Below are 72,089 nucleotides of genomic sequence, written 5' to 3'. Positions count from 1 at the left end.
AGAGGCATAATGTGGTAGGTTAGTGAAGAAGTATAGTAGTCGTGGGAGTACCACCCTTTTTAGGAGCGCTATTCTACCCGCCACTGATAGTGGTAGCATTCTCCAGAAAGCCATTTGGGATCTAACTGAGGATATTGCTTTTACTAAATTACCCTCGAATATATCTTCTTCGCTATGATAGACTTTGATGCCCAGATATCTAAATGTGTTTGGTTGCCATGGGACTGGACTTTCGGCTAGGGTGAGTCTCGGGTCTGGTAGGGTTGGGTCGAATGGGAAGAGGCCTGACTTGGACCAGTTAACCTTAAGTCCTGACACCTGCGCGAAGTGTTGCAAGAGTGAGCCAGCCCTTTGTGGAATCTGTGTGATGTCTCTAAAATATAGCAAGAGGTTGTCAGCATAGAGTGACACTACAGTATGTGTAGGCCGTCTCCCAGGGGTATTCCCCAGTTGGATCCCTCCTCGCGCAGGGCGGCCGCTAGGGGCTCCATTGCGAGTGAGAATAGTAACGGTGATAGAGGGCAACCTTGTCTTGTGCCTCTACCTACCCGGACTGGTTCTGATATCGCGGAGCCCAGATCCACTCTTATCGTTGGTCTGGTGTATAGTAGTTTAATTAGGCAAGTGAAAGATGGTCCCATGCCATATTTTTGCAGCACTTTGAACAAGTAGGGCCATTCCAGGGAGTCGAAGGCTTTCTCCAGGTCGAGGACCAGGCGACCCGCTCGAGGCCAGGCCCGCTTAGCATATTCCATAACCCGGAAGAGTCTCCTGATATTCTGGGAGGTGTCTCTGGCTGGTACAAATCCGTTTTGGTCAGGGTGTATCAGTTCCGGCACACTTGGCGCCAGTCTTGTCGCTAATATCTTAGCTAATATTTTATAATCAGTATTTAGCATTGCTAGCGGCCTGTAGGAGACCATGGCCCTCATTCTGACCTTGGCGGGCGGCGGAGGCCGCCCGCCAAAGTCCCGCCGTCAGGTTACCGTTCCGCGGTCGAAAGACCGCGGCGGTAATTCTGACTTTCCCGCTGGGCTGGCGGGCGGTCGCCTTCAGACCGCCCGCCAGCCCAGCGGGAAAGAGGCTTCCACGATGAAGCCGGCTCGGAATCGAGCCGGCGGAGTGGAAGCTGTGCGACGGGTGCAGTTGCACCCGTCGTGTATTTCACTGTCTGCGCAGCAGACAGTGAAATACATGTAGGGGCCCTCTTACGGGGGCCCCTGCAATGCCCATGCCAGTGGCATGGGCACTGCAGGGGCCCCCAGGGGCCCCGCGACCCCCCCTACCGCCATCCGGATCCCGGCGGTCGGACCGCCGGGATCTGGATGGTGGTAGGGGGGGTCGGAATCCCCTCGGCGGCGCAGCAAGCTGCGCCGCCTTGGAGGATTCAATGGGGCGGCGGTACACTGGCGGGAGCCCGCCAGTGGTGCCGGTCCGACCGCGGCTTTACCGCCGCGGTCGGAATCCCCATTGGAGCACCGCCGGCCTGTCGGCGGTGCTCCCGCGGTCCTCCGCCCTGGCGGTCTTTGACCGCCAGGGTCAGAATGACCGCCCATGTCTATTGGGTCTCTTCCAGGCTTGGGAAGAGAGACCAGTAATGCCTCCCTTTGTGTGTCCGATAAGTGGCCCTCTTGTTCGGCTGTTTCGTATACCTGAAGTAGCTTGGGCGCTAAGTGCACCGCAAATGCTTTGTAAAAGTCGACTGGTAGCCCATCTGGGCCTGGTGTTTTACTTGAGTTGAGATCTTTGATACTGGCTTTGATCTCCTCAAGGTCCAGAGGTGCCTCGAGGGTTTCGATCTGGCCGCTTTCTAGGTTTGGGAGTTTCACTTTGGTAAGAAATTCCGCACTGGGGTCTTCTCCAGGGGTTGCCTTTGAGGTGTAGCGCACCGTATAGTGTTTTATAAATTCAGTTTGTATCTCTGTGGGTGTGTATACTATCTCCCCTGTTTGTGAGCGAATTTCCATTATCGGTTTTCTCTCACAGTCCCATCGTATCAGCCAGGCCAGTAATTTACCTGCTTTATCAGCTGACGCATGAGTTCTCGCACATGTGCGGTGTAGTTTAGGCATCTCAGATGCTCTAGTAGAGTCTGGTGGTCAGTGTGTAGTGCTGCTAGTCTCGCCTTTTCAGCTTGGTCATTAGTGACTTCGTCTTCTGACTGCGGTAGGATCCGCTCTATTCGGGCCAAGTCACGTTCAACGGAATGCGCATGTTGCATTGAGCTCCTAGGCAGTGTCCTCGGATAAAAACTTTGAATGCGTCCCATTCAATTAATCCCGAGGTAGCCGTGCCTTCATTATGTTCAAAATACTCAAAAATTGCAGTACTTAATGATGCTCTGAAATCAGCATCTTCTAAGAGTTCTGGCCTCAGCTTCCATGTGGGGATGGGTGAATGGGGAGATTTCCAGCACAACCGCGCTATTAAGGGGTTATGATCTGAGTGCGTGCGCCCCATGTATACTGAGTTCCCTACCACTGTGGCAAGGTGCGCGGTACAGAATATGTAATCTAGGCGTACATGTAGGGAGTGCGGGTGGAGTAGAAGGAGTAAGTTCTGTCTTCTCTGTACTTCTGTCGCCATATATCTATTAATTGCCATTGTTGAGTCCAGTTTGCCAGGCCTTGCGAAGCAGCCACCACTGGGGATATTGGCAGCGGAGGGAAGGAGCGATCTAGTTCTATGTCCTGCACGCAATTGAAGTCTCCTCCTAGTATCAATGGGAGTGTGCTCCAATGTGCTAGGTGGCGCGATCGGGTGTGTAGAAAGGTAATTTGGTCTGTGTTTGAGGCGTATATGGATCCCAATATAACTGTGCGCCCTGCTAGTTTCCCTCTGACGAGTACATATCTACCCTGCGGGTCTATGATTTGTTCTTCCGCCGCGAAGGAGGTGCCTGCCCTAATCCAGATGAGCCCGCCCCTGGCATACGCAGAACATCCTGCAGCGTATAATTGTCCTCGCCAGCGCTGGTATAGTCGGGGGATTTCCTGGTCTATTAGGTGTGTCTCTTGTAGGAACGCCAGTTGAATTGAGTGTCTTTTAAGGTAGGAGTAGATGGCATATCTGCGCTTGGAGGTATGTATACCTCTTACATTCCAGGTAATTGTTGTGTATGTGGCCATGTGTTAAGTGATAGGTCTTTTTTCCGCTTCGCCCATTTATGTCCCCTGTGCTGTGTTATTTCATTAGTTTTCCGTTCCCGGCTGAAATTAATGAAGATTGTGTATGGCCATTGGCAAAAACAGAACATAGTTAATACTATTAGAGCAGTTAAACAACAGGTCACCGCCCAAACATTGCAACAAAGACAAGAACATACAAGTGCGTGTCTATACATTTTTGAGGCTCCACTGATAGGATTGTAGGGGTGAGCTGGTTGTGCCAGGAGATGGTGTAGTCTTAGGCCTTGTGGTCCGGCTGTGGCAGATAATTAAGATAATGGGTGGGAGTGCAGGAGGACCCCCCGGTGTGTTCGTTCGTCAAGAAGGAAAACCAGCAGTAATATAGATGGGGGGAGAGGCAGAAGTAGGAAGGCTTATCAACGGGCATCACCTGCCCTCTTCCTCATCTGCGTGTTCGTAGCCCCCTCATGGGTTGGCTTAGGCATTGGTTGGTTATGTAGGCTATTTGCTCGCATATTAGTGCGATTAGTGTGAGTGTCTCGGATTGATTGTTTCTTATAGAGTGATATGACTCTGCTTTGTACAGGAATTTTTAGAAGATTTCATCCGCAGTGGCTGGTGTCACAGGGGGTCTTCGATAGGGCCCGATTCTGATAGGCGGTCCGGTTTGGGGGGACGGTCGCTAGTCATTTGTGAGAGTTTCATGTCTGATCCAGAGCTCGGGGGGATGTGCCCATCGCTGTCACGGTGTGTATCGCCTCCCTTCTCTCTCGAATTAGTTGTTCCAGGTCTGGAGCACATTTAGTTGGCCCTGTACGAGTTACGGTTTCTTTTCCGGTCTTGTTTGTTTCGGTTACGCCTGGCCTGGGGAGTTTGTTCAGTTCGTTCCGGCGTATCGCCAGTTGAGAGTCCTGTCGATTCAAGCCAGTCCCATGCTGCCTCGGGGTGGGGAAAAAGTGTGTTTTGTCTTTAGCCACTACTCGAAGTTTAGCTGGGAACAGTAGCGAATAGATTAGGCCCAGTGATCGTAGCTTACGTTTCACAGGTAGATAAGAGGCCCTGTCCCTCTGTACTGCTAAGGTGTAGTCTGGAAACAGCAGTATTTGCATGTTGTCTATTGTGGGTGGCGGCGCAGCTCTTATAATTCGTAGTATGATGTCTCTATCCGCATAGTGGAGGAGGCGTATTATGAATGGGCACGGAGCGCTCCCTGGGGGCCTCATTCGGGACGGGATCCGGGGAGCGTGTTCCACAGAGAAAAAAGGAGTGAGCGCTCCATCTGGCATCAATCCTCGCAGCTAAGTCTCCGCGTAAGCCGGCGGCTCTCGACCCTCCACGCCCTCCGGCAGATTCACCACTCATATATTATTCCTTCTGGATCGGCCTTCTGCGTCTTCTGCCCGTCGCTCCAGTTCTGTTACTCTGGCTTGTATGTCTTCCAGTCCGGTTTTCAATTGGGTGGTCGCAGGTGTTAGCTCCTGTATTGTGGTTTCAATCTCTTTGGTTCTGTCTGATAGTTTGCGGTAGTCCGTGTGTAGGAGGGTGAGGTCGCTCGCTACTCTATCTATCTTGGCTTCTAATGATGTGCGCGCGCGCTCCAGTGAGTCCCCAATCCGTTCCACTGCAGCGAGTACCGCATCTAACTTCTGTTTATCTTGAGTTGGGAGATCTTGTGCTTTCCCAAATCCAGCTCCCGAGCAGAGTCGTCCGGCACCTGCCATGGTTTAGTTTGTTGAGAGGCTAGTTTAGATTCTGGTCGTCACTCTATGTTTAGTTTGTTTGCGCACACACTACGCACTATGAGTTAATGTCCATTGGCGAGTTGTTGAGGGGGTGCGCCGCGTGCCGCCAGTTCTCAACTATTAAGTGAGGGGCTTCTCTATTGCCAGTCTATCTTGGATCTTCAGCGTGGGTTCCGGTTCATGTATAGACTTGCAAGGAATCACTTTTTGGGGAGACGTCTCTGTAGTGTTTCATTCCTCTTTTGCCTCCGGCGGGTCGCGTGGCTTCAATGTTGTGTCCCTCCTGTTGAGCTCCTGTTTTTAATTAGGAGAGGATTGGGCCCGCTTGTTGGGGGGTGAAGGGACCGTGACCCCGTGACAGCACGTGCAGCCCGGTCGGTTAATGCCTCCCTCCGGGTCACCACTCTCCGCTCTTGTGGCGCTCCATGCGTCTCCAGGGGCTCCGGCTGGCCCAGGGGCCCAAGCGTCACTGTGGGTCTGACTTAGTGCCTTAGTCTGCCTTGGTGGTTCTAGCAGTGCCACTGAGTTCAGTTTTCTGGGCCTGGTCGCCTTCTCCCCGCTGGGTGCGAAGTGAGTGGGGTAGAAGAGGGAATCAGGGGGTATCCCCTTGGTGTTTCATGCAGCAGTTCCCATGAAGGGCCTATGTGCAGTTCCTTTTCGATTTTCCTTCCCTCCTCCCTCCTTTCTCTATTTCCTCCCTCCTTAAGAAAAGAGGGGAAGAAAAGAGGTTGGCGACCCGAAGAGGGCTCTCAGTTGCTGCGTGTCACTGCAATTTGGCCCCCTCTCCCCTTCCCGCTGGTCCGTCCAGTCTTTCAGGGCCCGTGGGCATTTCAAGGATACAGCTGCAGTGAAGGGATGGGAAAGGCCCAGATGCCGCCCCGGCGGGGCGTCTCGTTGTTTTACTGTTTTGTGGAAGGGGGGTAGGGGGCACCTTCTCTCACCGGTTGCGAGGGGGGGTCTCCGGCGAGGGGACCAGCAGAAGTCCAATCTTTGCACGCGGTTCCGGCCGCGCTCTCCGCCTCTCCCCACTCGCGTATCCTGCCTCTCAGCTCCGCCTCGTGGCGCGGCCCGCACGATCGAGGAACTGCTCGGGAGTCGAAGCCTCTAAGGAGGCGGCTCCAGCCCAGGAAGCCCCAGCGCGCCCTCCGGGTCCAGGCAGCCAGCACAGGACGTCGTGCGCCCCCACCTAAGCGCTGTTTAAGCCGGTTACGGCGCAGAGCTCTACCAGCTCGCGCCCGCCATGTTGGGTGGCTTAGCCACGCCCCCGGCAGCACTGCCATTGTTGATTAGGACTACCAGAACCACCATCCATCATGTGCAGTAGAGTGGCGGTGCTGGCAGTCCTAATGCGGTTCTACCACCGCTGTCGTAATGTGGCTCTCGGACCGCCATATTCGCGGCAGTCCGACTGCTACTGTGACCTTGGCGGTCTTAAGACCGCTGATGTCATAATAAGGTCCTTTGTTTACTGTATTCATCAAGCATCTTGTCATTTCAATTCACATGGTAGAAAAAATATCACCTTCTATAAGTAATGTTAAAGCTTCAAGTAGATGATATAGATTTTTTTTTAAAGCCAGAGCTACTGTTTGTTTCTGAGTTATTTCAAATAATACAGCCATGCATTAAGTATGGAGTGCATGAAGACCATCACAGCAAAACAGAGATCATGCTTTGTAATATGACTACCTTAGTGATTTCTAAGCATTTGGGATAATAGTAAGACATGAATTCAAATGATATTTGGGGTACTCTTTTCTCAAAATGTAATGGATTTATATATGTTTACTTATACCCATTGGTGAAAAAATTAAGTAGCCCACAAAGTAGCTGGGATCAAGTTCTTTATTTATTTCATGCAACAAAAAAAAAAAAAAAAAAACTGATGGATTAAACCCAGATCTGGGACTGAGGGTGAATGTTTTATTGATTCTGCATTCCGTCCATCAACTGTTCTTTTTGCATTTGTCACCCCAAGTGGAAAGGGTATGCCCAGACGTGGGACCCGTGCTCACCATGCCACCAGATTCAAGCTAGCCTGGCTGAAGAGGGGTGATACCCCGAAACCGGTCCCAGGATGCTTGTTTCTGGTCCAGGGAGTACCTCGTCTGGCAGTTCGGGCTGGACTGTTCCCATGGGGAACAGGGTCAAGACTGATTTGCATATGGCTGGGTCCTAACTGGAATGGCATGGTGAGCAAAAAACCTGATGGATTAAACCCAGATCTGTGACTGGGGGTGAATGTTTGATTGGTTCTGCATTCCGTCCATCAACTGTTCTTTTAGCATTTGTCACCCCAAGTGGGAAGGGAATGCCCAGATGTGGGTCCCGTGCTCACTATGCCACCAGATTTAAGCTAGCCTGGTTGAAGAGGGGTGATACCCTGAAACCAGTCCCAGGATGCTTGTTTCTGGTTCAGGGAGGACCTGGTCTGGCAGTTCGGGCTGGACTGTTCCCATGGGGAACAGGGTCAAGACTGATTTGCATATGGCTGGGTCCTAACTGGAATGGCATGGTGAGCAAAAAACTTATGGATTGAACCCAGATCTGTGACTGGGGGTGAATGTTTGATTGGTTCTGCGTTCCGTCTATCAACTGTTCTTTTAGCATTTGTCACCCCAAGTAGAAAGGGTATGCCCAGATGTGGGTCCCGTGCTCACTATGCCACCAGATTCAAGCTAGCCTGGCTTGAGAGGGGTGATACCCCAAAACTTGTCCCAGGATGCTTGTTTCTGGTCCAGGGAGGACCTGGTCTGGCAGTTCGGGCTGGACTGTTCACATGGGGAACATGGTCAAGACTGATTTGCATATGGCTGGGTCCTAACTGGAATGGCATGGTGAGCAAAAAAACTGATGGATTAAACCCAGATCTGTGACTGGGGGTGAATGTTTGATTGGTTCTGCATTCCGTCTATCAACTGTTCTTTTAGCATTTGTCACCCCAAGTGGGAAGGGAATGCCCAGACGTGGGTCCTGTGTTCACTATGTCACCAGATTCAAGCTAGCCTGGCTGAAGAGGGGTGATACCCCAAAACCGGTCCCAGGAGGCTTGTTTCTGGTTCAGGGAGTACCTCGTCTGGCAGTTCGGGCTGGACTGTTCCCATGGGGAACAGGGTCAAGACTGATTTGCATATGGCTGGGTCCTAACTGGAATGGCATGGTGAGCAAAAAACTTATGGATTGAACCCAGATCTGTGACTGGGGGTGAATGTTTGATTGGTTCTGCTTTCCGTCTATCAACTGTTCTTTTAGCATTTGTCACCCCAAGTAGAAAGGGTATGCCCAGATGTGGGTCCCGTGCTCACTATGCCACCAGATTCAAGCTAGCCTGGCTGGAGAGGGGTGATACCCCAAAACTTGTCCCAGGATGCTTGTTTCTGGTCCAGGGAGGACCTGGTCTGGCAGTTCGGGCTGGAGTGTTCACATGGGGAACATGGTCAAGACTGATTTGCATATGGCTGGGTCCTAACTGGAATGGCATGGTGAGCAAAAAAACTGATGGATTAAACCCAGATCTGTGACTGGGGGTGAATGTTTGATTGGTTCTGCATTCCGTCTATCAACTGTTCTTTTAGCATTTGTCACCCCAAGTGGGAAGGGAATGCCCAGACGTGGGTCCTGTGTTCACTATGTCACCAGATTCAAGCTAGCCTGGTTGAAGAGGGTTGATACCCCGAAACCAGTCCTAGGATGCTTGTTTCTGGTCCAGGGAGGACCTGGTCTGGCAGTTCGGGCTGGACTGTTCCCATGGGGAACAGGGTCACAACTGATTTGCATATGGCTGGGTCCTAACTGGAATGGCATGGTGAGCAAAAAAACTGATGGATTAAACCCAGATCTGTGACTGGGGGTGAATGTTTGATTGGTTCTGCATTCCGTCCATCAACTGTTCTTTTAGCATTTGTCACCCCAAGTGGGAAGGGTATGCCCAGACGTGGGTCCTGTGCTCACTATGCCACCAGATTCAAGCTAGCCTGGCTGAAGAAGGGTGATACCCCGAAACTGGTCCTAGGATGCTTGTTTCTGGTCCAGGGAAGACCTGGTCTGGCAGTTCGGGCTGGACTGTTCCCATGGGGAAGATGGTCAAGACTGATTTGCATATGGCTGGGTACTAACTGGAATGGCATGGTGAGCAAAAAAACTGATGGATAAACCCAGATCTGTGACTGGGGGTGAATGTTTGATTGGTTCTGCATTCCATCCATTAACTGTTCTTTTTGCCTTTATTTATTTTAGGCAGAAATTACTGCTTAAAATGACTATTTTTTTCTTTTTTTAATTGTCATTTGTTCTTTTCCTTTCTTTGTGATAAGTGTTACCTTTCTCAAAACTGAAAGCAGATTACCAGCTGTACATGGCAAGACATATTTGCCTTAGCTTACAAAGATTGATGATGCCCATGTCAGAAAGTGGTTTAATAATAGGTTGTGGACACCATTACAGGACGTAGGACTTGGCCTCTGACAAGTTGGAAAACATTCTAAGAAGGGTGAGATAGATCAATGTTTATTAATATATTAGTGGCATAGACGTAACTATATGGTGACTAATTCACCTATATTTAAAGCCTACCAGAGAAAATAACATGAGTTGTCAAATGTGCACATTTGTAATATGGTGGACCATGTGACCGTCATTTGTATAATGCACTATGTTTTAACATGAAAGTTTTGCATTTATATTAAATGAAGTATTAAAATGAGTTAGCGTTAAGAGTGTTTTTATTCAAATGAATATTAGAATTAAATGAATATGAAATAAACGTACTTTGAATACATGGATTTTACCAATGTGAGTTACATGTGTGCAGAAAAATAAATGCACCTTTAAAATTGCTCTAACATGTTATAAATAATGTTTGCAATTAAATAATTTGCTTTGCATATTTTATTTGAATTGTAGGGTGCGCAATAGGTTTATAATGTATTAAATGTATTACTGTACATTAAGGCTTTCTTAGCTTAACTAGTCCTGAAAGATTCATTTTGCAGCAGTCGTGGAAAATCACTTGTTTATTCTGTTCCCTCTGTCCTGAATACTTTTCCTGGGTTGCTGGTGTGATGTTTAATATCCTATTGTATTAAAGGCAAGAAACATGTTTTAGAATTAATCATGTAGCATTATTTGTTCTGGGTCAGAAAGAGACAGGACATTTATCATTCCCATGAAAATGTATTTGTTTATTTAGTGTATCGTGAGACAAGATCCTGATTTTGCAAACTATTAGATGATGTCTAATTTTGTCTGAACTGTGTGGAATCATTGAAATGTCAATGCACTTTTATAGAGAAAATCTGGAATAGTTGCAAACTTGATGGTTTGCGCCGCTTTTGCATCAAAAAATGACACAAAGGTGGCGCTAACTTTTTATAAATCAGGCCCTGAATCTGACGCCTGAAGTGAGCCCACCTGAAGGACCAATGAGTGGATTGTGCATACTTCTAATTACTGAGGAACTTTGAAAAACTGAGAGTTAGTTTGTGTTGGTGTGAGTTCGAGTCAGTCCTGCTGTGGTGAAGATGTCCAGCTGCTCTCTACTTCTTGTGAATCCCTTTAACCCCTAGCTGTATTCTGAAGAATAGAGTCTTAGTTTTAGCTTCCATATTTTGTTATAAGATTCAGCACTAATGAGACCAACTAATTCTGAACTGCTGATCTGTCATATGTGCAGCCCGAGTTCAGCACTGTCCTGATGCCGTTGGCAAATTAAACCTGTTCGACCTGGCCCTTTATGCTGGGTCATCCACAAACTTTTTGCTTTCTTCCTCCTACTTTTTCTGACCTCTTTTTGTTGGCCCTAGAACATTTTATCACTGCTGATCACTGCTAAAATGTATAGCTTTAGTAGGGTTCCCTAGGTGCCGGCTCAGCTAGAGGATGAAAAGGTAAAGCTAGGCACTTTGCAAAAAACAGGTTTGTTTTCTTTGGGAAAATGTGATGTGTCCATGTTGTGTTTTGGGGCATTTCCTGTTGCGGGCACTAGGTCTACCCACACAAGTGAGGAACCATTTTTATTGGAAGTCTTGGGGGAATGTTGGGTGGAAGAAAAGTTATGGCTCCTCTCAGATTACAGAACTTTGTATCACAAAAATATGAGAAAAAGTGTTTTTTTGCCAAATTTGAGGTTTGCAAAGGATTCTGGATAGCAAAACCTGTTGAGAGCCCACATAAGTCACCCCATCCTGCATTCCCCCAGGTGTCTAGATTTAAAAAATGCACAGGTTTGTTAGGTTTCCCTAGGTGCCATCTGAGCTAGAGGCCAAAATGTATTGCTAGGCAGTTTGCAAAAAACACATCAGATTTCAATGTAAAAATGTGATGTGTCCATGTTGCGTTTCCTGTTGCGAGCTTTAGGCCTACCTACATAAGTGAGATACCATTTTTATCAGGAGACGTGGGGGAAGTGTTATAGCCCCTTGTCTTTCTCTAAAAAAAATTCCTTCCAAATGTGAGACAGTATGTAAATAAAGGCATGAATTTGCGAAATGCGTTGCAATGCACATGCTAGTATGGGGATCCCGGAATTCAGAGATGTGCAAATAACCACTGCTTCTCAACACCTTATCATGTGCCCATTTTGGAAAAACAAAGGTTTTCTAGATACCTATTTTTCACTCTTTATATTTCACCAAATGAATTGCTGTAAACCTAGTATACAATGAAAAACCATTGCAAGGGGCAGCTCATTTATTGGCTCTGGGTACCTAGAGATCTTGATGAACCTACAAGCCAGATATATCTCTGCAACCAGAAGAGTCCAACAGACATAACAGTATATTGCTTTTAAAAATATGCCACAACTGTAAAGATACATTAAAGAAAACGTGGACAGAAATAGGTCTTTAACTTTTGGTTTAACTGTCCGGGAGCCACCATTGGTTTCACACTCATTTCTGTCACTAACTGGAAGGAGGCTGAAAGCACCCAAAAATAGTAAAAATGTGGTATGGCCCAATAAAATGCCAAAATTGTGTTGAAAAATGTGGTCAAAAATCAAGTCTGCCTGTTCCTGAAAGCTAAAAAAGAGAGTTATTTTAGCACCTCAAACCCTTTGTTGATTCCATTTTCAGGGAGAAAAAAACACGTTTTCTTCTGCAGTCCCTTTTCACATTTTTTTTAAATGACATTTTAGCTCTATTTTGGCTAATTTCTTGGACTCCTCCAGGAGAACCCACAAACTCTGGGTACCTTTAGAATTTGCAGGATGTTGGAGAAAAAAGGATGCAAATTTGACGTGGATAGCTTACGTGGTTAAAACGTTATGAGGGCCTTAGCGCACACTACCCCAAATAGCAAAAAAAAGGCTTGGCACAGGAGGGGGAAAAGGCTTGGCAGCGAAGGAGTTAATAAAATTGAATTTAGGGGTTGAGTGTTCCTCTTACTGATGCTTAAATAAGGGAGAGTTCTGTAAAGGATGAGCACATACAACTTAAATATATTTACCAAAAAGTCAAGATTTAGTGGGTCATTTATATTGTGCAGAATGAGTTAGTCCATCATAAATTCATGGTGCTCTGCCAGTTCTCCTTTTCATTTAAGGCCTTCTTCTGTGTGCTCAAGTGTAGTACCTGGTAATTCCGGTAATTCCACATCCTGGTATTATTTATACAAGCTTTACCGATAACACAGGATGGATGCCTCAGTCTGCTGCCAGTCTAAATTGGTTTGTGGTCTATACACTCTATGCACCACAGGGTACCCAATGTCAGTCAATCATAGATGTACGCCATAGTTCAGGTGGGTTTGCGGATACATATCCTTGTTAGGGTCTGCAATGCCAGACATGGATAATAAACAGGCTGACATTTGTAGGGGATAAATAACACTCCCTTTGTGTGGAGGCCATTGTGGGTTTTCAAAAACAAGTGGAATTTTATTTTAGTCAGTGGCAGGGGTGGATTCAGCCAACATTAATGACATAACCACACATTCTGAGTAGGTAAGGGTAGGGTTAAGGTGAAGTCATTGTTTATAGTACTGCCAAACTACTCTTCTTTAGACAGGAGACAGAATGAGCAGACCAGACAGCTGTTGACTGTGATGTCAGGAGCAAGAATTACACCAAATATTTTAATCTACTGCATTTTTATTACTCTGTTTTTACGTCACTATTTATTTAAGTATTTATTTATTTATTGTAATTGGGAAAGGTGAAAAGACAATTCTTTTCTAAGTTAATATTATCCCTGTTAGCATACAGCTACTCCCACTCACTTAAATAGAAATATCTAAACAGGCTCCTTAGAGGATAGGCTCCTCAAATACAGTTATGGAAGTTGTTGGACCTGGCCCTTGTGGCAGGTTCATCCCCTGACTTTTTACCTAGTTCCTCCTAGATTTTCTGACCTCTCGCTGTTGGCTCTAGGACTCTGAGCACTATATCACTGCTGACCGGTGCTAAAGTGCAGGTGCTCTCCCATCTAAAGTTGGTATGATAGGCTTATACCTATTTGGCATATTTAATTTACCTATAAGTCCCTTGTACAGTGGTATCTCTATACCCAGGGCCCGTAAATTAAATGCTGGTAGTGGGCCTTCAGCGCTGCTTGCGCCACCCACTGAAGTAGCCTTTCAAACCTGTCTCAGGCCTGCTAGCGCAGGGCCTGTGTGTGCAGTTTTCTGCCACAGGCACCAGGCATCCAAATCTACTTGTCAAGCCCAGAACTCCCCTTTTACTACATGTAAGTTAACCCTATGATAGGCCCAAGTTAGACCTATGGGCAGGGTGCTATGTTTGTAGAAGGCAGGACATGTGCCAGGTTGTATGGCCTGTCCTGGTAGTGACAAACAGATAACTTGGTGTCTCACTGCTGTGAGGGCTGCCTTCTCATAGTATTGCATTAGAAATGCCCTGCTTTATATGTAGGTAGTATTGTCTGATTTATGAGGGGTAGTGTAGGCATGTTTGGTATGGTTGTAATGGTGGTAAGAAGTGCTGCCTACTGGTGTAGGTGTATTGTTATTACTATTACAGAAATGCCACTTTTAGAAAGTGAGCATTTCTCTGTGGTCATGACTTGGGTGTTTTGCAGCTTGATTCCAATCCATGTCTGGGCAGAGTGACAGTTGGGTATTGTGCATAATTTTCAGACAACCTGTACACAGGGAGGGTGGAGGTGTCACAGAGGTGCATCTGCATACTGAATAGTCTTCCTGGGCTGAGAGAAGGGAGAGGCGGGACACACCTACATTTGTAAAGGCTGTGCCCTGGCCTCACACAATAGGGTCGTTTACCCCAACTGATGTTTGGGGCCTGTGCTGGAGGAGAGAGGGGGCACTCCCAGAACGAGTTGTCAAACGCACAATCTTAAAATCAACTTTATTAAAAGATGTATTTTAAATTATGAGCTCAGAGACCCCAAACTCCACATGTTCATCCGCTCCCAGAGGGAATCTACACTTTGATCAGATTTAAAGGTAGCCCCATGTTAACCTATGAGAGGGACAGGCCTTGCAACAGTGAAAAACGAATTTACCAATATTTCACTGTCAGGACATGTAAAACACATTACTATATGTCCGACCTTAACCATACACTGCACCCTGCCCTTGGCCTACCTAGGGCCTACCTTAGAGGTGTCTGACATGTAAGAAAAGGGAAGGTTTAGGCCTGGCAAGTGAGTACACTTGCCAGGTCGAATTTACAGTTAAAACTGCACACACAGACACTGCAGTGGCAGGTCTGAGACATTATTACAGAGCTACTTACGTGGGTGGCACAACCAGTTCTGCAGGCCCACTAGTAGCATTTGATTTACAGGCCCTGGGCACCTCTAGTGCACTGTACTAGGGACTTACTAATAAATCAAATATGCCAATCATGAATAAGCCAATTACATACAGATTTTGTAAAGGAGCACTTGCACTTTAGCACTGGTTAGCAGTGGTAAAGTGCCCAGAGTAACAAAAACAGTAAAATCAGAGTCCAGCACACATCAACAACCTGGGGAACAGAGGCAAAAAGTTAAGGGAGACCACGCCAAGGATGAAAAGTGTAACATATATATTCTGTGTCTGTGACCCCACCAAATCAGAAACGTCTGAACCTACAACTGGACTCTGTCAGAGAGACTGCCTGACTGCCCAAAGGACTCATCTGGAATGCTTTGCTGGAAGCACTGCTGGCCTACTTGTTGCCCTGACACAATACACAGTGAGGGTCCCCTCTTATAGAACCATGTATAGATTAATATGATAAATAGACAATATCTCAAAGGTCCATGTCTCATAGAGCAAATTTCAGAGTCCACTGATGAATCCAAAGATTTATTGACAAGTTCCGAACATCAAAGGTAGATTGTACATCCAGCCAACACGTTTTTCGTCTTGGGAAATGTTTAAATCCCTTACGACTTCTTCAGGGCTTATAAATCAACCACAATTTAAAGGCAAGTATTCATCAACTAATACCAATCCAATATGAACTTCCAGCGTGACCAATATCCAATCTATGTTCAAAATCCCCAGTTTGCTGGGACAGCAGATATCTATCGAGAAAAACGGCATCTTCCAGTACGGACGCCTAGCGTCATATTAATCTATACATGGTTCTATAAGAGGGGACCCTCACTGTGTATTGTATTTGTTGTGAGGTTGTGTATACCTTAAGGGTAGGGTGTTTCCCTTGTGTGGTTCCCCTGTCACAACACATAGGGTACAGGGACATCCTTAGCGCCATATCTCCTCACCGTGCACCCCATTACTTGTTGCCCTGATGTCTAGTGATCCCTGACTCTGCTGGAAGGGCTCTGCCTTCCTCTTCAAGTGCTCTACAAGGACTTAGATTGAGCTTGCCTCCTGTTCTGAGGTCTCAGGGCTCTTAAAGACTTCACAAAAAAAGAGAAAATCCAGTGTGTTGGAAAATCGATGCAACGCCTGCAAAATTCAAAGCAGTGCCTGCTGGATCGAGGCATCAACTGCCTCATGGCTGAAAAGTCACTGCATTGCCTGCCGGATCGACACAGTGCCTGTTGCCACTGCTCAATGCATTCTTGGTTTCCATGCATCATCCTGGGGCATATAAGTATCTTTGTATCGCAGTGATGTATAAAGGCTGTGCTCCTGGAAACCAACGCAGCGCCTTGGAGCGTGGAACGAAATGACGCATCACCTTTGACATGCTGGAAAAATAGACGCATCACTTTACTTTCCAGCTCATCTCCTTCTCTGCGGCTCTTCTGCTTCACTATTTTTGACGCATCCAGGTACTGTGTGTTCAAAGGGATGCAATCACTGATTATTAAGGATTGAGACTCATTTATACCTTTTAAAAGTGATATCTTGACTTGTGCATATTGTATTTTTATCATGTTGGTCTTATTTTAAATATTATCTATCTTCCTAAACTGGAGTGGAGTACTTTTTATGGTGTTTTCACTCTGTTACTGTATGAGTTATTGCACAAATACTTTACACATTGCCTTCTAAGTTAAGCCTGCCTGTTCTCTGCCAAGCTACCGGAGGTTGAGCACAAGATAATTTAGGTTGTGTTGTGACATACCCTGACTAGGACTGTGGTCCCTACTTGAACAGGGTGAATACCTCTGCCAACTAGAGACCCAATGTCTAACATTTAGCATTAATTGATTATGCCTCTGACAGAGGTGTAATGGAGCTCCCTGCAGCCCCCGCTGTGTGGCAGACAACCAGTCTTCTATAATTGAAGGGGAGACCTAAGCTTTTAGATGCTGTATGTGTCTCTTTTAAGTAGCTGCAGTGTGCAGTATGATCTGAGCTGACACCATGCTGAAGAGAAACAATAACAATTATGTTGTTTCTCTTTCAGTCAGAGCCTGCAAAATCTGCCAGCCTTACAAGAGTGGGTGTCCAAGTGGCTTTCAAAATGCAGAGTAAATATATGAAAAAATAATTTGTCAGAATGGTAAACCACATAGTTTACAGAGAGTAATACAACTTTCGGTAGGTTCAAAGCCAACTCCATGTATATTTTAAAGATTTGGTAACAACAAATCTTTCCGGGAAGATGTGCTGTTAGCCAGACCTAAGAACGGTGAAAGATGAGATGATCTGCAAGTTGTGCAACAGAGTGATGGAGTGTCGTAAATTAGGAAAAGTAAAAGGGCGTTGGCTTTAAATTCAACTACACAAGAAATCCATAATGCAATGTTCAGAAATGACTAAGGAGCATTTACACCCCGGCAATATTCTGGCCTATATAGATGCCAGCACTGGGAGAAGAAGCTCATTCCCAGCCGACCTTCGTTTGAAGACCTTCTTCAATATTCAAGCCGACAAGAGGTATGTTTCAATTTACACTGCTTTAGGGCTCTAAAATTACTGCCATTCCGTGAATTGGGTTTCACTAACAGGTTTTCACATGTGTTGTTTTGACCAATGCTTGTGATCAATTTGGATAATTGTATTATGAGATTAAACTGTGACAATGTATTTATTTATTTAGTTAGTTATTTATTTATTCTGTCAGCCTGCCATAGACAGGCCATACATTAACAATAGCAAATATACAAACTCGTGATATTTAGGCCTGTATTTATTCTTTTTTAGCGCCGCATTTGCGCCGCTTTTTGACGCAAAAACGGCGCAAACTTACAAAATACAATAGGCCCGTATTTATACTCCGTTTGCGCCGAATTAGCGTCGTTTTTTTCGACGCAAATTCGGCGCAAAACTAACGCCATATTTATACTTTGGACGCGTCTAGCGCCAAAGTATGGGCAAATAGCGTAATTTTTTTGCGTGAACGCCTTCCTTGCGTTAATGAGATGCAAGGAAGGCGTTCCCGTCTAAAAAAATGACGGCGACGCAAATGCGTCGTATTTATACTCCCGGGCAAAAATCACGCCCGGGAGTGGGCGGGGCTAAAAACCCTGCATTTGCGCCACTTTTTAACGCCTGGGTCAGGGTAGGCGTTAAGGGGGCTGTGGGCTCAAAATGAGCCCACAGGTGCCCTCCAATGCCCCCAGGGACCCCCCCTGCCACCCTTGCCCACCCCAGGAGGACACCCAAGGATGGAGGGACCCATCCCAGGGACATTCAGGTAAGTTCAGGTAAGTATAATTTTTTATTTTTTTTAATTTTTTTTGGTGGCATAGGGGGGCCTTATTTGTGCCCCCCTACATGCCACTATGCCCAATGACCATGCCCAGGGGACATAAGTCCCCTGGGCATGGCCATTGGGCAAGCGGGCATGACTCCTGTCTTTACTAAGACAGGAGTAATTTAAATGGCGTCTGGGCGTCGAAAAAAATGGCGCAAATCGGGTTGAGGCGATTTTTTTGCCTCAACCTGACTTGCCCCATTTTAAGACGCCCTAACGCCATTTTCCCCCTACGCCGGCGCTGCCTGGTCTACGTGGTTTTTTTCCACGCACACCAGGCAGCGCCGGTCTGCTAGCGCCGGCTAACGCCATTCCATAAATACAGCGCCCGCATGGCGCTTCAGAATGGCGTTAGACGGCGCTAAATTTTTTGACGCTAAACTGCGTTAGCGCAGTTTAGCGTCAAAAAGTATAAATATGGGCCAATTGTATTTTGCAAGTTTGCGCCGCTTTTGCGTCAAAAAGTGACGCAAATGCGGCGCTAAAAAAGTATAAATACGGGCCTTAATAACATACTTCAGCAATTAAAACATAACCTTTACAGTAAAAAGTGCTATTACATATCAAACAGTCGGCTCTAAAATGAAAATACTTATAAAAATGCATGCAGTGGGGCTTATCGAAGTGGCAAGAATTATCGGGCCAAGTACTTCTTTGCAAAATCATCAAATCAGATTAAATAAGTAATAAAGTGCATCTCAAACTGGCCCTATTAATGTAAAAGTACTAGTGCCTGGCCATTGACCAGCTCTGGAGCGTTAATTCATATAAGAACACAACACTACATCTGGCCAGAAAGACATCAATTGCTGAGCCTTATAAATAATTTTAGAAAACCATAACAAATTGCCTCACTAATAAAGTGCGTCTCAAAGTTGCCCTGGCGCTATAAAAAAGAGCTCATGCATAGCCATCAACTGGCACTGGAGTGTTGGTACCTATAAAAATAGATTAGTTACATCTGACCCGAAGGACATCGGGTTGGAAAAACATTTGCCAAAAATAATTCATAATGGATCAACTCACTCAAATGACCCCACAGCTTGCTGCAAATAAATACAGTCGGTTGTGGAACGTCAATGGTTTATACAGCTGAAAAAAATGAGTAAGAACTACATTTTAAAAAACATGGTTAGTGCTGTTATCTCGTTACTCTCCAAGCCACATATTTATGTATGTATGTATATATGTATATGTACAGAGACTCTACTGATACTGGGGGCGGTCAGCTTGTCCATATATGGTACAAAACAGGACTGGGTTTGAAAGTCCGAAGCTTGTCTATCTTCTGTCCTGAAAGATTAATGGCCATATAATGCCAAAACCTCTCCTTTCCGGCCATTCCAGTATCCTTATCTTTTTTCCTTGTTCAAACTAGCAATCAGCAAATCCTATCTGTTGCAGGATATTCGCCACATGACTAAGCCAGGATAATTTAACTTGTTTGGCTTGCACCCAAGCCTCTCGCATAGTGTCCAGAAAAGGTTTTAACTCTGATATAGTCCAAATTCTTACCCAATATTGGATGGGATGTAGTGCTGCATACAGCTCAGGGTATTTGACACCCAGCTCATGTCTCTATGCATGCACAGTGCTCCCAGGGCCAAGCAGAATAAGTGACGTAAAAAGCAGCCCTCTGCCCTTGCCAACCCTTTCACATTTTTATAGCCCCACAGCTCTGCACCATATAGGCCTGCCGCGAGGACTTGCACTCTGAAGGCTTCAAGCGCGAGCCAATCACTCTGTTACCCTGACTTCTGACAAAGCTGAGTACATCGACCAGCATATTCACTCACTGTCACCTCTCCTTTACGTAGTTGAGCTCAACAGGACAACTTGGAGTCAAACATTACTCCGAGGTAATCGTAGTTGTGGACACAATTAAGTGGGCTTCCATGGATTTTAAAAGTACTCCTCGATTTAGGACTGCTCTCTAAAATCATATGTTTTGATTTCACAGGATTCTTTATTCCGCAATAATTTTCTAATCCCTTCAGGAGTTTGTGCATAGCTAGTCGTGTATTTGACAGGAGCACTGCACCATCGGCAAAAGACAAAATTGCTGTTTTTGGCGCCCACAATACAGTACATCAAGATTTAGGGGCTGATTCTGACCCTGGCGGTCCTTGACCGCCAGGGCCGGGGTCGGCGGGAGCACCGCCAACAGGCTGGCGGTGCTCCTAAGGGCATTCTGACCGCGGCGGTTTGGCCGCGGTCAGACACGGAAAACCGGCGGTCTCCCGCCGGTTTTCCGCTGCCCTGAGGAATCCCCCATGGCGGCGCAGCTTGCTGCGCCTCCATGGGGGATTCCGACCCCCTCACCGCCATCCTGTTCCTGGCGGTTTTGACCGCCAGGAACAGGATGGCGGTGAGGGGTGTTGTGGGGCCCCTGGGGGCCCCTGCAGTGCCCATGCCAATGGCATGGGCACTGCAGGGGCCCCCAGGGGCCCCACAACACCCCTCACCGCCATCCTGTTCATGGCATGGGCACTGCAGGGGCCCCCGTAAGAGGGCCCCACTTAGAATTTCAGTGTCTGCTTAGCAGACACTGAAATTCGTGACGGGTGCAACTGCACCCGTCGCACCCCTTCCACTCCGCCGGCTCCATTCGGAGCCGGCATCCTCATGGAAGGGTGTTTCCCGCTGGGCTGGCGGACGGCCTTTTGGCGGTCGCCCGCCAGCCCAGCGGGAAACCCAGAATACCCGCGGCGGTCTTGTGACCGCGGAGTGGTATTCTGGCGGCCCCAGCCAGGCCGGCGGATACCGACGCCGGCTGGGGTCAGAATGACCCCCTTAGGGCCCTCAGGTAGTTGACAATTTCATTGATAAAGATGTTAAACAAGGCTGGCGCCACGACGCCTCCTTGTCTGACCCTAATATTTATACTACTTCATTCATTAAATTTACCTTTTTGGCCATACCTCACCGGTGAAATATTGTTGCTATATGATTGCTTGATAGCTTACACCAATGTTACGGGGCAATCCAGGGCTGATAATATTTGCCAAATAGCTTGCTGGTTCACAGTATCAAAAGCCATTTTTAGATCCATAAAAGTCAGGTATATGTTTGACCTTTTGATGCTGGTGTATTTCAGACCGATGTTAAATAGCCCCATAGCTTGGTTAATTGTTCATTGTCCCTTCTGAAAGCCTGCTTTTGACGGGTTGATGATCCCATTGTCGTTTAGCCAATCATTGAGGCAGGTGTGCAAAATCTTGGCATATATTTTTCCTACTGCATCATGTAGGAAGATTGGTGGATAATTCGAGGAATCATCCTGAGGTACAGATTCCCATGATGTGGTACCCTCTCCAAGAACCATATTGCATTTAAAACTGCAGTTTAGATAGGCACAATATATTTAAACAGCGCAAATTCCTCGTGAAGATTGGTGGTTCTTTTAATTCTTGAAACACAATCCCAATAATTAAATTTAATTTCCTTGCTTTTAAATAACATATTTTCATTTCTCTACAATCCAGTTGTAATATATTTACATTTTTAGATCAAAGTGCCCAATAGCAAAGCAGACAAACTAAAACCCATAGACAGAAAGTGAGCATAAGAGAGCGCGGAAATTAGTGAGAAAATCAGAGGGAGAGGAACAAAGTAACATGAGATTCAGAACTCTAGACTGACAGGATTGACAGAGAGAGCCATAAAGTAACACTGACAAACCAAAATAGAAAAAGTAGAAATAAGTGAAAAAAAGTGAAAATAAGAGACCAAAACACTTAGGGGCAGATTTATGGAAAGTGGCGCTGCACTGAGTGTAGCGCCACTTTCCCTGCGCCCCTTAGCGCCAACCTACTGCCACCATGTGTGCGTCGTATTTAAAATACAGCGTACCATGGGGCAGGGTAGGGGCCAACAGCATCATTTCTCATGACGCTATTGATGTACTGCACAGGAGTAGCACAAAAATATTGGTGCTACTCCTGCAGAGTACATTGGGCCCCATTCTAAAGAATGGAAGCCCCCTTTTAACGCCTGCTCTCAGCTGGCGTTCAAAGTATTGTAAAAAATGGTGCAAGGAAATCTATGAGATTTCCTCACGCCATTTTTCCAGCTCCCCTATTGGGGGAATGCCCCCTTTGCATACATTATGGCTGGCGCAGGCATAATGTACCGCTAAGGGTTACAGAGTGGCACAATGCATGCATTGTGGTACCCTGTAAATACGGCGTGGGGATTTCGGCCTTGTTGGGCCACATTAACATAAAAAGTAATGACGTTAATGTGGGGCAAGGTGGCAGTAGGGCATTATAAATATGCCCCTTACAGAGCCACAGAGCCTGAATCTTGCATGAGAGGGAGGGACAGGAGAGAGAACAAGTCAGAGAGACAGAGGAAGAGTTTACCTGTAATCACCAAACACATGCCAGAATTTGATGTGGAGGTACTGAGGGGCAGTATCTATGTTACCAGCTGTTGTCTCTGCACCAAAGTCTGGCCAGTGCAATGGGGAATACCTGCTCAGTTCTGCAGTTATTGGGTGCTTTATCAGGAAGGTTTTCTGGAATTCATCACAAAAACACATTTCCACCTACCGGTTGGCACTGTGGGATACGTTGTGGGCTGGTAGAGGTACAGGGCACTTTTAAGCCTACCAATGGATAGCACAATTTCATGGGAATGAGAAACATGCATCAAGATCTATAAAAAGATTCAATAGTATTTAGTAAGCAATAGGAAAGTGAAATAAGTAGACCAAGAGAGATCTTTGCCAGCACCACTTAAACCACTCATGTTGTAGTTAAAAAATCCACATCCTCTTCTCATGTGTACTCTCCTTCTTTTCATTGCAGGCCTGCGTAACCTTTAAAATGCTGAATAAAACATGTGTCCTCCTTGCGCTGGCAGCAGGTGAGTGGAAACCAAGCTGAATGGGGAGAGCCTGGAAGATCAACTAGAGGAGTAGATTATAATTTAGCCCACCCGCCCTCTTGTTCTCAGCCCCTGCACCTTCAAAGGGCGGGGGTTGAGAGACTAATATCACTATTACTGGAAGGGACTTGAATTTTGTTTTCCATTTTTAAACAAGTCATAGAAGAAGTCCAAATTGTTTATTGTTTTAACACTTGACGTTCTATTGAGTTGGTGCAATGAGTTCTAGATATTGATTGCTCTCTTGTTGAACAGCCAGTCCTTGACCTCCAGAATTGCCTTGTCCTCATCTCCTTTACTAACAACTGCTAGGACTCTCTTCATGGTCCTTTTCATTACTTGCTAGCAAAACCATAAGATCAATGAAGTAGAACCTCACATCTGGACACATCCTGCACAGTTTCATTTAGGAAGAACATCAGGAAGGAAAGCAGCTTTGAAGAGCCATTGACTGATACCAAGAAATGCAGACAGCCCATCAGGCCAATGGCTGAAAGAGTCTTATTCAGAAAAGGCAGTGGCTAAATAGGGCTGACTCAAAGCCTTTTTCTGTACATCACTTCACGAGACTCTAAAAGAACCGCACAATCCATTTATACCCAGGGCAGGATTCAATAAATGAAAGTATTGAAAGGATTAGACAAACTGTTCTCAAAAGGAAGACATCCCGTTACAGATACAATCCAGATAATCACCGTTTGCCTCGTAAAATTTGCCCCAAATTCTTTTGAAAGTAGGTTCCGTTTCTCTTTGCCTTCTGCTTTGCAAGCCTTGACTTCCCAATTTAGCAATCAATGATCACATTAAAAGGTCCATTACTGAAACATTTATTCTCAGTTCGGAAACTGGGATGGTGCGGTACATCACAGCATATGCACTGTTGCGAGTACAGGCATGTACCACGTGTCCACCAGCCTCCATGAAGATACCTTGGGGATCACTGGGACTGACTTTCAACCTTTTCTCCCATTCAATGGGTGCCTTTAAAGGGGTGCACTAGCATATTACAGAAGGATCATTTTGCAACACCAAAGTGATCTGGAGATGCAAAAAAAACTACACAGCCCTTCGGCAATTTCCATGAAACTGCCCTAAATTTGCTTAAACAAGTGGTTAAAGATAATAATGTCTGCTTTTTATCATATGAGCACGATCTGGTAGTTTTGATCCAAAAGCTCATCCCACTACTTATATAATTGGATTAAACCTCCTTGTGTGAATGCGACATTTTCATATTGATATATATATTTTTTTTTTGTAAAAGAGTTTTTAACAATTAGTTAGCTACGCAAGTGAAGAGATGGATGACGAATCACTAATCAGAGGATTTCTTGCACATTCATTACAAGCAATTAAACAAAGACAAAAAAACATAAAGCAAAATCATAATTCTCAGCATTTTGTAGCGTTGAGTTTGAGGCTGGTGATTAAAAATTTTATATGATCAAAGGTAGCTTAATCCATTAAAAGACTACGGGCAAAAAATGCCCAAAGTGGGCTCGCCTCTTCCCCCTCCTATATAATTGTACCACAATTTCTATACCCGTACTTCACATTAAGTACGAAAATCGTGGGTGAAGGTGAGATCAGTTCAAATACAAAGAACGGAGCCCAAATCCGTTCACCCCTCTTCTTTGCCAGCCCACCTTTTCAGGCAACTAAGCTGTACTCTAGGTTATGCATTGCCAGAATGCAAGATGGCCATTGATAGAAACTTGGTGGCCTAGGATCCAGCCAGGCTGAGGCTATATATATATGCTGACCATCGCCACTGTAGCAAATATAAACAGGCATTTGCAATGCAATGGGTTGTGTGTTTACTCTAGTTAAAGCTCATAGCGTTGTAAACTCCTAACCGGACTTTTCTTGCCACATGAACTGAAAAGTAAAACAGTGTCACATAAGTGAGGCGATGGCCATCATGAGCACAAAGGCAACAAACAAAAGGATAACCGGCAAAAGTGCAGTTATCCATGTAACCGGCAAAAGTGCAAATATCCATGTAACAAGGTCGATGTCATGTAAAGCGTTCTACTACTGCCCAGCGAGATCACACTGCCTACGAAATAAAGAGAAAAATAGTGCAGAAATCATTCAGAAAACATGGAGCCTCGTATGTTTTCAGTAGTTGGCCGGTATGCTCGAGGCTGGCTAAACACCGGAAAAGGCATGACATATGCATGCCTTTCACTAATGAGTAAAGCAAATTTGAAAAGACAAGCCCACGAACCAATGAAACTGATGGCATTGTATGGGTGTGCTTGAAAGCACACACAGTAATTAAAACAGGGGCCGTATCGCTTTGCGCTCGACCCTAAAAACTGCCCAGATTTCGGCACCACATCATCGTGGACCCACAGTAACATTAATTGAGAGGTAAAAGTAATGTCCAGGAAAAGAGCAGTATTCATAAACCCAGTGATCTCTTGCTTCAATAAATCTAGGGCCGGACAAGTGCTAAACATATGCAACAGATCTGCTTCTTGACTTTGTTTATATTGATATTTTCAGTGAAGATCTGATGAAGGACTTTGTGAGGAGTACTTTGTTTCTGGTGTCCAATGCAATGTCAAGCATGTTCCATTTTTCTGCTGCAACAAACTAAAAAACATATTGATCCTTAACTTCTTCTAGCATGGTTATCTTTGATTACCTGGATCTCTTGCTTGATCTCACATTGTTTAATTATCTATGACAAAATTGTGTAGTAAGACAAGCTACAGTGCTGTGATTTATGAATGCTTATATTTTTCACTTCTAGTACTAACTACGATGCTTGGAACTGTGAACTGTGATGATGATGATGATGATGGTGATGATGACCCTAGTAAGTAAACATACTCCATGTATCATTTTAGGCCATGGATCCATTTCTGCACTTGTCCCATTTTCATTAATAGTATTCTCTGTTTACAATTAAAGTAAATCAATAAATCTGTTTTTTGATGTCACAATAAAAGCTGTGTTAACATGGAGGGTAAATCTAGGGCTAACCCTAGGAATAGGGTCAGGGATATGAGTAGTGGTAGTTGTAGGGTTGAAGACGATGACAACCTAGTCATTGTCAGGGGTTCATCATAATTAGTCTAATTATATTTACCACATCAACATGAAGGCTACTTCCTTTGGCTTTTGTTATTATTGTAATTCTGTGGTCACTCTTGGTCTCATTCAATTTTACTTTCCGCTCTGATTTGCTCACTTTCTTCCCCGCTTTTAGATCAGAGTTGTCTGTCTGGGCTGAAACTGATCCTATGCAGCTCAGCGACTGTATCTCTCATAAAACCGCCTCTGAGCTGCTTCTCCTTCATACTTTAGCAATCTCACTTTGAGTGAATCCCATGCAGGAGATCGATGTGTGGGTCATGGCAGAAGGTTTGATCAAGTACACTCTGCAGTTTCCCCAATGCCAATGTGTTCTGACAATTCCACTCCCTAAACTGTGGTCTAGGAAAAGATTTACAATGTATCATTCTGAGTAGGGAATGGCTTCCTGCCCATTTTTTTTTATTGAATTATCTTCCCAAATTCAAATTGATTGAATGAATCTGCTGTTTGATGTCACACTGAAAACTGTATCCCCTATGCCTCAAATAACTCCAGGTGATCAGGGTATGGCCACCATCCGTATAGAAGAAACACTTCACTACTGGGATAACCTGGCAAAATCAGGGAATGGGGGAGGTGGCAAAGAGGCAAGTGGTTATTCAATGACAAGCAACTGTGGCCACATTGCACTCACATTACACCCGATGTCTGTGATGCTGCAGAGCTGTAATCCCATATCCACAAGACAGCAAGATCCCCTGCCTCTGATTCCTCACATTTCCCCAGCCCTCATTCCTGTCTCTTTGATAATTCCCAACTTCCTGCTGGGCCCACTAACATTCATGAATGCAAATTCTATGGAGTTCTTAAGGTAGTAACAGGTCACAATGCCAAGTCATTTTACTGCATCAACATTTTCATAATACGGACAAAATGGCAATATTACAAGCAAAGAAAATAGATGCCTTATCCCTTGCTAGTGGAACAGCAATACTTGGGACGCAGTGGCCTCTCAAGCACCTGAGGCCTGGTGTCATTACACCTGCTGCACTATTGGTAGCTATGGGGGTGGCAAGGGGTATCAGAAGAAATAGTAACTTCAACACATCAATGCTTGCCCTTTGTAGGATGAGGGACTGCTCCAGACGATTACATTAGGGGCCACTTCCATTGTACCTTATTCAGATCTTCAGGAGAAAGTGGCTTCAACTCTGACATCTGTAGGTGCTGCATAGTATGAGTAGTACCAATTAAATGTCTACATGGTATATTCCAATTATGTTATTTGGAATCTATCTGTCACATCCATGACACAAATATCTTTGAGTATCTATTTCACATTGTTATATGCTTCCACTGTGATGCTTTTTCGTTTTTCTCTTCCTCAGTCTTTCTCACATGTGTGCAAATGCTTGAGGCAGAAGAATGAGAGCCGGCCCCAAAAAATAAGTCAAAAATAAGTGCTGGTGCTCAACACCAGGAACAACAAGCACAAATTAAGCACTGCTGCAATGAGTCCCCCATCTGTAGGCAAAATAAGCTAATTGCAGATGCTGCCAAGGATACAATCATTCCACCACTACTCATGAGGGACACTTTGACAGTTGTACCACCCAAGGGCAGACATGGTCTTCTGTTGATTTGACTGTGTAGAATAATGAGTAGAGGATATCATGATACCTTAATATTGAAGCCAAAATATCAAGGAGAACATTAATTAAACGTAAATGGATATAGGGAGTGAAAGATTTACTATTCTTAACTCCACATGTTGTACTTTGAATAGATATGTATGTATTCAAGGTACAGAGATGTGGAGTTAGATACAGAAAGTCTATACATACTTAGCTGTCAAAAGTTTTGTCCTTTGTATCTTAGTTGCAATTTCAAGGTGCCACAATATTCTGTAATCAATATTCCACACTCACCCCGATGATCTTACAAATCCAATTGAGGACTAAGGTGTATAGGGCTTTGAATGACACATTTCTCCGAGACATACTGGCACCCCACCATCAGGGGGAGATTAGAAGGGGCAACAAATACATGACTAATATTAGGAGAAGAGAGTGCCAGATTTGGTCAGCAGACAGAGCACAGGCAGGTGAGCTGACATTATATTTCCTTTGGAAAAGTCCAGACATTGTGCTTTTGGCTATTCACCCAAAAACACAGGATGTGCTATAAAATATAGATGAGGATGTCTGGTAATTACACAGTGACAGATTCAGACGTTACCTCCAATCGCTCTTCTTGGCTACCTTGATAGGTTAAGGCTCCTAACGTTCAGAATCTGAATACTTCTGTTGCCTGGGAAGAATAAAGTTGCAATCCCTCCCAATAATGGCACTCTAGCACACATTGGACAACCACTCTTGCGAAGTCCACCAAGTCCCCAAATCCACATTAACCATTCGCCTATTTGTTTGCAGTAATTAATGGTTATATTGCTTTCTGCTGGAAATCCAGGTGCTAATTCAGTGCATACTATTGCAGAGCTCTTTTCATCTGCCCCATCCTTGTTAGTTGTACAACATCGGGCTCAGGTCAGAGACATGGGATCTCTGTCAATCAAAAACATACTTTGCTTGGGTGTTGTCAAATTGTACAAAACCATTTATATATTGATACTAGAGGCTGGCATTAAAATGCATTGATATATGATTGCAAACCACAGTGCATTGGGGTATTGTATAAATGATCTGTAACAATATAATTTTTTCCCTTGCAGAAAGGTGTGGCGAGAACATGGTATTCTCACCCTGTGGTGGCTCCTGTCAAAAAACGTGTCAGAATATTTCGAATGTGGGGACAGCTGAGAAATGCACAGAACAATGCAAGCCAGGATGTACGTGTCAGCATGGATATGTCCTACAGAATAGGAAATGCATACCTGCGAAAGAGTGTACCTGTCCAAGCAACGCTGAATATAAGGATTGCGGTGGGGCCTGCCCATTTACCTGTCAGGATGTGGCCAATAACACCACTTCAAAGGTTTGCACTTTGGAATGCAAGATCGGATGCTTCTGTAAAGAGGGATATGTCTTAAACTCTAATGAATGTGTCCTTAAGAAGGACTGTCCCCTGCAATAGCCATGTACACTATGAGACCTGTGGTACTGCACGTCCAATCACATGTGATAATCACTTCAATCCACCAAAATCTTGCATACAGCCATGTGTGCCAGGATGCTTCTGTGACAAGGGCTTTGTGAAGTCTGGTAATGCATGTGTACTTCCAGAGCAGTGCCCCAGTACAATCACCTCATGAAGAGGTGGGCAATGTCTTCATGACTCCCTGAGAACCATATGTGATGTAAACATGCTCAGTACACGATTGTAAACACACAAATGTACAATCAAGGGAAATGTCCAAAAACTAAAACAGACAAAATTAAATGTTTTTCACTTAGATAACATTATATTTTGGGGACTTTCAAATTAAGTAAATTACTAGGGTGATTGCGAAGATCCTAGAGAACAGTACAAGAGTCCAGTTTTCGACAAAGGTTAAACATTCAGGGCATGTCAGTGCACATTTTAGAGAATAAACATGTGGTAAATTCATTTTTCATTCACACATCTCCACCTCGCCTGTAAATATCTAATTGAACAAGTGGCATGGAAAGAATTCACCATATCTCCAACCCTGCAATGATATATTCAAACCAAGCATCTGCAGCGAGTAGCTTGGGAGCTACCAGTAGCTCTCCAGCACCATGTGAGTAGCTCTCCTGTGTGCAGCCATGGCTATCACTATCGAAGCTTTTGCTTTGTTGAATTATTATATGTATATACCAAAATTAAAAGGCATTTACTTGAAAATAAAATCTGTGTATTTTCTGTACTCAAAAGGTGTTGTTTAGAAAAAAATGGTTGAATCTTCAAAATGTATTTAAAACTATTATTTGAGTTGGAGAGATTTGTTACTCATCTTATTACATTGGTCATTGTAGGTATGTCTCTCATGTAATACCAATTTAGAGACATTACAAATTCATACTGCTGTCTACTTTACTGCTGGCAACTCTACCTAATGCCTTTATGTGATCACTGCTGGCAATCCTGTGTGGTGTGGCCACTACTACATTCCTAACATGAGTAGCAGCAGCAGAATTTCATTAAACAGAATTAGCTCTTGCTACAGAAAAGATTGGCGACTCCCGTGACCAAGGCTGATGTCTGCAGTGTAAGGGATTTGTAATGCTGTAATGCTCTGATGCCAGTTATTATCTGGGGATTAGAGATGTTTATTGGAAATTAAATACCCATAATCGCAGCTGGGTCCGTCATAGAAAGAAATCTGTAGTGTGAAGTAAAGGTGGTAAAAAAGAACTGAAAGTTACAATTTTGAGGTCCGTTGTTCACAATGCACATAGCAGCTGATTTACTCCTAATCATGTGTGATATCTTCAGAAAATCAAGGTTATTTAGCCAGAAACGCTTTGCTAGTGATTTTTGTGTTATCAAAAGTAAAAGTTAAACAATAGTTCTCAATAAGCAATACAATGGGGGCTAAAAGCATGAGCTGGCTGATCTGTCTCTGATCTAACCAGATTCATTTGACATTGACTTTAAATCTTTCGAAGTGGGCTGAAAGAAATATTATGTCTCTGCTGTAGAGTCCAGACCAAAAGTTCAAATCTCAATAAGGTAGCTCAGTAAGCAAGGCACTAGGGTTGTGAATACCTAGAAGCTTGCATCCTTATGAAAAGCTCGGTGAGTTGCTTGCCTGCTGAAAGCACCAAAGGTAACAAAAAAGCAAATAACATTTAGCAAAATGAGGGCCAAATTTACTAAAACGTGGAGCAGCGCAGTGCTGCAAAAAACTATTTGCAGAGCCGTGCTGCGTCACTTTAGAAATGCAGGGACGCGCTGTATTTACTAAAATACAGCACATCCCTGTGTTTCCCCCTTCACTGGTGCTAAATGTAGCTGCCAATGCAGGCATCTTTGCATTATAGTGCAAGGGTGTTTGTGTTGAGAGGATTAATTGTTCATGTGAAGGAAGCTCTCCCTTCCTGCTCATAATCTACAATGGTGATTTGGCACTTCTATATGTGCTGCAGAATGCAGCACACATAGAAGTAGCAAATTATAATTTTTGAATGATTGTTTATGTGCAGGAAGGCACATCTTCCTGCACATAAACATTCATTCATTGCCTTTTGCTCTTTCTATGTGTGCTGCAGAATGCAGCATACGAAGAAAAAGCAAAAACGAGGGGGAATAAAAGTATTCTTCCTCGTTGTGCCATGCTAACGTCACCCCTGGGGTGGCATTAGTTTTTGGATCTGCACAGATTTATGCCTTCTTGTAAACTTGGGCCAACATCAAAAGCAATCGGTGTTGCGGTGGACCGCACACAGAAACACCCATTACACACCCCTCTGACGCAGAAAACTGCATCAGAGGGGCCCATATTTACAAGGTTGTGTTATGCCACAAAAAGTGGCTCAGTGCCAGCTTCTAAATGTGGGGCACAGCACAGCACCATCAGAGCATCGCAAAAAGTGACACTCTGGTGGCACTAGGGCCTTGTAAATCTGGGCTTGAGTTTTTAGGCCAAACGTGCAAGCACTTTGACATGTTGTAAGTATTGACGGCTTTTAAACACACATGCACGCCCATCACTTTCAATCATTCATGGGCTTGCCTTTCAAAAATCCTTTGTTATCATTAGTAAGTGCTTTATGTTTGTCCCTGCTAAGTGCATGCGTTAAAAGGAGTCTCCTCGTGGGCCTCTGGGTGCTTTGCAGGATTACCATCATCATTTTTAATGCTAATCCTGCAAAGCTCCAGACTAGCATAAAAAATGATGATGACGCTAGTCACCCTAACTGCCACCATGATGCGCCATATTTTAAATACAGCGCTACCATGGTGGTATTAAGGAGGCGCTAAGGGGCACTACAAAAGTGGAGCTGCACTAGGTGCAGGTCCACTTTTCATAAATCTGCTCCATTGGGTTTGAAGTAGTTGCCTTCTAAGTGAGTTACATTTTTATGTGATGAGAATGTAGAGTGTAATGTAAACAACTTGACAGCTTCATAGTGTGTGTTGTGAAATGCACTCAGTACCATTAAACTTGGATTTCTCAAGGGAATTAAGAAGGAATTAAAGAAGAAGCCCTGTGCTACTCTGTGTGGAACAATGTGGAATAGAAACAAACAATGGGCTTTTTAGAAACACGCCACCCTTGCTTGCTAGTTTATCATGCTTTAATGTGCCCTATAAAAGACGTTCAAATAGTGAATTCTCTCCACTAATTGCCTTTGGACATCCTGCAACACGTTTGTTATTTCCTAGAATTGGAATTTGACACAATTCCAGTTTGGACGGGTTGGCCAGCGAGTTTGTATCCATCTCATCCTGTTACATGAGGTAAAAAGATTAAGGGCACCCTTCGGTGGGGCTTTTCTCCTATGTGTTTGTAGCAAAACTGCGTAGCGAGTAAGCTTCCAGGTAACGCCAAATAAACCTTATTTACTTCTCTGTTGGTACTGAATCTTGAGAATCTCTGCATCCTTCTCTGTGATAAAATATTAAAATATACTACCAGGATACAATATGCAAACAATTGCAAACCAACCTGCCTACCATTATGTGTCACAACAACAAGCAGATGTGTCACACACTAGTTCCTTTATTTCAGTTTCAGAATTGAGCAAGGTCTGTTTTCTGACCAATAAAATCCTTTAGTTGAGACATTTTAATTAACTTTTCATGCTAAAGTGACCTTTAGCTGGTGTAATCTGTTTTGAAAGTTTGAGTTCGTAGCATCGAGAGGTGTTATGTCATCAGTAGCGGCACTCAAATAGCTAATTGCCTGGAGTGGAATTACCTTCTCACAAGAAGGGGACTTTAACATTTCCAAACGTATGCACATGCTTGAATGAAGTAACCAGTACTGCACAAATGCAGAATATTTTTAATACAAATTAAAATTGTTAAAGTGGCCGTGGTGAATAACAACAGGGAATAGGGCCTCAGTTTGCTCTAATGATAAGAGCTGAGGACATCTTTAGCCTGCACAAGCAGAGAGTAAGTTGACAACTTACACTTTGAATGGATATTTCTTGCCCTTGGCAGGAGATATCCAGTCTGTGCTTCGTACTGCAAAAAATGGTTGCAAAGCATTTGTTTATTTTAAACTGCAAATGGATAGGAACGCCCCTTGGCTACCTCTTGGGCATCCCTTATGCTAGCTGTTTAGAAGGGATCATGTTAGAAATAGGGTATTTGGTTGGCAGTCAGGTTAGCCCCTGTCCAAGCAAGGACCCTCACTCTATTCAGGGTAAAGGAGAATCGCACTCAGTTAACCCACACTCATCCTCTTAGTAGCTTGGCACAAGCAGGCAGGCTTAACTTCAGAAGCAATGTGTAATGTATTTGTACCAACACACAGTAATACAGTGAAAACACTACAAAATGGACACCACACCAGTTTAGACAAATAGGTAATATTTATCTAAATCAAACAACATCAAAAAATAAAGCTGCATGGGTGAGCGTGCATTGGAAAAGGCAGCGATAAGTTGATTCCTTCCTCGCAAGGGAAGCTGTGTGTTGTTTCTTCTCCAGTCGGCAATGCATCGTTTTTCTCCCCCGCAAGAGAGCGGTACATCGATTTCCGATGGGGCACCTCAAATCCATGCAGAGTCGGGTTGACTTTCATGCCCAGGGATGATGGTGGAAAATCCTGTTGCACAGTGTTAGAAAACCGTGCTGTGTGGAGCTTGCGTTGGCACCAGCAGCCACAAGCAGCTGTTGCACGTTGTTTCTGCAATGCAGATGGGGCATCGATTTTAGCCATGAAGGCAGCTGCACGTCATTTATCAGCCGCAATGCAGATGGTGCGTAGAAAAACTTTCCCACATGCCGTTTTGTGCATGGATTTTCAGATCTTGTCTGCCAACTTCACCTTTCAAGGGCCCAGAGACTGGATAGGGCACAACTTGGTAGTGCAGGAGAAAACCAACTTCACTAAAATATGTATTTTTAAATTGTGATTTCAGAGACCCCAAACTCGATTTTTCAATCTCCTCTCAAAAGGAATCTGCCCTTTAATGTTATTTGAAGGCAGCCCTCATGTTGACCTATGAGAGAGATAGGCATTGCAAACAGTGAAGACTGAATTTAGCAGTATGTCACTGTTAGGACATGTAACAAACATCAGTACATGTCCCACCTTTAATATACGCTGCACCATGCCCATGGGGCTACCTAAGGCCTACCTTAGGGATGCCTTACATACATAAAAAGGGAAGGTTTAGGCCAGGCAAGTGGGTACACTTGCCAAGTCAAAATGGCAGTTTAAAACTGCACACACAGACACTGCAGTGGCAGGTCTGAGCCATGTTTACAGGGCTACTAATGTAGGTGGCACAACCAGTGCTGCATGCCCACTAGTAGCATTTGATTACAGGCCCTGGGCACCTCTAGTGCACTTCACTGGGGACTTGCTAGTAAATTTATTGTGCCAATCATGGAAACGCCAATTACACACACATTTTACATAGGAGCACTTGCACTTTAGCATTAGTTAGAAGTGGTAAAGTGTCCATAGTACCAACAAACAGAAAAACAGAGTCCAGCACATATCAACAACCTGGAAAGCACAGGCAAACCTTGGATGACTATGGCTTCACAATTTGTTTCAGCTGCACATTTGCTTACAGCGTTCTTGACACAAACCACTTCAAATTAAAGCTGAATAGTCAGATCTCTGTATATGTGTTTATTTGCTAGTCAGGAATTGTTTCCAATAATTCTTCTAGGTCTCTAACAAGCAAAGAAAGAGATAGAACCATTAGGAGCAATTATATTTAAATACTAATTTATCAACACTAGCTAGATGTCGAGCACTCAAGTCATATAGAGTCATTTTTAGGTCTAGCGCTCAATCGCTTTTGGCATGTTGTAAGTATTGAGGTCTTTTAACCACGCCCACCTTACACCCATCACTTTCACTTTCACTCGTTCATGGGTTTGCCTTTTAAAAATCCCTTGATGTCATTGGTAATTGATTTACATTTGTCCTGCCTTGGTTTGGTTTTGTTACGACCTTGCAGACTGACTCTGTTACATGGATAATTGCACAACTGCTGATATACTTCAGCATGGGTGAACTTTTTCTTTTGCCTCTCCCATTCGACCTCTATGGCAGCCATGGCCCTCACAGCACTAACTGCATGAACAGCAGCAACAACACAAACTCCATTGGCGGTATTTGAGCACTGCCCACTTTGTTCACACTGTTACCTAATCAGAGTCCTTTCTTTTGGATTTCCCCTTCACGCTCCATAGCTTTTACAGAAACACTTATAAGTTGTAAATGCTTCACTAAAAAACACAGAAATCAGCAACTTGGCTATTACAATATTCACTGAACTTTGCAAGCATTCTTTTTCAAAACATTTTTGTCCATAACTCAGCCTTTGATGGTCGTAGGACCATAACGTTCAGCATGGCACAATATTTCTGTTTAGGTCATATCTGGGTCCCCACACTAGATTAGTGGAACCCCAAAATAGTAACCCCTCCCTCCATTCAGTGTCTTGTTTATCTCTCTCATGGCTGGAACTTTTATTTTATAGATAAGCGTAGCTTGTGTTTTAAGGGTCTTCTTTGTAACATCATTGTAGTAGGCCTGCTAGCCCTGAAAATGTGTAATGTGCTACTCCCTTTAGGGGCTAAATATGTGGTTACACTGCAATGCTTTACTTTTCCTTTAATGTGGTTATGCCCTCTAGGGGCTAACTATATAGTAACATGACCATGGGCCAGATGTATGAAAGCTTTTTGCATTCGCAAACGATGCGAATGCCCGTTTGCGAATGCAAAAAGCCATTTCAGAATGTATGAAAGACATTCTGAACGCAATTTTAAGGAATCGCTAAGGTAAGAAGGCAGAAGGTAACTGCTTTAGTTATATGCGGGCCACTGGAATTATGGGGCAGGAAAAGACCAAAATATGAGGCAGGGTTGACCAATTTATGTGTCAAGAAAAGTCCAGTTATGAATTTACAAAGCCAATAGTTCTAAATCAAGCAAATGTGAGACCTATTGCATTGCAAATGCTTGTACCTTTTGTGTGTCTCCTTTGCACTCATGCCGCTTTGAATCGTTCCCTTATGTCAACTGTTTTACATTTCATTTCAACTTATGTGGCAAGGAAAGTCCTTTTGGGAATTTACAATTGCTACTAGCTCTAACGCTAGCAAATGCTTGTTCTTCCCAGTTATGTAATCTCTAACCTGCAGCCGCCTGTAACATCCTTTCGAAACTCTGGGAGTATTGCTCTTTCACCCAACCAGTCTAATGAGTTTACTAATCCACTCCACCCTAATTCAATTCTTATTGAGGAAACAACACTTAAAGGGGTCAGTTTCTAAAGTATGCTACAGGCGGAATCTACGTGAAGTAGTTCTCCCTCTATTTTCAAATGTCAGCTAAAACCTCTTGCTTTGACCTGATGTCCGGGACTAATGTACTTCGAAATGCACGATTTGTCACTGCTTGTGTTCTCATATCGTGAAGATATCTCATTCACAGATATAAATAATGGTGCAGGGCTCGTTTGCTAATTTTTTCACAATGTCCCTCTAAATATGCCAAATACCGCCGCACCCACGTGTTCTACCACACTGCCGACTTGTCCCACAGACGTGGAGGAAGCTCTAAATAGTTTGCACAACATTATCTAGCTGCGTCTGCTACACCCCTGCAAGGCGTGGCATGCTCATTTGTATTAATCACAGCCTCGGCAACGCTTTGTATCCAGAGGTTTCGTTGTTGAACTGAGAGACCAACTTAATTTTATATTTCCCTATTCACAACAACTTTGCATCAGACTATTATTTCTCTTTGTTTTTTAATTCAGTTGCACTGCAGCTCAATAAATGGAAGTAAATACTTATCAGCATTCACACAACTTGCAGTTTGACGTTTTTGACTCTAGTTGTGAATCGTAGCAGAATATTATCACCAGGTGTTAGACTTTTCATCCTTGGCATGGTTCCCCTTAAGTTTTTTTCTCTGTTTCCCAGGTTGTTGATGTGTGCTGGACTCTGTTTTTGCTGTTTTTGTTACTCTGGGCACTTTACCTCTGCTAACCAGTGCTAAAGAGCAAGTGCTCCTTTACAAAATGTGTATGTAATAGGTGTTAGACCTGACAGCCTTAGGGTAGTCACCCCTAACTTTTTGCCTGCCTCCCTCCACTTTGTGGATACTGTTTTTGCTGGTTTTTAGACTCTGCGCACTTTACCACTGCTAACCAGTGCTAAAGTGCATATGCTCTCTCTCTGTAAACATGGTAACTTTGGATCATACCTGATTGAACTATTTAATCTACTTATAAGTCCCCAGTAATGTGCACTCCAGGTGCCTAGGGCCTATAGATTAAATGCTGCTAGTGGACCTGCAGCACGGATTGTGCCACCCACTTAAGTAGCCCCTTTTCCTTGTCTCAGGCCTACCATTGCTAGGCCGGTGTGGGCAGTTTCACTGCCACCTCGACTTGGCATTTAAAAGTACCTGCCAAGCATAGAGCTCCCCTTTTTCTACATATAAGTCACCCTTAATGTGTGCCCTGGGTATCCCCTAGAGCAGGGTGCTGTGTAGGTAAAAGGCAGGACATGTACCTGTGTAGTTATATGTCCTGGTAGTGTAAAAAACCCCTCAATTCGTTTTTGCACTGCTGTGAGACCTGCTCCCTTCATAGGCTAACATTGGGGCTGCCCTCATACACTGTTGAAGTGGCAGCTGCTGATCTGAAAGGAGCAGGGAGGTCATATTTAGTATGGCCAGAATGGTAATACAAAGTCCTACTGACTGGTGAAGTCGGATTTAATATTACTATTCTAGAAGTGCCACTTTTAGAAAGTAAGCATTTCTTTGCACTTAAATCCTTCTGTGCCTTACAATCCACGTCTGGCTAGGTTTAGTTGACAGCTCCTTGTGCATTCACTCAGACACACCCCAAACACAGGGTACTCAGCCGCACTTGCATACATCTGCATTTTGAATGGGTCTTCCTGGGCTGGGAGGGTGGAGGGCCTACCCTCACACAAAGGACTGCCACACCCCCTACTGGGACCCTGGCAGACAGGATTGAACTGAAAGGGGGCCTGGTGCACTTCTTAGCCACTCTTTGAAGTCTCCCCCACTTCAAAGGCACATTTGGGTATAAAACAGGGCCTCTGCCCTACCTCATCAGACACTTGCTGGAGAAGAAACCTGAACCAGAAACTACATCCTGCCAAGAAGAACTGCCTGGCTGCTCAAAGGACTCACCTGTCTGCTTTCTACAAAGGACTGCTGTCTTGCTGTTGCCCTGCTGCCTTGCTGAACTCTTGTCTGGCTGTGAAAGTGCTCTCCAAGGGCTTGGATAGAGCTTGCCTCCTGTTCCTTGAAGTCTCAGGACCAAAAAGACTTCTTCCTTTCACTTGGACGCTCCGTGCGCCGAAAATTTCGACGCACAGCTTGTTTCGCGGCGAGAAAAACGCCGCACACCGACGCTGATCGACGCGACGCCCTCGGGACGATCGAGACTTCGACGCACAACCTCGCAAGGACAAAGCCGCCCGACTTTCCAGGAGAAATCGACGCGACGCCTACCGTGAGTGCGAAACTTTGACGCACGGCCTCGCAAGGACAACGCCGCCCGACTTCCAAGGAGAAATCGACGCGACGCCTGCCGTGAGACCAAACTTTCGACGCACGGCCTCGCAAGGACAACGCCGCCCGACTTCCAAGGAGAAATCGACGCGACGCCTACCGTGAGATCGAAACTTCGACGCGCAGCCCCGCAGAACGACGCGCAGCCGGAAAACAAGCAGGAGAATCCACGCACAGACCCGGGACATCTGGTAATCCCCGCGATCCACAAAAAGAGACTGTCTGCGCGCCGGAAAACGACGCCCGACTTCCCCGCGTGGAAAAGAACGACGCAAGTCTGTGTGTGCTGAGAGGAAATCGACGCACACACCCCTTTTTCCACGCATCTCTTCACCTGTGGCCCTCTGAGGAGATTTTCCACCAGAAACCAGGTACTTTGTGCTTGAAAAACACTTTATTGCATTCTAAAGACTTAAGACACTTTATATCACTTCCCTGTGATATTTCTACAATTTTCCATTGCATCTTTATTCTTTTTGACCTACAATTATCCTGATAAATATTATATATTTTTCTAAGCACTGTGTGGTGTATTTTTGTGGTGCTATATGGTGGTATTGTATGATTTATTGCACAAATACTTTACACATTGCCTTCTAAGTTAAGCCTGACTGCTCGTGCCAAGCTACCAGAGGGTGGGCACAGGATAATCTTGGATAGTGTGTGACTTACCCTGACTAGAGTGAGGGCTTTTGTTTGGACAGAGGGTAACCTGACTGCCAACCAAAAACCCCATTTCTAACATTGGTGATCAGCGGTGAGGATAGGACTTGTATTTGTGCAGTGACATACAGTAGCTAAGTATTTCACTACCTACCCACAGTTGAAGGTCAACTTGGTTTTTATCTCTTTTTGAAAATCAGTTTTTTCCTGACAATTTTCAAAAACTAAATCCTCACTCAACATGTCTCTGACTGGGTCTCAGACAGGGGACTTTGACCTAGTCCAGTTGGATACATACACGGTCAAACAACTAAGAGGATTCTGCAGGGCATTAAGGGTACCCACCCAAGGGGCCTCAGAAAGGAGGACTTTCAAGTGGCGCTGAGGGCCTGGGCAGAAGCCCATTTAGAGGATGATGAGGAAGAGGAGCCAGAAAATGGCCCCTCAGAAGGATTTTCACTATCTATGGATGGTGTTACCACTGCAATTGTGCACCCTTCCAGACCAGGGAGCAGTGTCTCCATGCAAAGCCTGACCGCAGAGGAAAGGAGAGAGGAAAGGGAGTTCCAATTGCAAATGGCAAAACTGAAAATTGAGGCACAACAGGAGGAGAGGAGGGCAGAAAGAGAAGCCAAACAAGCTGAGGCTGAAAGAGCAGCCAAACAGATTGAAGCTGAAAGAACAGCCAAACAAGCAGAAGCTGAAAGAACAGCCAAACAAGTGGAAGCTGAAAGAGCTTTGGCTGAAAAGAAACTATTGTTGGCTCATGAACTGAGTCTCAAGGAGCTGGAGATCAAGGCAAGACAGTCTGAATCCAGCAATAATGGTGGCAGCATACAGACAGGACCTGCTGGAGAAAAGAAGGTTCGTATACCCAAAAATGTGGTGCCCAGTTTTGTGGTGGGAGATGACATAGATAAATGGTTAGCTGCCTATGAAGTTGCACTAAGGGCTCATGAGGTTCCTGAAGGGCAATGGGGGGTAGCTATGTGGGGTTATGTGCCGCCATTGGGGAGGGACACACTTCTCACATTGGATCCACCGGATCAAAACACATACCCACTCCAGAAAGCCACTTTACTTGCCAAGTTTGGGCTGACCCCTGAGGGATACCGTCAGAGGTTCAGGGACAGCACCAAACAAACCACACAAACATGGGTAGATTTCTTTGATTTCTCTAGTAAGGCACTGAATGGATGGGTGCGGGGCAACAAAGTAGCAGATTATAAAGGTTTATATGACTTGATCCTGAGAGAGCATATGCTTAATGTTACTTATACCGATTTGCGCCAGCACCTAGTGGATAGTAAGCTGACTGATCCCAGGAAGCTTGCTGAGGAGGCGGACCTCTGGGTTAGCACCAGAGTGTCCAAAAAGGTACCTGGGGGGGACTCCCACAAAGGTGGTCAGGGTTCCCAACAGAAGAAAGAGGGGGGAGATAAACTTACAGATAAGGAACTCTCTAAAGGCCCCCAAAAGAATTCCCAGGGAGGGGGTGGCAACCCTTCCTTTTCCAAATTTGGGAAAAAGCCAGGGACATTTGACAGGTCAGGAAAATCTAGCCCCAAATGCATGGAGTGTTACCAGTATGGTCACTATAAAGGCGATCCCCTGTGCCCCAAGAGGGCACCGTCCACTACTGGACAGGTCCCTGGGTTGACTAGTGTAGCGCTCGGGGGGAGATGGACCCAGATAGCTGTGGGGGACAGGTAGAGATTTCCCTAGTGTCCCTGGGAGAAGGAGAAATGATGTCCAAGGTCCACATGCCTAAAAATACTTCCAAGTACCGGCAGTGGGTCCTCATTGATGGGCAGAAGGTGGAGGCTCTGCGTGACACAGGAGCCAGTATGACTACTATCAAGAGTCAGCTGGTGTCCACAGAGCAGATAATCCCTAATACATTCCACCAGGTCATAGTCGCTGACAATCGCGAGAGTCACCTACCGGTGGCTCGGGTTCCCTTTGAGTGGGGGGGGGTCTCTGGTATTCTGAAAGTAGCTGTGAGTCCTGCCATGCCTGTAGATTGTCTGTTAGGCAATGATCTAGAGCATACTGCTTGGAAAGAAGTAGAGCTCAGATCTCACCTGGAGATGTTAGGGTTACCTGAGTGGGTCTGCATGACCACCCGGTCCATGGCTGACCGAGAGGGAAGTCAAGGGCATCTGGAGCCTGGAACGATGGCCCAGAGAGCTGCCAAGAGGAGGGACGAGGGGCGCGGGAAACCGGCCCCAGAAGTTCCCACAGTGGCTGACGGGGCTCCTGAGGAGGAGACTCCCGAGCCAACTGGGGAAGACATTGCCACCCTCGGTGACTTACCTGAGCTTGCTGGCTGGCAAGTTGAGGGTGGACCCACCAGGGAGGAATTCTGCAAGGCTCAGAAAGAGTGTCCCACTCTAGAAGGGTTGAGGAAACAAGCCTTAAACCAGGCAGCAGGTGACGCCTCTGGCAATCACCACCTATATTGGGAGAATGATCTCCTCTACAGTGAGCCTAGGGTTCCGGTCTTTGGGGCAGCACGTGTGCTGGTGGTCCCCCAATGTTACCGAGCCTTCCTACTGGGTCTGGCTCACGACATTCCCCTGGCAGGACATTTGGGACAAGACAAGACCTTCAACAGGCTTGTCACCCACTTTCACTGGCCCAAAATGAGGACACACTCAGACAAATTCTGCAGGGCTTGTCCTACCTGCCAGGCTAGTGGTAAAGCAGGGAAGAGGGTTAAAACCCCCCTGATTCCACTTCCTGTCGTTGGCACCCCCTTTGAAAGGGTGGGCGTCGACATTGTTGGCCCCTTGGACCCCAAAACTGCCTTAGGCAACAGGTTTATCCTGGTTTTGGTGGACCATGCCACCCGGTACCCAGAGGCAATCCCTCTGAGGACCGTAACTGCATCGGTGGTAGCCAGAACCCTGATGGGGATATTTACCCGTGTGGGATTCCCCAAGGAGATAGTGTCTGACAGAGGCACTAACTTCATGTCCGCGTACATGAAGCATCTGTGGGATGCGTGTGGTGTAACCTACAAGTTCACCACACCCTATCACCCCCAGTCTAATGGGCTTGTGGAGAGATTCAACAAGACCCTGAAAGGCATGATTGGTGGCCTCCCTGAGGCCAGGAGGCGTAAATGGGACGTCCTCTTACCATGCCTTCTCTTTGCTTACAGAGAGGTCCCCCAGAGGGGGGTAGGGTTCAGTCCCTTTGAGCTTCTCTATGGGTACCCCGTCAGGGGACCCTTAAGCATTGTCAAGGAGGGATTGGAGAACGCTCCAAAGACACCCCCTCAGGACGTGGTCAGCTACATGTTGGCCCTCCGCAATCAGATGACCCGCTTCTGGAAAGAGGCCCAAAGTAACCTGGAGGCCAGTCAAGAGGTGATGAAACAATGGTATGACCAGAAGGCCACTCTGGTAGAGTTTCAACCTGGAGACAAAGTGTGGGTAATGGAGCCAGTAGAGCCCAGAGCTCTCCAGGACCGCTGGTCTGGCCCATTTGAAATCAAGGAGCGGAAAGGGGAGGCCACTTACCTAGTGGACCTCCAAACCCCTAGGAACCCCCTAAGGGTGCTCCACGTGAACCGACTAAAAGCTCATTTTGAGAGGTCGGAGATCAACATGCTTCTGGTCACAGATGAAGGAATGGAAGAGGAGAGTGAACCTCTCCCTGACCTCCTCTCTGCCCAAGAAGGTGATGGGTCCGTAAGCGGGGTCATTCTGTCTGACTCCCTGACTCTAAACCAGAAAGGAGACTGCTATGAGCTGTTGGAGCAGTTCTCCCCCCTCTTCTCCCTTACTCCTGGACTGACCCACCTCTGTGTTCATGATATTGACACCGGTGACAGTCTCCCTGTGAAGAACAAAATTTACAGGTTGTCGGATAAGGTGAAGGCCAGCATCAAGGAGGAGGTCTCCAAGATGTTGACGCTAGGGGTTATTGAGAAGTCCAGTAGTCCCTGGGCCAGCCCAGTGGTGTTGGTCCCTAAGGCTACTGCCCCAGGCGCGAAGCCAGAACTCCGGTTCTGCGTGGACTACCGGGGTCTCAACTCAGTCACACGGACTGATGCTCACCCCATCCCCCGAGCTGATGAGCTCGTGGACAGGCTAGGCGCTGCCCAGTTCCTGAGTACGTTTGATCTTACTTCAGGGTACTGGCAAATCGCCCTGACTGAGGGGGCTAAGGAAAGGTCCGCCTTTTCCACCCCTGACGGCCATTACCAGTTCCGGGTGATGCCGTTTGGATTGAAAAATGCCCCCGCTACCTTCCAACGGTTGGTTAACGGGGTCCTGGCTGGCAAGGATGCCTTCTGTGCAGCCTACCTGGATGACATAGCTGTCTACAGTTCCAGCTGGGAGGAACACCTGCTCCACCTCAAGGAGGTGCTTCAGGCCCTGCAACAGGCAGGCCTGACCATCAAGGCTAGTAAGTGCCAGATTGGGCAGGGTTCCATGGTGTACTTGGGACACCTAGTAGGTGGTGGCAAGGTGCAGCCACTCCAGGCCAAGATCGAAACTATCAAGGCCTGGCAACCACCTCGAACCAGACTGAGGTGAGAGCCTTTTTAGGCCTCACCGGATACTACCGCAGGTTTGTCAAGGGCTATGGTACCATTGTGTCCCCCTTGACAGAACTCACGTCCAAGAAGCAACCTAGGTTGGTGAATTGGACAGAGGCTTGTCAGAAAGCCTTTGACGCCCTGAAGGAAGCCATGTGCACGGCCCCCGTGCTCAAGGCCCCTGACTACTCCCAGGAATTTATCGTGCAGACAGACGCTTCAGAGCATGGCATAGGGGCAGTTCTAGCACAGCTAAATGAGGAGGGCAGAGATCAACCGGTAGTCTTTATTAGCAGAAGACTATTACCACGGGAACAGAGGTGGAGTGCTATTGAAAGAGAAGCTTTTGCTGTGGTCTGGGCACTGAAGAAGCTGAGACCCTACCTGTTTGGGACTCACTTCCTAGTTCAGACAGACCACAGGCCCCTCAGATGGCTCATGCAGATGAGGGGTGAGAATCCAAAACTCTTGAGGTGGTCCATTTCCCTACAGGGGATGGACTTTACGGTGGAACATCGCCCAGGGGTTGACCACGCCAATGCTGATGGTCTCTCCAGGTACTTCCGCCTTAGCGATGAGAGCTCCCAAGAGGTCGGGTAGCTCTCCCCACTTTCAGCTGGGGGGGACACATGTTAGACCTGACAGCCTTAGGGTAGTCACCCCTAACTTTTTGCCTGCCTCCCTCCACTTTGTGGATACTGTTTTTGCTGGTTTTTAGACTCTGCGCACTTTACCACTGCTAACCAGTGCTAAAGTGCATATGCTCTCTCTCTGTAAACATGGTAACTTTGGATCATACCTGATTGAACTATTTAATCTACTTATAAGTCCCCAGTAATGTGCACTCCAGGTGCCTAGGGCCTATAGATGAAATGCTACTAGTGGACCTGCAGCACGGATTGTGCCACCCACTTAAGTAGCCCCTTTTCCTTGTCTCAGGCCTACCATTGCTAGGCCGGTGTGGGCAGTTTCACTGCCACCTCGACTTGGCATTTAAAAGTACCTGCCAAGCATAGAGCTCCCCTTTTTCTACATATAAGTCACCCTTAATGTGTGCCCTGGGTATCCCCTAGAGCAGGGTGCTGTGTAGGTAAAAGGCAGGACATGTACCTGTGTAGTTATATGTCCTGGTAGTGTAAAAAACCCCTCAATTCGTTTTTGCACTGCTGTGAGACCTGCTCCCTTCATAGGCTAACATTGGGGCTGCCCTCATACACTGTTGAAGTGGCAGCTGCTGATCTGAAAGGAGCAGGGAGGTCATATTTAGTATGGCCAGAATGGTAATACAAAGTCCTACTGACTGGTGAAGTCGGATTTAATATTACTATTCTAGAAGTGCCACTTTTAGAAAGTAAGCATTTCTTTGCACTTAAATCCTTCTGTGCCTTACAATCCACGTCTGGCTAGGTTTAGTTGACAGCTCCTTGTGCATTCACTCAGACACACCCCAAACACAGGGTACTCAGCCTCACTTGCATACATCTGCATTTTGAATGGGTCTTCCTGGGCTGGGAGGGTGGAGGGCCTACCCTCACACAAAGGACTGCCACACCCCCTACTGGGACCCTGGCAGACAGGATTGAACTGAAAGGGGGCCTGGTACACTTCTTAGCCACTCTTTGAAGTCTCCCCCACTTCAAAGGCACATTTGGGTATAAAACAGGGCCTCTGCCCTACCTCATCAGACACTTGCTGGAGAAGAAACCTGAACCAGAAACTACATCCTGCCAAGAAGAACTGCCTGGCTGCTCAAAGGACTCACCTGTCTGCTTTCTACAAAGGACTGCTGTCTTGCTGTTGCCCTGCTGCCTTGCTGAACTCTTGTCTGGCTGTGAAAGTGCTCTCCAAGGGCTTGGATAGAGCTTGCCTCCTGTTCCTTGAAGTCTCAGGACCAAAAAGACTTCTTCCTTTCACTTGGACGCTCCGTGTGCCGAAAATTTCGACGCACAGCTTGTTTCGCGGCGAGAAAAACGCCGCACACCGACGCTGATCGACGCGACGCCCTCGGGACGATCGAGACTTCGACGCACAACCTCGCAAGGACAAAGCCGCCCGACTTTCCAGGAGAAATCGACGCGACGCCTACCGTGAGTGCGAAACTTTGACGCACGGCCTCGCAAGGACATCGCCGCCCGACTTCCAAGGAGAAATCGACGCGACGCCTGCCGTGAGACCAAACTTTCGACGCACGGCCTCGCAAGGACAACGCCGCCCGACTTCCAAGGTGAAATCGACGCGACGCCTACCGTGAGATCGAAACTTCGACGCGCAGCCCCGCAGAACGACGCGCAGCCGGAAAACAAGCAGGAGAATCCACGCACAGACCCGGGACATCTGGTAATCCCCGCGATCCACAAAAAGAGACTGTCTGCGCGCCGGAAAACGACGCCCGACTTCCCCGCGTGGAAAAGAACGACGCAAGTCTGTGTGTGCTGAGAGGAAATCGACGCACACACCCCTTTTTCCACGCATCTCTTCACCTGTGGCCCTCTGAGGAGATTTTCCACCAGAAACCAGGTACTTTGTGCTTGAAAAACACTTTATTGCATTCTAAAGACTTAAGACACTTTATATCACTTCCCTGTGATATTTCTACAATTTTCCATTGCATCTTTATTCTTTTTGACCTACAATTATCCTGATAAATATTATATATTTTTCTAAGCACTGTGTGGTGTATTTTTGTGGTGCTATATGGTGGTATTGTATGATTTATTGCACAAATACTTTACACATTGCCTTCTAAGTTAAGCCTGACTGCTCGTGCCAAGCTACCAGAGGGTGGGCACAGGATAATCTTGGATAGTGTGTGACTTACCCTGACTAGAGTGAGGGCTTTTGCTTGGACAGAGGGTAACCTGACTGCCAACCAAAAACCCAATTTCTAACAATAGGCTTATCCATGATTGGCATATTTGATTTACTAGTAAGTCCCTAGTAAAGTTGTTGGACTTTTTTGCTTATGCAGGGTCATCCCGAATCTTTTTGCCTCCTGCCTCCTATATTTTCTGACCTGTTGCTGTTGTCTTTTGAACTCTGAGCACTTTACCACTGCTAACCAGTCCTAGAGTGCATATGCTCTCTGTGTAAATTGAATGGTTGATTCGTTTATCCATGATTGGCATATTTGATTTACTAGAAAGTCCCTAGTAAGGTGCACTAGAGGTGCCAGGGCCTGTAAATCAAATGCTACTAGTGGGCCTGCAGCACTGATTGTGCCACCCACATAGGTAGCTCTGTAATCATGTCTCAGACCTGCCACTGCAGTGTCTGTGTGTGCAGTTTTAACTGTAAATTCGACTTGGCAAGTGTACCCACCTGCCAGGCCTAAACCTTCCCTTGTCTTACATGTCAGACACCCCTAAGGTAGGCCCTCGGTAGCCCCAAGGGCAGGGTGCAGTGTATGGGTAAGGTAGGACATATAGGGGGTCATTATAACTCGCTCTAATGACAGAAGCACCGGCATCCGCCTGGCGGTGCCTCCCAGGTCATTCGCGGTCGCACAGCCGGTGCCGGCGGTTTCCCGCCACAATGGCCCCGGTGGTAGTAATCAGCCTGGGCAGCGCTGCTAGCAGCGCTGCCCAGGGGATTACGAGTCTCCCTACCGCCAGCCTTTTCCTGGCGGTTTGAACCACCAGGAAAAGGCTAGCGGTATGGAGACTCGCGGGCCCCTGAGGGCCCCTGCACTGTCCATGCCACTGGCATGGGCAGTGCAGGGGCCCCCTGACAGGGCCCCATGCAGCTTTTAATGCATAGCAGAGAGTGAAATGCACGACGGGTGCAACTGCACCTGTCGCACGGCCGCAACACCGCCGGCTCCATTTGGAGCCGGCTCCTGTGTTGCGGCGAGATCCCCGCTGGGCCGGCGGGCGGGCAGAAACTAGGTTTCCGCCCGCCAGCCCAGCAGGGATCTGCAAATGGCCGTGGCGGGGGTGCAGTCGCATTGGCGGCCGCCCGGCGGTCCGATCTTGGCAGGCGGCTACAGCCGCCCGCCAAGGTCGTAATGAGGGCCACAGTTATGTATTTTATGTACTGACAGTAAAAATATTGCTAAATTATTTTTTCACTGTTGCAGGGCCTGTCCCTCTCATAGGTTAACATGGGGGCTACCTTTAAATCTGATTAAAGTGTAGTTTCCCTTTCGGAGTGGATGGACATGTGGAGTTTGGGGTCTCTGAGTTCAGAATTTAAAAATACATCTTTTAGTAAAGTTGATTTTAAGATTGTGTGTTTGAAAATGCCACTTTTAGAAAGTGAGCATTTTCTTGCTTATACCATTTCTGTGACTCTGCCTGTTTGTGGATTCCCTGTCTGGGTCAGTTTGACAGTCCGGCTGGTTTCACCTCACACTAGACAGTGACACAAAGGGAAATGGGGAGTAGTATGCATTTCCTAATGAGGCATCTGTGCTAGGAGGGAGGGGAGGAGTGGTCACTTACACCTGAAAAGGCTGTGCCTGCCCTCACACAATGCAGTCTCCGACCCCCTGGTGAGTGTCTGGGGCCTGGCCTGGGCAAGGCAGGATTTCACATTCAAAAGAGACTTTGCTTTGAAGTAGGCCTACTTCAAAGGAGAAATTGGGTACAAGAAAGGCACCCAAAACCACAGACTTTAGAACACTTCTGGAAACTAAGAGGAACCTCTGCCTGGAGAAAAGCTGAAGAGCTGAGGAAGAAGAGCTGCCCTGCCTGTGACTGTGCTTTGTGGAGCTATCGTCCAGTTGCTGCTTCTGCCTGTGCTAGAGGGCAAAGACTGGACTTTGTGCGCCTTCCATCTTTTGAAGATCTCCAAGGGCTTGATTCAGAGCTTGCCTCCTGTTGTTTGCAGTCTCAGGGACAGCAAAGACTTCTCTCTGCCAACACCTGGAGTCTCTAGAGAGACTCCTTCTCTGCCAAGTGGTACCCATCCAGTTCCTGGGACCCTGAATGAAGAAGCTGGCAGTCTAAGAGGAAGAAATCCACGTGCAGAACGCCGTGCGGGAAAAAGATTGATGCAACTCCAATTTGTGGCTAAAAAATTGACGCACCGCCGGCTTTGTGGCTGAAAATCGACACTCGCCTGCAACGCAACCTGAAGATCGATGCCCGGTGCTGGAGAAACGACGCACAGCATCGCTGACGGAGGCTGGTGAGATCGCAACACGCGCTGCGTGGTTTTCAGATCATCATGCAGCTGGATTTCCGATGGAAGCACCGCTGGGCGTGTAAAAGCAACGCAAGGCTTGCCTGGACCCAAGAGTGCTGACCGGATCAATGAATAGCTCTCCTGCAGAGAGAAGAAATGACGCACCCGACCCGATGAAAGGAGAAACAACGCAAGGTCTCGCTTGTGAGTGACATTGACGTATAGCAAGCCCTTTTTGATGCACACTCGCCCGTGCGGGGTTATTTTTGACGCACCCAAGGTACATTTTCATGCTAACAGTGTTAGTGTGTGTTTAAAATTACATGAAGACTCTTTTTGCATTTTAAGTGATAACTTCACTTGTGTATTGTGGATTTTTGTTGTTTTGGTCTTGTTTTGTTTAGATAAATATTTTCTATTTTTCTAAACCTGTGTTGTGTCATTTTGTAGTGTTTTCATTAAGTTACTGTGTGTGTTGGTTCAAATACTTTACACCTAGCACTCTGAAGTTAAGCCTACTGCTTGTGCCAAGCTACCAATGGGGGTAAGCAGCTGTTAGCTGAGAGTGATTCTCTTTTACCCTGACTAGAGTGAGGGTCCTTGCTTGGACAGGGGGTAACCTGACTGCCAACCAAAGACCCCATTTCTAACACCAGGTTCATGTTAAGCTACATGTTATGCCCCCAGCACAACTTTGACCCCCATTATGAGTGACCCGTTTATTCTGATGAGTCCTGGTCGGGTGTGTGTGAGTGCCTGTGTGTGTGGGGTGGAAAAGAGGAGTAGTGGCAATAGCCCTTCTCAAGCAACAACCACAATCCTATTAGGGGAGGGAACAAGGGCAAAAGCCCTTCTCAAGCAACAACCACAATCCTATTCAAGGTGAACCACAAAAGTAACAAAATCAACCTGTATATCACCAAAAAGCACACATCGGTCATGCTAGACTGAGTGAAAGTTATAAGTTCAGGCTGACCACAATGGATTTTGGAAGCTACACAGGGACTATGTTAGCCCTGCTGAAAAAGTTACCTTCTCAAAGTCTGGAGCAAAAAGTCCAGTTTGAGGTGGATTAAGTCGTGAGTAGTTGGTGGTCAATGCTGCCTGTCATCGCTGAAGTGCAAAGTAGAGATTTCTCGTTGCTAGTCTTCTCTGGTGGCTGCTGTAGCACGAAGAGTCTAGTTGACTGGAGCTTCACGTTGGTAGTAGTCGCAAGCGACAAGATCTTGCCAAGAATGGGCCCGTTCACCATCATGGAGAGACTAAAATGTCAACATTTCTTCCTCATCTTCAGAGAGTGCACTCTGGTCTAGTTGCAGGTCCAGTGCAGCAGATCAACTGGCCAATTAAAGGGAGGCCTCTGGAGCTGAGTTGTATCCCCGTAAAGCAGACAAGGACATCAGCCACTTGATGCTTGGAGTCATTCTGCCTGGAATGATGAAGCAGGTGCTGCCTTCCTTCTCAGAGATCAGGGCAGGCCTCAAGCAGCAGGGCAGTTCTCTGCCAGTTGGACAGTGGTCCTTATTCTATAGTATCCACAGGTCCAGAGGTGCACTGAACAGAGGGCCTGAGGGCCCTATTTTCATGGGCAAGCCCAAAGCGTTCTGTCCCATGTTTATCTTTCTTTGGGCTTCTAACCACGCCCATGTCACGTCAGTGACTTTCATTGGTTTGTTGGCTTGCCGTTTAAAATCTGCTTGCTTTCATTTGTGAAAGGCATGCATACGTCATGTCTTTTCCGGTGTTTAGCCCACCTACGCATCACTGATAAACTACTGAAACCATTCGAGGCTCGATGTTTTCAGCATGGTTTACAGACTACTTTATCTTTTTATTTTCCACTCAGCGCAATCGCGCTGGGGTTTACATAATGCAATCTTGCTTGGTTTTTCCGTTTTCAATTTCAGTGCGATCGCGCTGCATTGTACATAGCACAATCACGCAGTTTTTTTTCTTGTAATTTGTGTGGCAAGAAAAGTCCAGTTAGGAGTTTACAATGCTAATAGCTCTAACTCAAGAAAATGCAAGACCTGTTGCAAAGTTTCAAGGTGCATTTTTGTTTGGCAGGTTTGCAGTTCACAATTTATGCAGCGTGAGCAATATTCCTCTGAGTCCATGATACTGCAGCAGAAATTGTTTCTGGGGAAGTTTTGACCGTGCAAAGTTATTAGTGCGCGATAAAGCAGTACTCTTTATAAAGGCAGTGGCCTTGGGTGTGGCACTGGGTAACTTGAAGCACACTGGGGTGTCTGCAGGATGCCGGTGTGATTGCTCCCCTTCTGCTAAAAGCTGAGCATGCCAAGGCTCTGTCAGCAGGCCTATGTGTAACCAGCTGTCCTTTGATACCAGACACTCGGTCCTACTCTGCAAACAGCAGTTTAATTTTGACATATGCAAAGGTGGCTGAAGGGGTCAGTTCGGGGACAAAGGGACACAGGATGTTCAGGGATCACTTTGTAATGCCTTTGGAATGTTCTGGAATGGACTGTGTACTGGCTCGAGAAAACGCTCTGGGATCTGTCGATGCTGTCTCATGAAATGCTGTTGAGTCAATTTGTTTGTCTTTTCACTATTGCACCACACGTGCAGCAGGTCTGCAGAGATCTGTATAATTCACACTGTCTCAGCAGTAGTGGAAGATGCCTCCTGAGAAGTACTGGGTCCATTACTTATTGTTAATGGCATTACTCCTAGTCCTATTCCCTCGCCTTCCTTATTGACCAATGAGGCCCCTTTACCTCACCTAGACCCCTCCCCTCTCTTTTTAAAAGGTACTCCACCCACTTCTGTTTCTGTTTGTCTACAAACCTTTGGGCTTACCTTTCTCTCTTCCTTGGAGTGGCCGGGAGGGGTGTTGTCCTTTTCATCGGTGCCAGTCACAGAGCCTCTGGTGATGATTTTCCTGGCTGGGCGATGAGAGGTGTGCGTGGCTGCCTCGGTTGGTGTTGCTGCAGTGTCGTCTGACATGGTCGGCCGGCTCTGTGGAGGCTGGTTCTTTGCTTCCTGGTCACAGTATCGCAGAGCAGGACGGGCACTCAGCAGCATGGTTTCTCACTTTCTGTGCGATAAGGCAGGCTTTTGGGCCTGAGTTTTTAATATTTTTTATGGTTTTTCCTGATTTGGGCCTATTTTTTATTCCTTTCTGATTGATGTTTAGAGGTGGCGTTTTTGCCCTTTTTAAGCGCAGAGGGTGAATTTGGGCATTTCTTGTGTTTCAGTATGTCGGGGCAGAAGGGTGCTAAATGAAGGCGTATTATTTCTTCCTCTTCCTCATATGAGAAGGGGGAGTTCCTGTTCCATTACAGTCTGCTAGAGTGGTTAGGAGTGATGTTGCCGGGATTTCTCATCTTATGTGTAGAGATGAGGTTCAAGATATGATTGAGGTGGTGGTTTCAAGAGCTCTCAAGGCCAGGGCTGTCAGGTCGAGTCGTTCCTATGCTGCTCCTAACTCCGTGGAGGCGGCTGACTCATCTTCATCAGAGGGGTATGGTCCTTCTACCTCTTCTGGGGGCAAATATGTGTCTCGTAAAGAGATGTGGAGCATTTTGGCTCATGTACGTGACAATCTGTGTTTTCCTGCTTCTCAGCCTGCAGGGGAGGATTCTACCTTATTTCCTCAATATGTTAACCCTTCGCGGTTTGCTATGCCTTTCCACAGGCTAGTAAAGGACATGGTTTTCGGGGAGTGGAAGGAGGTTGACAAAGCCCAGGTTCTGCATTTTCTCCAGAAATTGTATTTGCTGGAAGGGGAGGATGCTCTGCCTCCTTCTATGCATTTGGATTCCGTGCTAGCTACTTTGATTGGTAAAACCGCTGTCAATCCTAAAGACTGTACTCTTTCTGATGCCACTGACAGGAAGGTAGACTCTGGTATGAAAAGGGTTTTTGCTTCAGGGAATTCGACTCTTCGGGCTGGTATTTGTTCTGCTTATTCTGCGCAGTCCTTGGTTCAGGACTTTGACAGACTTGCTGTGGTTGTGCAGGATGGGTCGGAATGTTCTGAATTACTGTTGGTTATGGAACAACAGGCCCGTTTATTAGCATATATTTCTTCTGATATTATCTGCTCCTTGGCTATGGCTTCTGGGGCAGTGATTGGAGCCCACAGATCTCTATGGTTGCAGCAATGGAAGGCTGATCCTGGGGAGAAGGCGGCTCTCCTGAGACTTCATTTTGAGGGCCAGCCTCTGTTTGATGATCAATTGCTATGATTTCTAAAGCCTTTAAGGACCGCAGGCATGCATTGCCTTATAAAGGAAGTTCTGCATCAGGCAAGGGGTGGAAGTCGCATCCTAGGTTCTCTCCCAAGTTTGTTCCTCAGTCATCTTCTTCTAGGAAGCATAGCTATCAGTCTAGGTTTTCTCCAAAGAGGTCAGTTCCCTCGGCGAAGGGTGCTCCCAAGCAGGGCACCTGACAATCAAGGTTATGGAGAGTGGCCGGTGGGAGGAAGACTGAGGCATTTCCTGTCCGAATGGCGATGGGATGTCACCGATCATTGGGTCATGAACATCGTGGAGAATGGATACTCCATAGAGTTTGATCTTGTTCCTCCAGACACTGAGGTCCGTCCGACTGTGGAAGAAGGCAGACGGGGGCTTTGTTGGAGGGAGTCAGTGATTTGCTGTTCAAAGGAGCCATTTGCAGGGTGCCAGTGGAGGAATGAGGAAAGAGGGCTTATTCTATTCTGTTCCTTGTTCCAAAACTAACTGGGGGTTTTTGACCTGTCTTCAATCTCACAAAACTGGCATTCACCGAAGGTCCCAAAACCTCCCACTCCATGAATATTAACAAGACAAGACACATTATATGACCCCTGTGAATCTCTGGAAATGCAGGGAAAGAGGCATGAGAACTTGTTCACAAGAAACGTATGATGACCTAAAAGTTGTGCATTACACTCAGAGATCTTTGTTATTATCTCATTTATGGAGCAGACCCTATAAAGTCCCGTCTGGGTGAAAAAGAGAAGCTCTTGTCACAGACTCCTTTACATCCATTAAATCAATACTTGTTAAAGCAATTATTAGCACCCACTCCTATAGTAGAGGATGTGGGAGCAAATGTAGTCTGCTGAGACATGCAGAGAAGATGACTTTCATGTCAAGTAGTATAAAACCTTCTGCACAATATTGATTCCATGAATAACAATGTTGATCATTAGTATAGTCTTCCCGTTCCAGCTGACATGGTTGATTGCTTGGTTCCATTACAATGCCACGATGCTGCCATTCTTATTTTAATTATTATGGGGGTCATTATTACTTCAGCGGACGGTTTATACCGTCTACCGAAATCCCAAAGGGCAGGTTACTGTCAGTGCGGTGGCCGCCCTGAGGGCCCTATTATGAGTTAACTGCTGGGTCAGTGGGCGGAAACAGAGTTTATGCCCCCTGGCCCAGCAGAAAATGGCCTACAGCATTGTCTCTAGCTCGTAATCAAGCCAGTGGCAATGCTGTATTGTGTAGAGTGCACATGTCGCAATTTTCACTGTCTGCAAAAACAGACAGTGAACATCACAATGGGGCTGGCCAGGGGGACCCCTGCACTGGCCCTGCCAAGTTCATGGGCAGTACAGCAGCCACCCATGGGCACCGTGGGGCCCCCTGCACCCCGTCTCCGCCAACGGTCTTATGGCAGAGAGGGGAGTCATAATCCACAGGGCAGTGCTGCCCTGGCGGATTAGAATCTCCAGCACCATCAGTCCATCCTGTGGCAGTAGAGTGGCGGTGCTGGCAGTCCTACTATGGCGCTACCACCGCAGTCATATTGTGGCTTTTGGACCACCATATTGGCGGTTGTCTGACCACCACCGCAACCTTGGCAGTCTTAAGACCACTAGGGTCGTAATGAGGCTCTTTTTTTATTGTATTCATCAAGCGTCTTGTCATTTAAATTCACATCATAGAAAAAATATCACCCTCTATAAGGAATGTTAATGCTTCATACAGATGATATAAATCTCTTTTGAAAGTCGGAGCTACTGGTTATTCATGAGTTAGTCCAAATAATACATGTATGGAGAGCATGAAGACAATCAAAGCAAAACAGAGATCATGCTTGTCAATATGACTACCTCAGTGATTTCTCAGTATTTGGGATAATGTAAGACATGCATCCAAAACGATATTGGGGTACTTATTTCTCAAAATGTATTGAACTTACATGCATTTACTTATACCCATTGAGGAAAAAGTGAGTAGCCTACAAAGTAGCAGGGATCAAGTGCTTTATTTATTTTTAGGCAGAAATTACTGCTTGAAATGACTATTTTATTTCTCTTTTTATTTGTTGTTTGTTCTTGTCCTTGTTTTGTGATAAGTGTTATTTTTCTCAAAACTGAAAGCAGATTACCAGTTTTACATGGCAAGACATATTTGCCTTAGCTTACAAAGAATGATAATGCCGATGTCAGAAAGTGGTTTAATAATATGTTGTGGATGCCATTACGGACTTAGGACTTGGCCTCCGAAGAGTTGAAAAAAATCAAATAAGGGTGAGAGAGATCAATTTTTATTAACATGTTAGTGGCATAAAAGTAACCATGTGCAGACTAATTCACCTACATGTAAAAACAAACAGAGAAAATAAAATCAGTTGTAAAATGTGCACATTTGTAATATGGTGGACCATGTGGCTGTAATTTGTATTATGCAATATGTTTTAACATGAAAGTTTTGCATTTATATCAAATGAAGTATTAATATGAGTTAGTGTTAAGGGTGTTTTTATTGAAATGAATATTAGAATTAAATGAATATGAATTAAACGTACATATTGAATACACACATTTTTATTAATGTGAGTTACATGTGTGCAGAAAAATAAATGCACATGTCATAAATAATGCTTGCAATTCAATAATTTGCTTTGCATATTTGATTTGAATTGTAAGGTGCACAATAGGTTTATAATGTTATAAATGTATTAATGTGCATTAAGACTTTCTTAGCTGGACTAGTCCTGAAAGATTAATTTTGCAGCAGTTGGGAAAATCACTTGTTTATTCTGTTCCATCTGGCCTGAATACTTTTCCCGGGTTGGTGGTGTGACATTGAATGTCCTATTGTATTGAAGGTAAGAAACATGTTTCAGAAATAACAATGTAGCATTATTTGAAAAAGACAGGAAATTTATGATTCCCATGAAAAAGAATTAGTTCATTTAGTGTATTGTGAGAAAAGATCCTGATGTTGCAAACTATTAGATGATGACATATTTTGTCTGAACTGTGTGAATTCACTGAAATATCAATGGATTTTTGTTCTGGAATAGTTGCAAACTTGATGTGCCATCAACAGATTTTGGACAGTGAGGGCCTGATTTATGAACAGTTAGCCCTGCCTTTGCATAATTTTTTGACACAAAAGGGGTGCAAACTTTTCAGAAATGACTCAAAGGCGGCGCTAACTTTTCATAAATCAGGCCCTGAATCTGAAACCTGAAGTGAGCCCTTCTGAAGGAACATTGAGTGGATAGTGCATACTTCTAATTAGTGAGGAAAAATTGAGAGTTAGTTCATGTTAGTGTGAGTTAGAGTCGGTCCTGATGTGCTGATGATGTCCAGCTGCTCCCTGATTCTTGTGAATCCCTTTAACCTCTAGCTGCCTTCTGAAGAATAAAGTCTTAGTTTAAACTTCCCTATTTTGTTATAAGGTTCAACACTAATAAGCCCATCTAATTCTGAACTGCTGATCGGTTATATGTGCAGCTCGTGTTCGGCACCGTCCTGATGTCGTTGTCAAATGATGCCTGTTGGACCTGGCCCTTTTTGCAGGGTCATCCCCAGACTTTCTGCCTTCCTCCTTCTTTTTTTCTGATCTCTTGTTGTTGGCTCTAGGACTCGGAGTACTTTATCATGTTGATCGGTGCTAAAGTGCAGGTGTTCTTCCTTCTAAAGTTGGTTTACACCTAATTGGCTTGTTTAATTTACCTGCAAGTCCCTTGCACAGAGGTAACCTTATACCCAGGGCCTGTATATAAGTGCTACTAGTGGGCCTGCAGATGCACTTGCATCACCCAGAGAGGTAGTCTTTCAAACCTGTCTCAGGCCTGCTAGCGCTGGCCTATGTGCACAGTTTAATGTTACAGGGACCTGGCATATAAATTTACTGGCCAGGCCTGGAGCTCCCTTTTACTACATGCAAGTCACCCCTAAGGTAGGCCCCAGCTAGCAGAGTCACAAAAATGGTGTAAGCAAGAAAATGCTCACTTTCTAAAAGTGGCATTTTCAAACACACAATTTTAAAATCAACTTTACTAAAAGATGGATTTTAAAATTGTGAGCTCAGAGACCCCAAACTCCACATGTCCATCCGCTCCCAAAGGGAAAATGCACTTTAATCAGATTTAAAGGTAGGCCTTAATGTTAACCTATGAGAGGGGCAGGACTTGCAACAGTAAAAAAAACTAATTTAGCAATATTTCACTGTCAGGACATATAAAACACATTACTATATGTCCTACCTTAACCATACACTGCACCCTGCCCTTGGGGCTACCTAGGGCCTACCGTAGGGGTGCCTTACATGTAAGAAAAGGGAAGGTTTAGGCCTGGCAAGTGGGTACCCTTGCCAAGTCGAATTCACAGTTAAAACTGCACACACAGACACTGCAATGGCAGGTCTGAGACATGATCACAGAGCTACTTATGTGGGTGGCACAACCAGTGCTGCAGGCCCACTAGGAGTATTTGAATTACATGCCAATCATGGATAAGCCAATTACATACACATTTTGTAAAGGACCACTTGCACTTTAGCACTGGTTAGAAGTGGTAAAGTGCCCAGAGTAACAAAAACAGCAAAATCAGAGTCCAGCATACATCAACAACCTGGGGAACAGAGTCAAACAGTTAAGGGAGACCACGCCAAGGATGAAAAGTTTAACAACCAGTATTCCCTTTTTTTACTGCCTTGGTAGGTAGCGAATCGTACTCGCCAATTTTGGGTGAGTCTTATGACCTATGCCACATTAGAATGTTTCGTTGAATGTACAGTCACGATGTTGTTGTTACATTTATGCAAGGTAGTTCTTATATGTACATTCATGATAATGTTTTGGCATTTGTGATTACATGCTTATTATTATGACGTGCATTTATGGTAATAATGACAACCTGACTACTGCTTATGTTGCAGAATAACTAGTAACTATTGTGTTTTATGACTACTGCTTGCTTTTGTAGAGTAATAGTACTGTGTAATGTTCTGACAACTGCTTGGGTAGCAGGGTATTACAGACATGTTGTGTTGTGTACATTGCAGTTTATTTTTATAGAACTTGGTGTTGTGTTTCCTTTGTGATGGGGACAGTGTCACATGCGTTGTGTGTACTGTGCAATTGATTTACACATTGCCTCTGGGATATGCCTGGCTGGTCGTGCTAAGCTATCAAGGGTGTAAGCAGGGGTTATCTTGAGTGTGTAACTCCCTTGACCTGACTAGAGTGGGTGGGTTCGGCCTGGTTTAGGTGCATGCACTAGCCAACCAGAAACCCCATTTCTAGCAATGCCAGAAGAAAGTGACCGTTCTGTCTGATGAAAGATTGTTGTCTGCTGTCTCATGAGGAGAGATATAACTAAATGTGTTTTTTTGTGCTTTCTTTTCAGGTTAGGTACTTACACAAGCATCATTTTTATAGTGAGTTGCCTTAGTTAGAATTTTCTTTCCAAATTATTTTTGTCCTTCTTTTGCTTTTGCCCACATGTGTTAGCCCATTCTCTCACATGCAAGTCCTAATTTGTGTTAGAGATAAGCATGGCTCAGCTCTGAAATTGATTGTTAAAACTGTATTTTTATAAATTACTGATGTCACCATTATCTGCTTATATTATTCTTTTGGAGTGTTTAACAGTATTGGTGTTTAGTAGGTTAAATCTTTCACTTGTAACTTTGTTTTGCGCACCATACATGTGCCAATATTTTTGGGATTGTAATATAGTCTTGAAACTTGTTCAGTTTTGAGTTTGATTTAGAGTCAAGCTGTCTTTGGTGTTTAGAATTGTTTATAGTTTTATGTTATTGATTTGTGATTGAATGATTCTGACTACTACACTCTTCACAAAGTCCAAAGATTTAGTTGACGTCTATTGGTGAGAATAGTGATTGTGTCTCACCACTGTGTTTGTGGTTTCTGAACTCGAGGTATGAAGAAGACCTCTGAGATGGCGTCAGGAAGGGGAAAGGGTAAGAATACTTTGACCCTCTGGCACTTGGAGAGGGGATCAAGAGGGACCTCCCTGAGCCAGTTTTTTTTTTTTGTTTCACTTGTATTGCAGCACTACCAGGAGGATGTATGTCAGAACGACGCTTGCCGAAACAACGAATGCCTGAACAATGAGGTTGGAACAGCAACCTCGTTGTTACCACTAATGTCTTTACCACGAATGCCTTAACAACGGTAAAGGCATTCCTGGTAAAGGCATTAGTGATAGGCATCCATTGTTCCTGCATGCGTCCCCCCTGGCCCCCCACCCCTAAAAATTACCACGACCCACCCACCCCCTAAAACCACAACAACCCCCCACCCTTGCCCCCAAAACTACCCGCCCGTAAAACTGACCCCCGCCCTGCACCCCAAAACCTAAAACAACCCCAACCCCCACCCTATCCCTGAAACCTAAAGTACCCCCACCACTAAAACTACTCTGAGCCCCCTACCCTGCCCCTAAACCTAAACACCCCCAACCCCCCACCCCACCCCTAAAATTACCGACCCCCCAACCCACCCATAAAACCTAAAACCCCAACCCAAACCCGCCCCTAAAACTGACCCCCACCCTACCCCGAAACCTAAAACAACCCCAACCCCCACCCCATCCCTGAAACCTAAAGTACCCAAACCCCCACCCCTAAAACTACTCCGAGCCCCCCACCCTGCCCCTAAACCTAAACACCCCAACCCCCCACACGCCCCTAAAATTACCCGACCCCCAACCCACCTCTAAAACCTAAAACCCCAACCCCCCACTCCGCCCGCCCCTAAAACTGACCCCCTACCCCCAAAACCTAAAACAACCGCAACCCCCACCCCATCCCTGAAACCTAAAATCCCCCAACCCCCCACCCCGCCCATAAAATTACCCGACCCCCAACCCACCCCTAAAACCTAAAACCCCACACCCCCACCCCGCCCCTAAAACTGACCCCACCCTACCCCAAAACCAAAAACAACCCCAACCCCCACCCCATCCCTGAAAACTAAAGTACCCCAACCCCCACCCCTAAAACTACTCCGAGCCCTGCACCCTGCCCCTAAACCCCCCAACCCCCCACCCCACACCTAAAATTACCCGACCCCCCAACCCACCACTAAAACCTAAAACCCCAACCCCTACCCCCACCCCTAAAACTGACCCCCACCGTACTCCCAAAACCTGAAAACAACCCCAACCCCACCCCATCCCTGAAACCTAAAGTACCCCAATCCCCACCCCTAAAACTACGCCGAGCCCCCCACCCTGCCACTAAACCTAAACCCCCCAACCCCCATCCCGCCCCTAAAATTACCCGACCCCCCAACCCATCCCTAAAACCTAAAACCCCGACCCCCCACCCCCAAACCTAAAACCACAACCCCCACCCCGCCCCTCACCCCTAAACCAGAAAATACCCCGACCCCCCCACCCCGCCCCAAAAACTAAAATCCCCACCCCGCCCCACTTACCTGAGTCGTCACCTCGTCGCATCGTCCTCCTCAGCCGACTCCCTTGTTTGTGCCTTAACCACGCATGTGCGTTGTTCAGCACATGCATGGTTAAGGCACAAAACAACAAAGTCGTGGTTAAGGAAAGCATTGTTCTGCTTTCGTTGACCAGGAATTCGTTGTTTAGGAGTCGGCGTTCAGGGCGTTTCCCCTCCCAGGAGACCCATTTGTACCATGACGGTTTTACCGAAGGATGCTGACTGAGGTACTCTGGTAACATGAGAGTACACCAGTATCCATAACAACTTAAAAAACAATGTATACATACAAAAGGCTGAAGGCAGTGTACGGGGGAGTTAGCTGAATATGAAAAACCCAAGAACAGTATGGATAGGAATAGTAGTAATATCTTCAATTACATTATGGCTGGGGAGAATAAGGAATAAACTATAACTGGGGAAATAAAAGGACAATGTTACTATCACACTTATAACAGCAGTCTAACCTTTGTTGTTTTTCAGTGAATTAAAAAAAAAAAAATTAACATAAGTTTGGGGTGATCACCAAGCAGGGGCAGATAAAAACGAGGATTTCTATACCCATTTCTCTTCTGCAATTTTTCATATGAATTTTAGGACACATTTTAGAAAAAATGGGTGAAAAGAATTTGGTAGGAAGAGAAAAGAAAATGGTAGGAAGTTATAGCTTTACTCAGAAAGTGTGCTGTTTGTGATGTTGTAATTTACCGGAAATCTGCTCAACCATTTTTGTCAAACTACAGTTCAAAAGTAGTGATATCTCATTAGTTGGACCTTTGGGAATACCGCAATATTCCTACTGTTCCGCACATCAAAAAAAGAATTATTGGTAAAGAGGTTTTTTTTCCTCACTATCTTCTTTGACTAGTCCGTGGCACCGAGGAATGAGATTGGCTGGCCGCAACATCAACATTGATCTTATTGTGGCTGCCATAACAGGATACGGGGACAGGGGCTGCCATTACAGGATACAGGGACAGGTTCCCATTTCCGGAACTTAAAAATTATTTTAAGCCATAAGAGTGCGAGGTTGAAGTGCACTGACTCCCTGAAACTTGTGGTGGGGGAGGGATGCTCAGCAAAACATCCCTTGGTTACAAATGAAAGTAAAACATTTTTTTTCATGCTGAGACACCCATGAGGTGTGAGAGGTGTTAGCGTGTCTGACCTTAAAAAGTAAACTTTCAAGGGGATGCAAATATGTAGATGAATCTTTTGATTCACAATTAAGATGTTCAGAACATAAGAGCTTCAGTACATAATCAATCATTAATACACAATAATCAATAATCATTAGCAATCAATAAAAACAATAATCAATGGAGTCAGTAATTGTCACGCACCATGACCTTCCAGTCATAAATAACCACACCTTTAGTAAAAGTTTAGAATATTTATTTCCCTATATTAACAATGCTAAGGTCATATCGATTAATCTCAAAATCAGATGAAACACATACAGAAACAATATTGGTTGTCCAAAGCAGTGGAAGAAACACAATCTAATCAAAGCTTGAACAACAACACATTCAAAAGTTATGATGCAAATTAATAGTAAAGTCAGCTGCGTCACTGTGATGATGTACATGAAGTTTAGCGGAGAAATTCATTAAGCATTAGTCCATGTTATCATAATTCATTAGTGAGGATCCTTAAATAACAAAAAAATAGCATCAGCATGTTGTACTTCATGCAAAACAATTTAGTAACAGAAAGTTTGGAAAAACATCTAACTATAGCTCTATCAAAACAGCACAGTTCGTACCTAGAAAGAAAAAGCAAATATGCATAATAATCACAGTTTAGGTTATACCTATCATCAGTAAAGATCAGCAAAGCAGAAGCAGTCTTCATCCTCAGGACATCATTTGATCAGCAAGGCATCAGGCTTCAGCATCAGAGTTCAGGAAAGGCAAAGTTTTTAAGCATTTAAGTTAAGCATGTCTCTTGTCACAACTCATACGAAAGTAGTAACCTTTCAGTTAGGAAGAAAATGGGCAATGGGCTGCATGAAGGCAAAGACTGAATGTCTGTCTTCTCTCTGTGTACTTTTGTTAAGTCAAAACTGTTAAAACTATCCCCTCCAAATCCCTATTGGTCAGTTAATCGTATGTTCACACTTTGTCCAATAAAACTAAAATCCCAAATCTATGAATTCTAAAATTACTCCATTCACATGTCGTTGGTTGGTTTATCATGAAATGTGCTCATCATCCGGCTTGTCAGGTAACAATAGTGTTGCAGCTTCATTGTTCTTGTCCTGGGAAAGTCAGTCTCACACATATTATATATAAAATGTTGCATTAGCAAGAACATCATCTCCTAGCAGTTGATTCTCATGCGAAAGCTTCCGTTATGAACACATTTAAACAATACAATAGAAATTCACAGTTTAACTTTTTTGAATACCCATTTTATTAAACGCTAAGAAATACAGCTTTTATATGAGGCCTGACAAGTAGGCCAAGACACTCGCTAAGTTAAGGTCTACAAATAATAAAGTTTAAGCAAAATACATAACCCTAAATATGACATATTACTGCATTAGTCTAGCATATATTCAACATTTCATAATATTTAGTTACTGATTAGTACATTTGGTTAACATTGGTGGCTATTCTTTGTAATCACATTTTCAAATACGTGCATTATTTTTCTACATGTATTTTATTTCCTGCACAACTTATTATTCAAAATACGTAAACAATTATTAATCATTTTTTTATTAAAACACCTGCTCTAGCAGAGGTATAGGTGCGAATGATGGATCGCTTGACCATTGGGTGCTGGCCAGCGGCGGGGGGATTGGCTACTGGCTTGGAGTTGGGCACAGGCCCATCCCTCTGCTACACAAAAAAATAATGCTCAGTGAGAAAGTTTGATGAATATGTTTGCAAATCCCTTCGAAATTCACATTAAAACTTAATGTTACAATTAATTTTTAACAACTTCAGAAATTCACTGAAAAAAGAAAAGTGAAGAAAGATCTTGTTATTATCCCTGATTATAATGCCACTTTAATCTTTGTTTCCATCTATCTATCTATCTATCTATCTATCTATCTATCTATCTATCTATCTATCTATCTATCTATCTATCTATCTATCTATCTATCTATCTATCTCTTTCAGTGAGGATTGCTTCATTCTAAGCTTTACCTGTTTTAATATATTGTTTATTACCTCCTCTTCACTTTGTGGTCAGAGGCCTGTGACTTAACAAAACGTATGAGCCCCCCTTACATGGAATGGTGAGGAGGCCAACCACAATGCATATATCTCCCCAGTTGCCAACCACCCTGTAGAAGTACTTCATATTTGCTGCCTGCATCCACTTGACATCAGCATGGGTTTTCAAAATATGTTTAGCATCAAAGAGAAAAAAGTTATACTTGTGAGATGAGCATGCTCTGCATGCATGCACCCTTATGATGATCCTAATGAATGGTATTATCATTTGTATTATTTGTATTATTATTATTAACCCTTTGGGTGCCATGAACGTAACAGTTGCATCAGGTGGCGCATCGTTGGTGCTCAACGGACGAAACCATTACGTCTTGGCACAGGGCCATTGGGAAGCACTAGCGCTAGCCCCCTATTGGCCTACCGCCCAACCCCCCGGAACAGGGATGTAAGGGGAATTGCTTCCCCTTCCACCCCCACCACCAACTCATCAGAGGTCGCCCCCATCACGCTGGAAGCTCAGCTTCCAGTGCGATCAGAAGAGAAATGCCTGTATTTCTCTTCCGATCGGAGGGTGGGGTAAGCAGAGGGATATGAAAAGAAAGGCTTTTCCTTTCCCTTATGTCTTTCTGAGCATTACTGCAGCTCAATCGTAAAGTGATCGGGCTGCAGAATTGCCCACTAGACACCAGTGAGTTTATATACTTATAGTAAACAAATAAGTGGGCAAGGGCCATTCCCCAAGTGGGACAAACTTACTTTAGGTTGTTTCTGCTACTCTTGGGGGCAGATCAGCCTATTTTAATTAGGCCGATTTGTCTCCAAGTGGGCAGAAAACACTAGGTACCAGGGATTTTTAAGTTTTTACAGATGGGGAGCGACCCCTTAGGCAAGGGTAATTTCCCTAGGGGTCAATTTTATTTTAGGCCATTCTGCCCACCTTAGGGGGGTATTGGCCTTTTGCCCACTAGACACCAGAGAGTTTGTTTACTTTACTTATACAAATAAGGGGAGCCACCCCTTGGGCAAGGGCCGCTCCCCAAGTGGGGAAAATTTGTTTTAGGCTGTTTCTGCTACCCTTGGGGGCAGATCAGTTCATTTAAATTAGGCCAACCTGCCCCCAAGGGGGGAAGACACCAGTAGACACCAGATTTTTTTTTAACCAATTTCACGCAAGGGGAGGGACCCCTTAGGCAAGGGTCTCTCCCCTAGGGGCAAATTCATTTTAGGCCATTTCTGCCGCCATGGAGAGCAGATCGCCCTATTTTTATTAGGTCCATCTGCTCACAAGGGTGGCAGAAACCAATAGGCACCAAGGATTTTTTTTGTTTTTTATGGATGAGGAGTGACCCCTTAGTCAAGGGTCGCTCCCCTGGAGGGCAAATTTAATTTAGGCCATTTCTGCCCCCTTGGGAGAAGATCAGCCTACTACTATTAGGCTGAAATCACTTAGGCACTAGGGATTGGTGTGTGTGTGTTTTGTTTGGGGGAGCCCCTTTGGCAAGGGTCACTTGCCATTACTGTTGACCATTCTTGCCCCCTTTGGGGGCAGACTGGCCTATTTTTGTAAGGTCCATCTGCTCCTATGGGGGCAGAAATCCCACCAGCCACCATGGAAGAATAAAAAAAAAAAAATTAAGATGGGGGTATGGCCATACCCTTAACCCAAATAAATGGGGACAAAGTTGTTCTGCCCATCGGGGGCAGATGGGGCAATTACCCCCAATCCACTTCCCGGAGGGATAGAAAGCCTACAAAAAAAAATAAAAAATGGCAGGGTGGTTGCTTCCAACCAGTATGAGCACAGTTATGCCCCCACCCCAACTGAAGGGGATAACGGTCTTTCAGCTCTCCTCCTACACATTAAAACATCTTATCCCAAAGCAAACAAGAGGACATTTGATTATTTTGCGTTTTGGTTTTACATTTGAGAGCTTGTTAACTTTAAAAATTGGCCCACTTGGAATGGTGAGGGCTGCACTTTTTGGACTTTGGGATGCTGCTATTGAGAAAAATCTACGGCACCTAGACACATCTGAAAACTAAACATCTGGGTGAGTCCAGGATTGTTTGCTTCACATGCACCCGCACCATTTTCTTACACACAATGCCCTGCAAACCTCCATCTTTGCTTGAAATCTCACATTTTTCCTACATTTTTGTGATGAAACCTTCTGGAATCTGCAGGAATTCCCAAAATTCCAACCACCCAGCATTGTCGCATCTATACTGATAAAAATTCTGCCCCACTTGTCATCCTAAAAATGTTTATTTCCAAACTGCCCTTTTGGACACGCATTGGTTCCCCCTCGATTTTGACATGTTTTTGGTTCTTACCTGTCACATGCTCTCAGCCCACCTGCTCAAGTGAGGTATTATTTTTATTGGGAGACTGAGGGGAACATTGGGTGGTAGGAAATCTGTGCCAGTACGGTGATCTAACACAGAAATTTGGGGAAAATTTAATTTTTTGGCTAAATTGGAGGTTTGCTGAGGATTCTGGGTAAGCAAACACAGGGTGATCCACGCAAGTCACACCTCCCTGGACTCCCTCTAGTTTTCAGAAATGTCTGGGTTTGGTAGACTTCCCTAGATGGCTGCTGAGCCCAGGACCAAAAATGCAGATACCCCCCACACTAACGGATAGTTTTGTTATTGATCATTTTGATGTGTCCAAGTAGTGTTTTGGGGCATTTCCTGTTGCAGGCACTAGGCCTACCTACACAAGTGAGGTGACATTTTTATTGGGGGATGAAGGGAAATGCTGGGTAGAGGGAAGTTTGTGGCCCCCCTCAGATTCCAGAACTTTGCAGCACCGAAATATTAAGTGAAAGTGTTTTTTTTGCCAAATTTTAGGTTTGTTAAGGATTCTGGGTAAGAGAACCTGGTGAGAGTGCCACAAGTTACCCCTTCCTGGGATACTCTAGGTGTCTAGTTTTCAAAAATTTCCAGGTTTGCTAGGTTTTCTGAGGTGCCGGAGGAGCTAGAGGCCAAAATCCACAGATAGGCACCTTGTAAAAAACAGGTCAGTTTTCTTTGGGTTCATTTCCTGTCGCGGGCACTAGGCCTACTCACACAAGTGAGGTACCATTTATTTATCAGGGGATGTGGGGGAATGCTGGGTGGCAGGAAATTTGTGTCTCCTCTCAGATTCCAGATTTTTATATCACAAAATGTGAGGAAAAAGTGTTCTTTTGCCATATTTACAGGTTTGCAAAGGTTTCTGGATAACAGAACCTGGTGAGAGCGCCACAAATTACCCCATCCTGGATTCCCTAAGCTTTAGTGCAACAGTAGCAAAAACATTTGAAGGTAGTGGAGGAGTGTTAGGAATAAGGTTCATAATTGTAACTAATGCATATAACAGGGAATTGTTTCTAGGACTGATCTATGAGGGGAATTGTGTTACTCAAGCAACAGATGTGTTTGCCTGTAAATCCTTATTACAAGCACTTTAATGTTATTGTAACTAGCACAACTAGTAATCAGAGTTTTTTTTCCTCTTGTCAGAACACAAAGGAAGAGTTGGCCCAGGAGAAGGAAGTCATCCTCTGTCACAACCACAACTACCACGACAGAAGGCATTACCTCCAGTGCCAGCAAATCATGTATAATTAGTGATTTACTCTTTTTAGATTTCAACAAACAGTACCACCTATTGTGATATGCAGCATGAGCTTTTGTGAAACTGTATTTTTATTTTTGCATTATTCCTTACTTCCTTCAAGCATCCTCTTCATCTTCTTTAATGTCTGTTCATCCCAACACCTATTTGTGTTTCTATACTCCATTTAGATTAATTAACCTACCTATTTCTGTCTTTTTTGTTATTCCCTTTTATCTTACTCTTTTCTTGCTCTTTTTTCTTTCCTTCTATATTAACTTTAGTTTAATTAACCTACCTACTACTGTCTTTTTTGTTATTCCCTTTTTTCTTACTCTTTTCTTACCGAGCCATCATTAACTACTCTGTTACTCCTCCTGCTGTTCACTCCTTCTTCCTTTAATCATTGTTTTCCTGATGTTTTTATAGCTTTTTCAACATTATTACATTTTTATATTATTCAATTTTGTGACTTTGTAGTTTTTAAATCTTGGAAGTACACTTTCTGGATAGATTCGTTGAGTTAGCTATGAATTTCTATTTATTAGGTATTTTTTTACTTGTAAAAATACTGCAGCTCATACTGACATTACTAAATAAGTACTTTCGGCCAGATTTACTAGAAAATGACGGAGTGTGACGCGTGCCAAATTTGGCAGCTCTGCACTCCATCAGTTGGTGCTGTATTTAATACAATACGGTGTATCCCTGTGTTGCCCACTGCGCCGGCGCTAATTTTGCTGCTGAGCGCCAACACAGCCACTATTGCGCCATGGGGCAAGGACGTCTGCACTGCGGGGGAGATTGTTTTTGTGCCTTTTGCTCTTTCTATGTGTTCTTTAGAATGGATCACACAAAGAAAGAGAAAAAAACAAGGAGAAATGAAAGCATTTCTCCTAGATTGTGCAATGTTAATGCCACAACTGGGGTGGTGTTATATTTTGGCACTGCCACAGGTTTACGAAAATGCGTCAAAATGCAATGAGTGTTGCTGTGGCATGCCCACAGCAACACTCATTGCACTCCCCTATGGCCCTATATATATAAGTTGGCATTACGCCACAAAAAAGTGCTTAACGCCACCTTGTAAATACGGCACGGTGAATAGTGCTTCTTAATCATCACTAAATGTGACGCTTTGGTGGTGAAAGGATCTTGTAAATATGGCCCTTTGTTTACCAGAGGCTGTAAAGCTAAACACTGAAGAGAAGGATGAGAAGAAGGACAATGTCATAAGAAGTCCATGCTGGGATAAGTGGTATGTCAAAGTCCTAGTGCATTTGTTGTGTTTTTAGGATATTCCTTTCATTCATTGCTACTTCCTACACGTGGTTGCAAAACCCATATCTACTACTTCCAATCCCATCCCTAACACATGCCACAAATTCTCTCTCTTCTTCTTCTCATATGTCATCTCTTACTCTAGTCAATCTTCTACCTTCCATTAACTGTCCACACTGTCCATAGCCAAACCAAACACAGCTCAGAACCTGGCCTGAAATGTTAACCATATGTAAACACTCACTTGCACTCTTAACCCTTGTTGTTCTGGTAATGAATTTTAGGTGGGGTGTGCTGTGTGGACTGAGACCACTAGTTAAGCAGTAATAATAATGTAAAAAAAATTACACAGAGATAAAAAAGGTGATAGCATAGCAAAAAGGAAGCAAGGACAAAAAAACTATAATAAGCTTTAGAAATGCTGCAAACACAAACAGCTTAAATCAAGAACAATCCAGCCAAAATCTTTTTGAAAACAATTAAGCAACAACCTCACACATATATACACACACACACAAATTGGTATGCAAGAATATGGACAAGAACAGAGGTAAATGTCTAACCACATCTCAGGGACTCTTCAAGCTTTCTGACCCCCAGCCAACAACAGGCACATGCACACAGAAATTAACCTAAATTCGCCATCATTCAAGGCTAAACACAAGCAGCTAAAATAATAATACTGTCTTAATTAGGAAGGCTGGGAAAGGCACAGGAAGTTGATACTGTTTGTACAGTATCCTCACTCTCTATGGCACATCCTCTGTAAATAGAAGAAAAATAATAAAAAATAAAAATGATTCCTTTTGCATTCAAAAATGACCTGGAGTGTTCACCATTGGAAAGAAACTTAAAGTAAATTGACTTTTCAAGTTATTTTCTCAGTGCCCACATCAAAGAAATATTGCACATGTTGGGGTCGATGGTGTTATCACGTTCTTGTGGTCACTCAAGGGAATGTTGCACCAAATGGACATCTTCACACAAAATAGCATAATGGCATATTCTGGCATGTTAATTTTCATAAAGCAAAGATCCTGGGACTAAGCCAAGTGATGCCATTGTAATGAAAATGAATTACATGCTCAGTATTAATTAGCTGTCCCTTACCCAAGCCAAACCATCCCTCTCTCACTACAGGCTGGGACACTACAGGGACTCGCACTGGAACATGTGTCAGCTTTACATTTTTTTTACTTGGTATAGAATTTTTGTATTGGTCGAAAATTAGCAACTTAATAAATATACAACAGAGAGCTCTATTGTGGGTCCATACTTTATCCCATCCTGGAAGCAGGAGGTGGGAGGGATGTGTTTTGGCTCTGGACATGCCTCTTCGATACATAGGATAGCACAAGGCCAACTGGTCCTCCTCAAAGCAAGCTGAGAGCACCAGAAGGACTTTTTAGGGTTGAGCGCACAAGTGCTCCATCCCCGTTGTCATCTCTCTTTGGGCTTTTAACCACGCCCATGTAATGCCTGTCACTTTCAGTGGTTTGTGGGCTTGCCTTTAAGAATCCACTTGCTTTCACTAGTGAAAGGCATGCATACGTGATGCCTTTTCTGGTGTTGAGCCTTCTTAGGGCGCACTGGCCAACTACTGAAAACATACAAGGCTCCATGTTTTCAGCATGGTTTCCAGACTACTTTATCTTTGGATTTTCCGTGCAGCCCAAACGCGCTGGGTTTTACATAGTTCGATCGTGCACGGTTTTTCGATGTCAATTTCAGCACGTTCTTTCTGCGTTTTACATAGCACGATCACACTTGTTTTTTTTAATTTGTGTGGCAAGAATAGTCAGTTAGGACTTTACAGCACTAATAGCTCTATTTCAGGCAAATGCGAGACCCGTTGCATTGCAAATGCTTGTTTTGCCCTGCATGTGTTTTGCATGGGTAGATAAGAGGTAGAGATTGTTGGCAAAGCTGCAGATGCTTGGCAGCTCTAGGATCATGTCAGAATCATTGGCTGCAGCAACCTTTTTATGAGGAATAGGTTAAGCTTTTAAAGAACTACTTAGCTGCCTGAAGAGGAGGTCAAGCATGTTTAGAGAGCATGGCTTGGCATTATCCAGTAAGCGAGGAGATTCACATCTATATTATTTCGTAACATTTGTAAGTTAGCATGTTATAAGAAATGCATTCAATGAAAGTGACTCCTATGCTCTGAGGTGTACATCATTGTATAAAAATGGGCTACTCCCTGAAAAAAAGAAGAACCTAGCCAGCCAGAGCCTGATAGAGGCTCACTCAAGCATGTCAGTTTAAGGAGGGGGTGGACCCAATGCCCCATTCTGTGAGGTGTGTTCTTTGTATGTGTTATGTATTTTGTTACGGCACAATGGCCCTCATTACAACACTGTTGGTAAATCCTGCTTTCTGCCATGCTGAAGACTGCCAACATACCGTTGCGGCAGCGGAATTCCGCTACAGGTATCACGACCCACATCTCTGAATCTGCCACAATACAGACACCCACACAAGTCTGCCACACCAAAGGTCAGTGATAAACTGGCGATACCAAAACCTACACCGTCACACCAACAAAAATACACCCACACTATCACAACCCACGAATCAACGCGGCGGTCATTCAAGCGTGGTAATCTATTGGCGGTACACACCGCCGCGCTCAAAATAAACACACACATTTATAAAACACAACTACATTGGACAATTCAAAATACACACACCTGATACACATACACACACCACACCCACACACTCACAACACTATAAAACACACACCCACATTACCCCCAAACTCTTAAAACCAAAAATCTGAAAGAAGGCCAGAGAGAGAGATTAGCTAACACAACACCAGCATCCACAGACACACAAAACCATCACTCATACAACATCCACCCACCTCAAACAATACACACCAACACACCCCCCACACATCACAACAGACAGCACCTCACACATCACCCACACCACATTATGGCACCTCAAAGACACCCCAGGTTTTCTGAGGAGGAGCTCAGGGTCATGGTGGAGGAAATCATCCGGGTAGAGCCACAGCTATTCGGATCACAGGTGCAGCAGACATCCATTGCAAGGAAGATGGAGCTATGGCAGAGAATTGTTGACAGGGTCAACGCAGTGGGACAGTATTCAAGAACATGGGATGACATCAGGAAGAGGTGGAACGACCTACAGGGAAAGGTATCTTCCGTGGTATCAAGACACCAGATTGCTGTACAGAGGACTGGCGGTGGACCCCCACCTCCTCCCCCACAACTAACAACATGGTAGGAGCAAGTCTTGGCGACCATGTATCCTGAGGGTCTTCCAGAAGTAGCAGGAGGACTGGATTCTGCTAAGTTATATCTTAACTACCATATCCCCCTACCCCACCTGCATGCCATCACATTCCCCCACCCTCACCCCATCACTCCAACACCTCACATATGCCCCACTATCTCAACC

At 45.1% G+C, this 72,089-nt stretch overlaps 1 protein-coding gene across 1 annotated transcript; it reads left to right on the top strand.

The window, feature by feature from the left end:
- Positions 1 to 15,320: 15,320 nt before the first annotated feature.
- Positions 15,321 to 29,701, top strand: LOC138247069 (zonadhesin-like). Its single transcript, XM_069201816.1, has 5 exons — positions 15,321 to 15,382; positions 17,050 to 17,128; positions 22,760 to 22,817; positions 25,600 to 25,665; positions 28,618 to 29,701. The coding sequence occupies exons 1-5, from the start codon at positions 15,321 to 15,323 to the stop codon at positions 28,977 to 28,979; spliced, it is 627 nt and encodes a 208-aa protein (XP_069057917.1). The 3' UTR covers positions 28,980 to 29,701.
- Positions 29,702 to 72,089: the final 42,388 nt, after the last annotated feature.

The sequence above is a fragment of the Pleurodeles waltl genome, chromosome 7, assembly GCF_031143425.1.
Source record: "Pleurodeles waltl isolate 20211129_DDA chromosome 7, aPleWal1.hap1.20221129, whole genome shotgun sequence".
In the NCBI taxonomy this organism is placed as follows: Eukaryota; Metazoa; Chordata; class Amphibia; order Caudata; family Salamandridae; genus Pleurodeles; species Pleurodeles waltl.
The sequence above is the reverse complement of the archived record's forward strand: the minus strand, read 5'-3'. Positions and strand labels throughout refer to the sequence as shown.

What these genes read in the sequence shown, in the direction of transcription:
- LOC138247069 (XM_069201816.1), top strand. Translation starts at nt 15,321, where the DNA reads ATGTTCAAAATCCCCAGTTTGCTGGGACAGCAGATATCTATCGAGAAA. An exon ending in AATATTCAAGCCGACAAGAG is followed by an intron (nt 17,129 to 22,759) that starts GTATGTTTCAAT and finishes TTTTCATTGCAG; the next exon opens with GCCTGCGTAACCTTTAAAAT. An exon ending in TGATGGTGATGATGACCCTA is followed by an intron (nt 25,666 to 28,617) that starts GTAAGTAAACAT and finishes TTTCCCTTGCAG; the next exon opens with AAAGGTGTGGCGAGAACATG.